The sequence below is a fragment of the Solanum pennellii genome, chromosome 2 (assembly GCF_001406875.1).
Source record: "Solanum pennellii chromosome 2, SPENNV200".
In the NCBI taxonomy this organism is placed as follows: domain Eukaryota; kingdom Viridiplantae; phylum Streptophyta; class Magnoliopsida; order Solanales; family Solanaceae; genus Solanum; species Solanum pennellii.
Window position 1 is genome coordinate 58,268,198 of NC_028638.1, and position 72,089 is coordinate 58,340,286.

Below are 72,089 nucleotides of genomic sequence, written 5' to 3' on the forward strand. Positions count from 1 at the left end.
AGAAAATAAATTAAAGAAATCCTGTAAAGCTTTTTACTCTATCCTTAAACATATTTGTTACACCATATCGACAAGATTAGTTGGTCGCACCCTAAAAAATGATTGCTTATGCAGACATGAGGTTGCTAAGTTGTTCTTTTCTCGGATCCACTATTCACTTAATTTAGATCAATGGAGTATTGGTGGTTATAAATTAATTAGAAGCTGGCTAATTCAAAGTACCATGAAACTTAAGTAACTTATCAATCAATCACGTGATTGTACCTTGGAACATCGCTTCCACATGCTTTAGAAACCAAAGCTAATCCTGAAACAGCAGCTCTAGCAGCACTTGCCTGTTTAGCAGGGGATTTTGTTCTCCAGGCGTGGAGATAAAATCTAGCAAGGCGCCTGGCTGGGGTGTGAACCTTGTTCATCGAACTTCCATGCTCAGCAACTACAGAATAAAGGCCAACTTCAATAGCTGCAGCTTCTTTCAGTTCTTCCTCAAGCATCTGAATTCTAGACTCCTGTTCAGGTTTACTCTTCGACAAAACATTTGCAGGAACTCTTTTTTCAGTAGCTGAAGTAGTACTGGTAGTATTCTTTGGTTCTTTTTTCTCCACGGTATTCTTTGGTTCTTTTTTCTCACCAGTACTCTTTGGTTCTTTTTTCTCCACGGTATTCGTTGGTTCTTTTTTCTCCACTGCAGTACTTTTAGCAATACTAGTTTCTATGGGTGTCTGTTCTTTCATTTCATTCTTAGTAATCTCAGTGTTGCCCAAAAACACATTTGGAGTCATAGAGTCTCTAATCTGAACAGACTTCACTGGCTTCAGTCGACCATTTGTGATCTGAACTCCAAGAGCTTTCCAACTCATCGTTACTTGTCTTTTTATAGATTTAGCTTTTTTGTTTTCTGACAAGTCTCTTGTCTCACCATGGAGATGATCATCATGTCCAAATTCATGATCTGTTGTTTCATCCGCACTATTTTGACTGTCCATACCTGCCTGACTATGCATATGAGAAGATGTAATTTTTGATATCAATCTATCAATGTATTTTTCTTTGGCGTGCTGAGTATTTTCTTCACTTTTGCTTGTTCCACTGGCTGCCTCTTCGTTAAAGTCACTCTGCAGTTAAGCTCATTCGAATAATAAACAGAAAATAACACTACAGTGGACAGGAAGCACAACTTTGTATTCAATTAACCAGACATTCTCATTAATTTTCAGTCGTACTTAGGAACAGGAAAGCTGAAGCTGGAGTTACATGTTAAAATTCTAGAAGCATGATATGAACTAGACTCGTACGATCCCCAAGCTGCAGATGGTATATTTCGACCAGAATTATCTTACTTAGTAATAAAACACCTAAGAACATGCTTATTTTTTCAGATGAGGTTGAGAAAACTGATGAATAACTTAAAGTACCTTTTCAAGCCGAGATGGTGATGCCCGTGCAACCTTAAAAAGAGAAGCATCAATCAGTAAAAAAAGCATAAGCAGAGTTATTCAGACTGATATGATTGGATTGAACTTTGAAATACCTTCACATTGTTAGATGGTGAACCCCAAGCAGCTTCAAAAACAGAAGAAGAAAAAGTTGAGGATGAATGCGAGGAAACATCATCATCAGTGTAAGAAGCAAAATCAGAATCATATTCAGCATCATCAATCATCATGTCTGATTCTTGCTTATCTTTTGCTGGCTGTACCTTAACATACAAAGATGGTTGCAGCAAGCTTTTCGAACTCTTCTTGCAGTTTAAAGGAACACTAATAGCTAAAGTTTCTCTGATAATTCCATATTCTCCAAAATTAATCGAAGCTGTCCCCAATAGCGGACCTTGAGCTGCATTATCTTTTGTGTACTCATACAAAGAGAAATCCAAGTTATTCTTTAGAAATTTATCTTTTGTTTTTTTCTCGCGACATAATGTTAAGAATAAGGTGAAAGTCTTGTTGATTTCAAGATAGTCATCCTCAACAGAGGCAGTAACAAATCCAGAATTACGATCACCATTCTCCCACTGAAGTAATACAGATTGAACCGATCTCAAAGACTCTGATGGAGGCCAAGGCCTGATCAGCTGAATATTAACAATGTAATCAATTTGGAAAGAAGCACCTTTTTTCTTCTTCTTCTGTCCAAGTACCATGGCTTGATAATAACTCGCGATTCAACTAACATCAAACAAACCAGAAAAAACAATGTGTTAGTAAACAACAAATCATAGAATCATAGATTAAAAACAGTAGAGAAGATTTTTACCCAACAAAATTATATGCCGTGTGTTATGCTCTTTTGTTACGTCTTCCAGGCAGAGTTTGTGAAGACTTTAATGGTACAGTGAACTTGGTATATTTTTTATTTTTTTGGAGATTGTTTGTTGGGAGAATAATGAATATAGAGAAATAGAAAACGAAGATGAACAAGCAATTCGTGCGTCCAACTACATGAAAAGAAGTCATTTATTTGGAGAGGCAGAAAAAACAAAAAATGACTAATTAAATATAGGTGACTTGAGACTAATATCCCTAACGGCTTCTCCACCGGCCAATATTGAAGAAAATGATATTATTAACGTCTTAGTTAATTTTGTGGTTTGCCACTAATATTGATTAATGCCTAACCATTAGCTAAATTTAATATTGGGTTTGTATAGGATAATCTATCATTTGTTTTTGTGCATTCATCTGATTAGTGATTATTAGTTGTTAACATTAACACTTACCTTTTGAATAAGCTCAGTAAAAATGTCATTTATAGTCAAGGTACAGGAGTTAATTTTATGACATTGGTAAAAGGTGGATGAATTCATAGATTGCTGATCTAGCGGTGTGGTGTTAATAAAAGTGAAAGACTGTTATCCTTCTGTAAATTTTAATTCCTCCTTTACTTCTTTTCCCAATTTTGTTCTAATGGTGCTGTCCCCGTTCGGATTAAATTACACGGAGTCCGAAGTCAAAAGGGCATAAAAAATTGTCAAATATTTCGAAAGGACATATCATTTTTTTTTAACCAAAAAGGTAAAATTGCTCCTGATGGAGCGATTTTGATCCGACAAATTTTTTTTTTAATATCACTGCGAGTGCAGTGTTTTTCGAAAAAAAAATTGAAATTGAAATCGCTGCTATAGCGATTTAAGAAAAAAGAATTTTTTTTTTGATGAAATGTGGGGCGATTTTTGTGTTTTTTTTTTAAAAAATTAACACGTCAATTTTATCAGAAGAAAAATCGCTCCTGCCCTTTTCGTTAAAAATATATATATATATATATATATATTTAAAATTTTTGACAAATATTTTTTTGCTTTTTGACTTCGAACTCAAATTACATGCATCTCAATTGATCAATCAATGCTAGAGTGCTAAAAGATCTAGCAGATGTGCAAATGGCATCGAACTGTGCAGATTGCAGAAAACGAGCTACTGCCACAAATTTAATGACCAACGTCGTTTACTCTATCATCTTTATGAAAACAAGAAGAGTAGAATTTGATGAATTGCGTGGCAAATGTGTGAGATATCGCAAATACCAAACAAGTCTGTCTGAATTTGCATCACCCAATGTCTATTTCCTGCCAAATTTGGCATCCCCACAAACAGTTTTCCTCTTTCTTTTATTTTTATTTGTCCACTTATTTATGAGATTTTAACTTAACTAAGCCATTATATAAAGTCATTCACCAAAATAATATGTTTTTCTAAAATTTTACAAAACTAGTATAAACGTATTCCACAGTAACGTTTTAGGATATATTTTATTTTTTAAAAGTTGATGGCGTCAGATTGATATACGTTACTCGCAGTAACGTTTTACTCCTAAAACGTTACTCATAGTAACGTTTTAGGAGTAAAACGTTACTGAAAATAACGTTTTAGGAGTAAAATGTTACTTACAGTAACGTATATCAACTTAATACTGTTAGTTTTTAAAAAATAAAATATACCCTAAAACGTTACCGTGAAATACGTTTATACTAGTTTTGTAAAATTTTAGAAAAATATATTACTTTGGTAAATTGTTTTATATAATGGCTTAGTTTGGTTAAAAATTCCTTATTTATTTACCAAATCATTTTGTGAATCATAATACGAAGGATCAATGGATATGGATATAAATGATAATACTCATAAGAATCAATATTTCTTAAAAGGCATGCAAAATCTAAACTAGACAAATAAAAATAAACATGCAGTGTGATATGGAGGAATAATCCAAGAATTAGAGCCCCTCGCATTCACATCAACCAACAAATTTTTTTTTAAAAAAATTGAGATGAAAGGAACTCCATTCTTGTCATTAAATCTTTCATACAGACGTCTATGAAAATTAACTTTCCTAAATTGAAATACAAAGGCTTATTTTCTTCCCTTGTATTGTACTAAAGCACTTTCTACAGTTGCAATGCATAGCTAGTTCTAGATTAAGCAAAGAAAGAGAAATTTTACACATTATTAAGCAATAATGATATAACATAAATACAAAAGCTTATAGTAACCTCAGAATAGTTGAGATATATAGGCAGTCAAGTTCAGTGGAACAGTTAAGTGCATGCAATCTAGTCGCAACATTTAAGTCATCTCAACTAATATGCGACTGAGACATGACTGATTGATGCAAGTAAATCAAAGAAAATAGGACAGAAACAGTAGCTCTGGTAAGAAAAGCAAATCTGGGCGTTTAATACACATTGGAGAAAAAGAAACTAGCCAATACCTAAATTATACAACTAAAAGTACGATAACACTCAACTACTTACTGCCTTGAAATCCTAGCATCCCTCATTTTTCTCTCTCAATCAGTCAAGATAAACAAACGAATTCAAGAGAACAGAACAAACCACCTTCACCATCTGATTGCTTTCTTCACTTTCGATCTAATCACTTTCGCTCCGGCTGGGTTTTGAGGAGGTGAATCCAACCTGATCAATACATATGAAAACTTAACACAAATTTATTTCGTATAATTAAACACATGGAGAGTCAATGAACTCGATGTATCAAAAACCTGATAATCATCATTACTCGGAATCCAGTCGTTTGTCGCTGGATTAGTTTTGAACTCTTTGGCTCTACCATTCTCATAACCACCATTCAATTGAAGATCGTAAATGTTTCCATTCGTTTGATTGACCACCTTTATGAACCCACTTCCAGTCTGCCAAAAATTGAGCAGTAACCCAACAAATAGTGAATAACATAAACAATCTTCGTATCCTGGATCCAGCCTATATTGAATATGATTCAATTGAACCCAGAAAATAAAGGTAATCATAAATTCAAAAGCAATAAACCGTTTCGTGCGAAAGAGACGAGTAGAGAACCGTGTGATGCTGTTTGTCAATGGAAACCAACTCATTGTAATACTGAGTTTCCACGAACTCGTCTTGCTCCGAGCAATTAGTTTCCGGAAAAAAGCTACCACCCTGATCAAAATCAGAAGGAGTGATCAGAAAGAGTAAAATAATATGTACCAGCAGGGAAAATTAGCAGAGTACCTGTGATTGAAGAGATCGGAGATTGTCAAGTTCTGGAATAGGGAAATCTTCTAAAGGGGAATTGGGGATGACTGAATCAGGTTCGCTGCGATTAGGTTTGGCGAGTCTTTTAGGTGCTTGAGCATCGAACAAGGCTTTGACCTGGTTGGCGATTCGCAGCTGCTCATCTTCGTCTAAAACTTCGTCGCTCCGGCTAGGTTTAACCACCGTTAGATGCCGTTCCATGATATTGTCAGAGGTGTAAAAGGTGTGGGTCGTCAACGCCTACTGAAATTAGTAAATTCACGCATTCAGTAACAACATTCCAGATTCCAGTTCACAACAAAACCATGGGCGCATTCCACACTGTTGCCATTTGCCACGTCCCTGTCTCACCATTTTTTTTAAAAAAAAAAAATTTCGTGTCCATAACTCACATTGCAGTTTGGATGGCGCACGACAAGATTATAAAACTTTCTAACATATTTTTTTTTAACATTTTGTTCTTAAAATGGATATCTTTCATTTTATTCTTAAAATGGATATCTTTAATTAACGGTGAAATAATTTACAATTCAAGTCCGTGTGAATCCTGACTATTAATGCTTTATGTTTGAAATAAAATGGTGTGAATCCTGACTACTAATGCTTTATGTTTGAAATAAAATGATAAATAAAGATAATTGATTTTGAAGAAGTGTATTCCAATCCAAATTAAAATAATATCAAATCTTGTTGAATGCCTTGAATTGGACCCGTTACAAACAGAAAGGACGGTATACAATGTTGTTGTATTGGGCCCTTAATTATCTGTCAATTCTGTATGTTGGGCCCAAGCCTGTTAGGGCATAGCTTAGCACTATATATAGACGCTATGGCAAACCCTATTCTGTAATTCTGTTCTTGCCTCTCCTTAATAAACCTGCTCTCCCTCTTCCCGTGGACGTAGCCAATGTCCGGGGGGGCGGAGACGCCCCCGGCCCGACGGTATACAATGTTGTTGTATTGGGCCCTTAATTATCTGTCAATTCTGTATGTTGGGCCCAAGCCTGTTAGGGCATAGCTTAGCACTATATATAGACGCTATGGCAAACCCTATTCTGTAATTCTGTTCTTGCCTCTCCTTAATAAACCTGCTCTCCCTCTTCCCGTGGACGTAGCCAATGTCCGGGGGGGCGGAGACGCCCCCGGCCCGACGGTATACAATGTTGTTGTATTGGGCCCTTAATTATCTGTCAATTCTGTATGTTGGGCCCAAGCCTGTTAGGGCATAGCTTAGCACTATATATAGACGCTATGGCAAACCCTATTCTGTAATTCTGTTCTTGCCTCTCCTTAATAAACCTGCTCTCCCTCTTCCCGTGGACGTAGCCAATGTCCGGGGGGGCGGAGACGCCCCCGGCCCGACGGTATACAATGTTGTTGTATTGGGCCCTTAATTATCTGTCAATTCTGTATGTTGGGCCCAAGCCTGTTAGGGCATAGCTTAGCACTATATATAGACGCTATGGCAAACCCTATTCTGTAATTCTGTTCTTGCCTCTCCTTAATAAACCTGCTCTCCCTCTTCCCGTGGACGTAGCCAATGTCCGGGGGGGCGGAGACGCCCCCGGCCCGACGGTATACAATGTTGTTGTATTGGGCCCTTAATTATCTGTCAATTCTGTATGTTGGGCCCAAGCCTGTTAGGGCATAGCTTAGCACTATATATAGACGCTATGGCAAACCCTATTCTGTAATTCTGTTCTTGCCTCTCCTTAATAAACCTGCTCTCCCTCTTCCCGTGGACGTAGCCAATGTCCGGGGGGGCGGAGACGCCCCCGGCCCGACGGTATACAATGTTGTTGTATTGGGCCCTTAATTATCTGTCAATTCTGTATGTTGGGCCCAAGCCTGTTAGGGCATAGCTTAGCACTATATATAGACGCTATGGCAAACCCTATTCTGTAATTCTGTTCTTGCCTCTCCTTAATAAACCTGCTCTCCCTCTTCCCGTGGACGTAGCCAATGTCCGGGGGGGCGGAGACGCCCCCGGCCCGACGGTATACAATGTTGTTGTATTGGGCCCTTAATTATCTGTCAATTCTGTATGTTGGGCCCAAGCCTGTTAGGGCATAGCTTAGCACTATATATAGACGCTATGGCAAACCCTATTCTGTAATTCTGTTCTTGCCTCTCCTTAATAAACCTGCTCTCCCTCTTCCCGTGGACGTAGCCAATGTCCGGGGGGGCGGAGACGCCCCCGGCCCGACGGTATACAATGTTGTTGTATTGGGCCCTTAATTATCTGTCAATTCTGTATGTTGGGCCCAAGCCTGTTAGGGCATAGCTTAGCACTATATATAGACGCTATGGCAAACCCTATTCTGTAATTCTGTTCTTGCCTCTCCTTAATAAACCTGCTCTCCCTCTTCCCGTGGACGTAGCCAATGTCCGGGGGGGCGGAGACGCCCCCGGCCCGACGGTATACAATGTTGTTGTATTGGGCCCTTAATTATCTGTCAATTCTGTATGTTGGGCCCAAGCCTGTTAGGGCATAGCTTAGCACTATATATAGACGCTATGGCAAACCCTATTCTGTAATTCTGTTCTTGCCTCTCCTTAATAAACCTGCTCTCCCTCTTCCCGTGGACGTAGCCAATGTCCGGGGGGGCGGAGACGCCCCCGGCCCGACGGTATACAATGTTGTTGTATTGGGCCCTTAATTATCTGTCAATTCTGTATGTTGGGCCCAAGCCTGTTAGGGCATAGCTTAGCACTATATATAGACGCTATGGCAAACCCTATTCTGTAATTCTGTTCTTGCCTCTCCTTAATAAACCTGCTCTCCCTCTTCCCGTGGACGTAGCCAATGTCCGGGGGGGCGGAGACGCCCCCGGCCCGACGGTATACAATGTTGTTGTATTGGGCCCTTAATTATCTGTCAATTCTGTATGTTGGGCCCAAGCCTGTTAGGGCATAGCTTAGCACTATATATAGACGCTATGGCAAACCCTATTCTGTAATTCTGTTCTTGCCTCTCCTTAATAAACCTGCTCTCCCTCTTCCCGTGGACGTAGCCAATGTCCGGGGGGGCGGAGACGCCCCCGGCCCGACGGTATACAATGTTGTTGTATTGGGCCCTTAATTATCTGTCAATTCTGTATGTTGGGCCCAAGCCTGTTAGGGCATAGCTTAGCACTATATATAGACGCTATGGCAAACCCTATTCTGTAATTCTGTTCTTGCCTCTCCTTAATAAACCTGCTCTCCCTCTTCCCGTGGACGTAGCCAATGTCCGGGGGGGCGGAGACGCCCCCGGCCCGACGGTATACAATGTTGTTGTATTGGGCCCTTAATTATCTGTCAATTCTGTATGTTGGGCCCAAGCCTGTTAGGGCATAGCTTAGCACTATATATAGACGCTATGGCAAACCCTATTCTGTAATTCTGTTCTTGCCTCTCCTTAATAAACCTGCTCTCCCTCTTCCCGTGGACGTAGCCAATGTCCGGGGGGGCGGAGACGCCCCCGGCCCGACGGTATACAATGTTGTTGTATTGGGCCCTTAATTATCTGTCAATTCTGTATGTTGGGCCCAAGCCTGTTAGGGCATAGCTTAGCACTATATATAGACGCTATGGCAAACCCTATTCTGTAATTCTGTTCTTGCCTCTCCTTAATAAACCTGCTCTCCCTCTTCCCGTGGACGTAGCCAATTTATTGGTGAACCACGTAAATCTGTTGTCTTGTTTTTAGCGTTTATATTTTCTCGTATTATCTCGAATTCCGCATAACAAATCTCTTATATATATATATATACTAACATAAATCACAAGTAAAAACTTAAAACATAATGCTTAGACTATATCAATAATAGAAATCCAAACATAATTTATTTTACAGAAAATGACCTAAAATATTTGGAAATAGTATAAAACTATCCTTCATCCACGTATTGGCTTAAAAATGTCTTCTCATCCACCTACTGGCTCCAAAAGTATCCTTCTCATCTACTTTTGGGTTCAAAATTGACCACTTATTTAACGATTTTAAATTTAAATTATATAAATATTTTTTTAAAATACTTGGCGCTCAACTATTGACTATAATTTAATTTATTAGTGTCATTTATAAATCACCCACTACCCACCCAATTAATAAACCAATTTTGATCTCAAAATCGCCCTAAACACTACTAAAACACGACGAAATTATAGATTCCTGAAAATGAAATCCAAAATTATTCGAGTCTGAATTGAAGCCCCAATTAAATATAAGTTGAACCGCTTATTTAGGAGGATACTTTCAATAGGATTCTCTGTGAATTCGAAATTTATTATTAAAGATAAAGAAGAAGTACATCCGAATCAATTCATGCATTTTTTAAATATTCATGATTTGTTTTAAACATTAAACTAAAAAAGTTATCTATTAAGTAACATTACATAATTGAGAAGAAGGATTAATTAAGATGAACATAGTCAAACTTTTAAGTTTATCGTAATTTTTATTTAGACACTTGAATTATAATATATTTTGATTGAGAACTTGAATGTATGATAATGTACTGCTATAGACATTTTTACATCAAATTTTTAGAATAGGGCGGGTTTATTAATTGGGTGAATTTAATAGTAATGAGTGGATAGTGGATTGATTTATAAATTATATTAATAACTTAGATTATAACAAATAGTTGAGCGACACGTATTTAAAAAATATTTAATTAGTTTAAATTTAAAATCAGTGATCAATTTTGAACTCATAGGTGGATGACAAGGATATTTTAAAGTCAATAAGTGAATAAGAAGGTTATTTTGGAGCCAATAGGTGGATGAAGGATAGTTTAGGCTCTTTTCCGTTTATTTTAACTAGCGTAGTTAAGTTTTTTTTAATAATTTTTGAAAAAATTGAAAAAGACAAAAGGTATTATTAAGCAACTATTTTTAGACTAAACAAGTACAAATACTTTTAAATAGTTAACCCAACCCCTCCCCTGGATCATGCTCATATGTACTGAGGCGAATCATTAGATCAATATTAGGATTTGTTGCCTTCGATCAAACTGTCACAAGAAAAATATCTGTGGAAGTCCCATGCAGATCCAATCCAGATTGTGGATAAAATATTTATACATATTTAATATTTCTAAAAAATATATAAAATTTTGACATAAACTATTAATTCTTTCGTCAACGATAGTTATTCAAGATAGAAAATCAAGAGATAATTTATCATGTTAGTCCTTTTACTCTTGTTATCATACAAGATCTATCATCTAATACATTTTTCAACATATTATATTTGTAGAATCAAAAGATAATATAGTAATATTATCTCTATTATTTATTATTTCTAAAGTAGTGTATCAAATTAAGCTAAAACTCGAACTTTATCAAAATTACATGGAGACTTTTTGAGACGTTGAGATGAAAATATATATAGACACACTAAAAGATATTGAAAATTACTAATTCCCATATAATTATTTATGCATGAACTCAATTATCTGCAAACAAGAATAATATTATAATAATTTTTTAAAAAGACATTCCTACTTTAATCACACATGCAGATTAGAATGTCGGACTATGCACACACATATAGCAAATACTTTTGTCACACTTTTTGAATTGGTACATCAATTAAAGAAACAATGATTAACATAGTACGTAAAAGTTTAAAATTTTTAAAATAATTATTTTCCTTTTTAAAATTAGGTAATTAAGGACGTAGAGGACAAAAAAAACTCTTCTTTTTTAATTTTCCAGAATTAACAAGTAAAAAAAACAACTAAAAAAAATTGATCACATAATTAGAAACCAAGGAGACAATTGTATGAAAAAATAGTCATCATTGTTAAGGTGTAGGGCTGCTAATCTGTTAATATATTTTAATTTGTTTCAACAATGAAAGGCACGAGTTTCTCCCTAGTAGTGATCATAATAGCCTAAAATGTTGAAAACTGCCAACATCGATGTGGTTGTGGCGTGGATTTGATTGTTACACATGGAACGAAGTTGACTAAAACCTGAAATTTTCCAAACTAAAATGTTCATCACGTTACCCCAGTCCCAAAATATCCATGGATTTTAATTATAATACCGACGTTTAAGTTTTTTTTTATATCAATAGTACTATAATCTACATGCAGCTTCGTTTGGTGCAAAGTATAAGGCATAATGATCCTAGGAATAAGTATATGTCAATTTTATCCTGTGTTTAGTTGAAGGTATTAGACTATCTTAAAATTATTATCCCACTATTATATCTTAGTAATGAGACAAACTATTTCATATACATGATGAAATAATTTATTACAAGATAATTTCTTTCCAACTAACAACTCCTTAAAAGTTTATTGTAGCAGGTTAATGACAATGTTATTAGATAAAATTATTTCTTGAAGTGATTTAATTTTATAAATATTTATATGATCGATACGTGGAGTTTACATGTGTGCGATATCCCTTGGAAGTCAAAGATTTATTTGGTCTTAGTCGCAATAGAGGAAACAGTGAGATTTTATACTAGCTGGCTGCTTTGACCATTAAAACTAAAAATTAAAAGGAAAAAAAAAAAACTAAATTTTGATCCTGCTCTACTTGGAGGACTAAATTCAATAACAACTAAATTTAGACCCTGCTCTACTTGGAGGACTAAATTCAATCTTTCTCAACAAGTTTTTATTTTTCAAAATTATGAAACTGCATGACAAGTTCCTACTTTTGATTATTCAATTTCATCTAACGTCATACTCCTCACGTTCATTTGAATAATGCTACTATTAGGTTCCTTTAGTCCATTGTCTGGTCAAAAGCTGGCCTCCCTTCATCTAGTATAAATTGGCAATAGATCACAAATTAATATACCTACCTACTAAACACAACACTCAAACCAAAATTGCCATTCTCTCTCTGTTTTCTCTTCTTGACCAAATATGGCTATTATTACAAGTAAATGCAAGAGCTTCATGTTGTTGCTTCTTTTGTGCATTTCAGTGAACTTTTTAGCCTCTGAAGCAAGGCCTCTTGATATCTTGAAGGTTCAAGGTTCCGACAGGGCTTTTGATTGGTTAAATATGGCTGCTATCAAGAACGGCCTTAATCTTGGAAGCAGCCATATGTTTAACAGTCAAATATATCTCGGAATTAAAAATTCAGGTCCAAGCCCCGGAGAGGGACACAAGGTTACCACGGGCAATCATCAATAGTTGCCAAAACTATCACAAGGGGTTAACTCCACTTTTTATTCGTAACGAGGGAGAGATACATATTTAATCATTCTTGTCATTATTTTTTTATTAGCAGGAATTTTACATTCTTTGCATATACACATTATTTTTCCTTTTTTTTTTGTTTGTAAACATATTAATTAGCACTACTACTAGCTAGCTAGGTAAATAGATGCATGTATAACGTGGTATGTTTATACAGTGATAAATGGAATTAATGTGTATTTTCACGTACTTCTTTTCAAGTTCAAAGCCAAATGTACGGACATCCGAATTTGGTGACATTTATCGTTTCTTTTACATCTTTACTTTTTGTTTGATGAACCTTCTTTATATTATACTACATAATATAAAGAAGTTTCAGTAGAGTCCTCGTTTTTGTAAATATATATATTTCAACTTTGATTGTGAATAATGGAATATTTAAATTAAAATTTGTATGGCTAAATAGATGAAAAATTGGACAAAGTGATTATGATACTGCTAAAACTACATCATATCGGTCATCTAGCTAGAACGAATCATTTAGTTAAAGGTTTGAGAAACACATTACATATAATTGGCCAGATTTTAAATCAGTTCCAACTAGCAAATAAACTAAACTACAAATTTAATGCTACTCCATAATAATTAATAATGATAAGAGGGAATAAGCTCACACATTTGGATCAACGTAGTAATTACATTTTAGGTTTATTATAATTACTCGTAAATTATGATTCTCAAATTATCACATGTGCCGTTAGATTAAATATTTAAAAAGTAAGTTTAAAATATTATAAAAATAATTAATAATAAAATTATATAATTAAAATAAATAAAATAATATATTGTTGGTCCGAACTTTTGTATTTATTAGTATATATGTATATGACAAAATTATATTAGTTAGTGTTTTTTTTAGTTAGGTATTAGCCTTTCAACTTGGTCTGGTCAAACATCACATGCATCAACTGAGAAGTGAGAAACAATGTCATAATTCCATATTAAATTCGAGAATAATACTCACAAATGTGAGCGCACATATATACACTATTGGCAAAGTGACGAACGGTGATATTTTCACATTATAAAATAAATACAAACTTTCCAAAGTTGAAAAAGTAAGAAAGTTTATGCCAGACAGTATTTTATTTAATAAATTAAATTTAAATTTTTACGCATTGAAAAATTATAAAATTTGTACGTTCTTATTGAAGTAATATAAAACTTGTATTACTCTTTTTTCCCTCAAAAATATCTTGTAAGAAGTTCATATTTATTTGCGTGAAAAAAATTATGAACCATATCTTTTACTTTTTAGTTTCATATGTTGTAAGAAAACATAAATACATAATATATACATATATCATCAATCATGATCCTCCTCCTTCAAAGTTCACTAAAATAGTTAATTTCATTGTGTAAATAATCTACACAATCGTGGTCTATATAAATGTAGTTGCAAACAAGAAGTTGAAATGGTTTGTTTGGCTAATTAAGTTATTTTAGGGAATTAAAAACACTTTTCTGTCTATTTAAGATCTGAGATACTTTTTTAAAAAAACTTTTAAATCATGTTCTAATAAATAATTAATTATACCGTATGTCCAATACTACTGCATTGGTTTAAAATTTATATTGGTTTAACTTAATCAAAACTTTTTTGTAATAAATATTTATAATTGTTTCTTTGTTTTTATTTGCTAATTGTAAAAGGAGCTTTGATGACTGTCTTTTCTCTTAATCCAATATCTAAATTTATGTTTTTGTGAAAAGATTGAACAGGCACAATCAATTTTTCTAAATACTAAAAGATGAATTAATATTTATTGATTAAAAGATACAAATGGCTAATCACTAAATATACTTCTATAAAAAATTATTTTGACAAAAAATATTCTCAACAATAATTTTTTAAAAATTAATCGACCAAACTCGAGACATCGTGGTAGAATTAACAAAATAAAGTAGATAAATTGAATAAAGAATGAAAAAAAATTAAATTTGTGTGACATCATTATATTACTTTCCCCGGAATAAAAGATATATAGTTTAAAAACATATGTTTGATAGCCGAGCGAATTGAGTAATAATACACAATATATAATCGAGTCCGGAGCCTAAAGGGTATAAAATGTTAATAAAATTTGGTTAAAATAAATATTCATATACCATTTTGGAAATTTTATTAACATTTTATACCCTTTAGGTTCCGGACTCATATATAATCGATATGTAATTTAGGTCCAACTCAATAACAACACTAGGTACATCATTATTAAAGCATTTCAAAAGATAATGTTTTAATAAACTGAAAATTCGGAACAAATAATACGAACTCATTTAATTCTGTAATGACGAAATCAATAACATGTCAACGATCGATCAAAATAAGCTTGATCTACAATAATACCCATAGAGTATTTCGGAATTTGTTCCTCTAGTTTTGTAACCACATATATAACAACTTTATCATGCAGATAATATATAGTAATAGTTATTACAGAGGGCATACAACACGAAACACGTTATTTGAGATTACATTGTATATAAAATTCATCACTCTTTCCCTGATCACTTACATGGTATTTGTTTTTCTATCACATTTACTATATTCCGTATGGTAACTTAAATATTAAAGTATCTTTCTACGATATTGTTTGACAATTTTATATAAGATAATTTAATTAAAAAATATTATACACTTCTATCTGTCTTTTTATAATTCTATTTAAGGCATAATATATAAGTATGACTTGTAGATATTTAAATTTGTATAAACTTGAACAAATAGACATGTAAGTCCTACGTGACACAATACACGTATGACAAAAATGATATGTAGGATGTCAATGTATGACATGTGTGTCTATTTGTTCAACTTTATATAAATTTAAGTGTCTACTTGTACACAATCAAACTTGAAGGACATTAATGTGATTTGAAACTAAATTAAATGACATATTTATGTACTATGCCTTTTAGTTAATATTTATTACAAGTTTTATAGCACTTTGGAGCAGGAGCGACTCAAGCGTATTAGTGACCTAAAACAAATATCAAATTGGCCTTAAACTTAAATTGTTAATAACTTTTATATAGTTTATTTCTTCTAGTTTTCATGTGATAGTATAACCTTTCTTATTTTAAATTATTTTCATTAGTTATATTACTTCAAATATGTCAAATTTCTTCTATTAATCCCTTTTTTTTCATAAAATATTTACCTTTTTAACAAATAATATTCAATATTTATTTAAAAATAATAACTTATAACCTATTATTATAAAAAAAAAAAAAATAAGGCCCCTTAAATTTGGGGCCTAAAACACATGTTTTTTAAGGCATAATACATAAATGTGCCCTTTAACTTGGTTTCAAATCACATTTATGACCTTCAACTTTGGATGTGCACAAAGAGACACTTAAACTTGTATAAAGTTGAATAAATAGACACATATGTCATACATGTTATCCTACATGTCATTTTTTGTCTTACGTGGTGTCCTATGTGTATTGTGTGGATTCATGTGTTTATTTATTTAAAAGTTGGATAGTTAAATTGTTTATTTGTGCATTATGAAAGTTGGAGGTTAAAATTAAAATTTGAAGTCAAGTTTAAGATCCAATATTTGTGTTATGCCTTTTTTTAACACGATCGAGCGACCCCTGCTTTGGAGCATAATATTTGTTCATTGTAACATTATCTCCGAATACAAATCAGTTTTTGATTTGATTCGCTAACGTATGAAAAATTACTAGTAAATTATTATTATTATTATGAATTACTAATTTAGGTTAAGCAATAGACTGAATAATCGTTACTTGCAAGTTGCAATATCGGAAGGGGTATAAAGGTTCACGACTCACGCGTGTAGAGATCCAGTGGTCCCTTTATTTTTGAAACCGATAAAGAAGTGGGAAACAAATTCCTCCGTCACATACGGCCAAAGGCGGAGGAGATACTACTGGTCGGAAGTCTCTGATAAACGGAAATGGTTAACTCAAAAAACAACTCTTCTACCGACAGCGAAAACTCCTCCGGTGACGTTCCCGACTCTAAACCTAGTCTCTACTTTGAAGGCGAGAAGGTTCTCGCTTATCATGGCCCTCGCATCTACGAAGCAAAGGCACGTTTCTTGTTTTTTTCTTTTCATCTTATACAGAAATCGCTAATTTTGTTTGGGTATACCGTAATTAATTGCCGAAATTGAATGATTAGGACTTTTATCACACGTATCTTCTTTTGGATTGTTCGTGTGTCTAATTTGGCTGTAACGGTTGTTTCATATCTTCTCTGATTTATTTGATAATTGGTTGAGATTTTTTTGTCATTTTGCTTTTCTGTTTTCTGTTAGATATGCACCACTTTGCATCCGATTGTGTGATGATTTCAGGGGAGATATTATGACTTTTGGACTGTTTCATCCATATTTAATGCTAAATTTGCGTAGTATTAGAGTTGCAAATTATACTAATCCTGTCCTGTAATCCATAATTCTGTTCGTTTTTTTAGCTTTATGAATAAATTATGGGTTGTCTCTACTGTTTGATGCTTTTAGGTTTGCCTTATCAACTTAGCTCATTGCTCTACTGACTCTAATCTAGATTTAGGGGTCAATCTATTGATTTTTTCTGTGGACTCCACTCTCTCTGCTCTAATGTCTCTTAAGCCTTCTCGAAAATTAGGTAAACTAAACAATTGGCAGTGTCGAAGGATGTTACATATATGAACATCCTCATATAGATTGTGGAAGGGTTCCTAAATTGATTTAGCGATCTTGAGCTAGTCTCCATCATGATTTTATTTAGATAATCTGATTTGCGCCCCATAGCAAACTTTTTGGCATGATTGTTTTCACATATCATAGAAACAACTTTTAATGTCTTATATATTCATTACATTTACACTGATTTTGTATTTTTATGCAATCCATGTAAATATGGGTGATCTGAGTTTAAGAACTGGGATGAATTTTGGAAAATATACTTCAACTTTTGACCTATTCCAGTTACCCGATCTTCCCTGCAAATCATGTTTTTGTATGGCAAGAGAATGCAACTCTAGACAATATATGGTTCTTATACGGAGGATTGCTAGTTTCACCTCTTATAGTTATGCACTAGTGTATTTCTGACAGGATATAGTGTGTGATATGTTGGTCAGATGCACATCACGGGTTCGAATCCTACCATAGACAAAGGCCTGATATTTAAGTGGAAAAGGGTAGAGGGGCAGGTTCATTATCCACTGAGTTTTGAACCATACACCACTAGCCGTTGGAAATTTCTCAGTTATTAAAAAAAAGTACTACTCAGCTCATTGAAATTACATATTAGTGAATAATTTGAGTTGTTGGGATTAGTTTTGGCTTCGTTGATATAGGACAATTGAAGTACTAAGAGCCTGTTTGGTTCAGCTTAAAAGCTGGTCAAACTGACTTAAAAGCTGATTTTTGACTTATTTAGCTGTTTGGCAATACTCAAAATAACTTATTTTAAGCCAAAAGTTAAAAGCTGGGGTAGGGGTGCTTTTTTTTTTTTAGCTTATAAGCTGTTTTAAGTTGACCACATTTTTATCTTTTTGCCCTTAAATATTTTTATACAATCTCCAAATTACCCACATAACCCTAACATCTCTTTCTTCCATTTTTCCCTTTTCACGTTCGGCATAGCAACTTCAGCACTTTTATCCAAACGCATAACTGCTTATTTTAAAAATAAGTTTCAGCACTTTCAAAAGTACTTTTTTAAAGCTGCTTTTATTAAGCCCATCCACACGGGCCCTAAGTTTGCAAATGTTGTTGTTATTTTTGTATTTTCTCTAAAGCTCGAACTTTACTTTGAGAATTCTTGCACTTTGCTCTTGCTTATAACTCTCAAAATCGTGTTGTTTGTTTACACTTGTGACAATTGAAAATACCAATTGTGTATAAGTTTTTTCTTACAAGAGAAAGCTTCATTTCCTCTATATGGAAAACAATTAGGGGCTGTTTGGTTGCTGGTTAAAGTTATGCAGGTATTAGCTATGCAGGGTTTAGTTATGCAGGTATTAGTTATGCAGAGTTTAATTATGCAGGTATTAGTTATGCAGGGTTTAGTTATACAAGTATTAGTTATGCAGGTATTAGTTATGCAGGGTTTAGTTATGCAGGTATTAATTATGTCGGGTTTAGAGATTACAATACATGAATTATTAAGTATTGAATATTAAACTTGTTGTAAATTTTTAATATATATTATTTACAAAATAATAATACATACTAATAAAATGTAAAAAATATATTGAAAATTTATAATGCTAATATTTGATTAACATATGTACCGTTAAAAAATATATAATCAATTCTAATATAAAAAAAATTTATACTTGCATAAATCAATTAAAATGGTAAGTATATAAAAAGAAATGAAAATAATCTATGTATAATAAAAAATAAAAATAACACATGTTGATAGGAAACAATAAAAGTTTCAATTTAAAAAAATTAAAAGAAACAAAAATGGTCTAAATATAAAAAAGAAATAAAAACAACAAACTTATACATAGGAAAACAATAAAGTTTCCAATTAAAAACAATAAAATAAATTAATAGTGTAAATATGTAATTTATCACTTTAATACATGTATAACTAATACCCACATAACTTATTCCACTTTCTACCTTGCATAACTTTATACATAGATTCTCTCATAAGTTATGTTGGTATTAATTATGTAAAACTACAAAAATGCAACCAAACATGGTATAAGTTATGTTGACTTTTCTACCTTAACAAAAATTTCTACCAAACATTGTATTAACTTAATACATTATTTTATACATGAATAAGAGACAAGTTATACCGTAACCAAACGGCCTCTTAGTGTACGGTGATATAGTGCTTGCCTTCTACAAATTGTAGCGCCCTGATGAAATCATGTTATTTAATGCTTGCTACAAGATTTTTGCGACCCTCCAATTTGATCCTTGCGTTTCTTCTTTGAAGGTCCAAAAAGCAGAGCTGCGGAAGAACGAATGGAGATACTTCGTTCATTACCTTGTAAGTTTAAATTTATATCTTCTTTCACCATATGCTTTACATATGACAATTAAATTTGGTACTTCTTTAGTTAAAAGATGTGAAAAAGCTTGTAGCATAGCCTTACATTATTACCTTGTTTAAAATTCTTTCAATATTCTTAATGATATCGAGAAATAATACTTTTTTTATTTATTTTAATTTACAGGGCTGGAACAAAAAGTGAGTTTATGAAGTTACTTGTAGAAAGTTCTTAATTCAAGAGTATCTTAAATTGCTATTCACATCAGGATTGAAAGGTTGACCAACTCATTTGAATGTTGAATGTGCTGCCTTAACGTTTTTTCTTTGAATGTTCTGCTCCGAAGGAGCTCGGCCTTGAGCAAGAGGCATAGAGTAATTTGATGCTACCTTGTTGATTATGGTGATTATTTTACAAATTATATGTGGAATGTTGTACTGCTCTGGATTTAAAGTGCAATTGTGAATACATAATTTTGATTTGCATAGCATCAGGTAGCACAATGAATTTGGTCTTTGGATATTAATAGTGAAGTTTTATCATTTTAACTACACGCTCCTTTTGTTTCAAATTTAGTGTTCATCTCTCCATTTTGATCTTTTGGGAGAATATTTTAATTTTCTGTAAATGGGAATGATTCGAAGATTTAATACTTTACATGGGGATCTACCTTTACTCTGATCCTTAAGCACTTTCTTTATGTTATTCTAACAAACATTTGCCAATATTTCAAATAATCCTAATTCCTATCTTCCCATATAAATTCAAACAATGATGTTGAAATAGAAAAGGACTGATAACAAGTTCTCTCAGCTTTTTTGCCTGTGTAATAAGGACTAATTCAATAGACATTCATGATTTCACTGTTCTCCCCCTGTCTTATTGTGCATGGTACTTTTACTATTTAGATACTCAAGCTCTTTCTTTGGACTACAGTTTTTTTACAATATTTTTAATTTAAAAAATCATTTACAAATGTAATTTATTCAAAAAAATTAAGCAATTGATGGTTAAATTTTTGCTCTGAAATTAGATTCTATGACTTGGTACTCCAAACCCCATAAACTCTTTTCAGCGACAGGAAATAATAGCTATTTTACATTGCTGTGTACGTCTGGTTCTGCAGCAAATGTGAAGCTAGTTTTTTGTGTACTTCAATCTGAATTTTGGATGTTGTAGTTGTTAACTCTCTGATTCAAAAATGATGATTTACTTTCTTTTTTAGTCTGTTTCAGAAAGATTGACCCATTTCCTTTTTTGGCAACACTTTAGTTTTAGCTTTCCATGTAGCATGTTTAGGAACACAAGATTAGAGGACATTTTGGTACATTTGACATAAATTAAACTAGGTCCTTTTTGAAACAGAGGGAGTATTTGTTGATTGTAAGTATATTCTGCAAACCTAATTACTGAAACTATGTCTTGTAACAGTTGGGATGAATGGGTAGGAGCTGACCGCTTGATGAAGCACACGGAAGACAACGTCTTGAAGCAGCAAGCCCTGGACAAGAAGCAGGGCATGGAGAAAAGTACTAAATCTGGACGTTCAGCACCGGCAAAACCCAAAAGCTCAGCTGGTAAGTTTTCTCTAGGTTTATATTAGAATGAGGGCTATAGATGACCATTTTAGGTAGTTCTCTGGTCATGGAAATACTTTCTTGCATAACCATTTTTAAGTAGTTCTCAGCTGGTATGTTTTCTCTAGGTTTATATTGGAATGAAGGCTATAGATGACCATTGTAGGTAGTTCTCTGGTCATGGAAATACTTCCTTGCGTAACATATCGAAATTTGTAACACTTTTCAGGTATCAGTATTACTCCTGATGCCTTTTATAGAAGTCGAAAGTCTATTTGGAGAATTAGCTGATTGAAATATAATAGTCGTTTGAACCAAATTCCAGAAGATTAGTTTCTTAATGATGTTTGGTTATGTGCCTTGGAAATATGGAAACGTCACCAAAGTTAAGGTTGTAAATCCTCTTTAGCATAACTTGACATACCAACATGTACTCTTTTTGTTGTTCTAACTCATGTTTTCAATTTCGAAGTTCTCTTTGCATATCTAACAGTGAACGTTAAAATGCCTTCTGGTCATGTGTCTCCTCTGAAGGAAAGATCATGTAACGGAGTCAAGGGTTAGGTCTAGGGATTGAATTCTTGTTAGTAACTTACTTTTCATTTGCAGATGTTAAACTGGACAAGGAAGAAACTAAGAGCAATGGTATGCCATCTTATGATTTTGAATTTTGTGCTTCTCCTTGAGCTCTTCTGCATTATTTGTTGGGGTGGATGGTAATTATGTGCCTTGGACATTATTCCTCCTTGAATTGTGTTTGCTTTGAGTTTTTTTTTGTTGACACTAGTAACATTTTGTGTTTGCTTTGAGTTAATTTAGGCCTGATAGTAATAATAAGGCCAGAAGGTAGGGATTCCCACCGTCCTCCACATAAGTAGAGTAGGTTGGTCTGTTAGATATAAATTCCCTTTTTTGTTGGATAAGGAATTTTTTTCCTTATTTTCGACACTCCATTTAACTTTTGTTTTTAAAGAAGCTGCATAACCCTTCCCAAAGACCTCATTCTGAAAGCCTCCCAGTTCCCTTTCCAAATTAAAGAAATGGGGCACTGATTAATAAAGCATCCTGGACCTCAACCGTAACTGCGGGTACTGATGAATCAGGTATCCTGAACCTCAACCTAACTTCTTTAGAACAATTATTGCTGTGTGTTGCTTTATTAGTTTCATTTTTAGTTGTAAAACTAATGTTTAGGCAGTACTCTTCTTGTATATACTGGAAATCTATCCCAAACCTAATTATTATGTATTTTTTGACATAATATACTTTATTGATTGTCTTTGTAAAAAAATATATACTTTATTGATTACATTTAGGCAATGTACATTTTTCTCAGAAAAGTTAAATCTCATTTTACAGCCGCCTTAATCAAATGTTCCACTCAGAAACACCATATAATCTAGTTGTATTTCAATTTGTCTAGCAAATCAATTAGAAAGCTGTGGTAATTGCATTTATGAGGGTATAAATGAAGCATGCTGGATGAATACCTTGATAAGACACAGTTTTAGACTTAAGTATGGATTATGTGACTTGGAAGACGCAATGCATATACTAGGATGTTAAGCACAGGTGGAAGAAAAATAAGAAAAGGAGGAAAATCAGAAGGATTGCCAAGAAGCAAGATATGATTGCATTGGAGAAGTAATGATTGTCTTTCCTATAACAAAAGAAGGTATAAGGGGAACAAAGGCCATTACCTTAAATTTTCAATAGTTGACATGCCTTTGACTGAGTATACACATAGAATGTGGAGGCTCGTCTTTCTGTTTGTAAAATTAATCAGGGATCACAAGAAACACAAAGAATATGGAAGAAAATTGGTTATTACTAGAATTTTGTGCCTCGCTTTCTTCTTTGGCGAGGCTTGCTCATGCATATTTTTCTGTTCTACCATAGCAAAGAGACAACTTCTTTCTTCTTGCCTTTGCATATGCTCTAAGAATGCATGTTCTGATCACTATTTACTACTATGATTGCTAGCTCATACTCGTTATCTAGTTTAAATTTTGGTATTAGAGATCTAATTGAGGTAAAAGATTTGACTCTTCGACTGGCTTTTGGACATTTAACTGATGGAAGCTGTACCCGATGATAACTTATACAAAAGGTTTTGGGTTATTAGATCAAATTAAATGTTAAAGACCTTGATAACTGTGGAGAATCTCACTCAAAATTCTCACTGTTGTGGGTAACATCCATGTGCAGTGGATACGATTATTAGGATACATGCAAGATGGGAAGGTAAAAGTCAAAACCTACAGTGTTCTCCTTAACTTTCCTATTGGCGTTTGTCTACTATGGACACTGTAATATTGTAGATGAAATAGCCTTGAGTTGGTCAAGGTGTTAACTTTGTTCTAGTCATATCATGCTATGCTGGAGTATACCTGTTTTATCTTAGGATTACGTATTACCAAATTAGACAGAAAGATTCTGTTAAGTAAGGTCTATTTGATCTGCTTATAAGAAAATCTAGTCTGTTAGTTTCTATTGGGGATTTGCTTATAAGAAATTTATCTTTAAAATTGAACTTTTCTTGCAGTTCCAAAAGGGAAAAAGCGCAAAACTGACTCAGGCGCTGAGGTTTGCTTAATTCTAGACTCTATAACTCACTGTTTCTTTTTCCTTTTCGAGGTTATCGTTGACACTCTTCTTGTGTAGAGGCCCAACATTTACTTCCATATAACATTGTTGGACTAAATCGTTATGTAAAGTTATTTACATTCTGCAGAATACTCCATTAATAACACCTCCATTTTAGTCATATTAAGCTGTGTGATTTAGGCACCACTATCCCCTCCCTCTCTAATCACACTTCTTTTTCCTTTGAAGACATTTTTTGTTGAAAAGTTCCTTAGCTATTATTTAAGTGCTTCAATTACATCGAAGGAAGTGATTTAAAAAGACCTGCAATTGCTTGATCAATACAAACTTAGGTAAAAATAGGGACAATGGAAGAAAAAGATCCATGTAGGTGATAGCTACTAGTTGAGGATAGGTATTAGACTCGTATGGAACTTCCTTTTTTTTCCTGGTAATACGTAGTAGTAGTAGTTGTTTTTGTTGTATAGTATTAGTGCTTGAAAGATATTGATTTATAACTCGGTCATTGATGGCAGAAGGGCAATGTATCTGTAGAGAAACTTGTGAAGATTCAGATTCCATCTACTTTGAAGAAGCAACTAGTTGATGATTGGGAGTTCATCATGCACCAGAATAAGGTATATATGTGTAGGATAATGACTAAGTCTATATGTCGTATTTTCTGTTGACAAGCTCATTAGCAGTTGAAGACACAAGTGACTCAAAAAGATCTTGGATTCCTCTGTTTCAATTTCTAGTGTTTCATGGAGATTGACTCCTATAAATTTTTTTTTATCAAGTAATATAGCTCCAGTCATATTATTAAGGTTGCTTAGCGGGAGCCGTGCTCCAACAAGAACCGAGTCCTAGTATTGGACACATTGTGGATGTAAGTAAAGCGTTGTCTTGTGTTAGCTGCTGGATTGGAGCATAGATGAGTGACCAGCCATGGAAAATGGGAAACCCATAATAGAGCAATCAACCAGCAGTAGAATTGCTGACTCATCTTATCTCAACTTGAAACACCCCCCCCCCCCACACACACACACAAAAGGCGCAGACAAATAGATAAGGGCGATGCCTAATTTGCTTTTGAGATCTTTGCTGATTTACTAGACTAAGTCCCTCCCAGGCCCCAGCTAATCTGAGCAGGATTTTTATGGGATTAAATCGTACTGGATAATATGACACTTATCTGTCCTGCTACATGTCTGTATTCTTCCCTACAAGTGGCATGCTGGAGTTGATCAAATTTCTTTTCTTCATTTTGTTCAGACTATGTTGGTTCTTAGTGTTGGTTGCTAAATACAATATTGCCAGTGATGATATCTGATGTGTTATTCTTAACAGCTTGTGAAGCTCCCACGATCGCCCACTGTGGATGATATATTGACCAAGTACCTTGAATACCGATCCAAAAAGGACGGGATGTAAGTTCACTGCCCTTTTCTTTTCATGTAAGGGTGGATTTATTGCTGAGCTGTGGTTATGCATCTATGTTTCATTCTGGTGTCCTGTAATTTGCATGGTCAATGTTGGAATATATTGATTCTACCCGATATTTGTACCGGTAAGAGGTAAGAGGTAACAGGTATCCGGTAGAATTCGTTAAGGTGTGCACAAGCTGGCCCAAAAACCACCATCATAAAAAAGAAACATTTGAAAGAAGTAATTGCGAAATTGGTTCTTTCGAATATTTCTTTTTTATGATGGTGGTGTTTGGGCCAGCTTGTGGGCTCCTTGACGAATTCTACTGGACACCTGTTACCTCCTACCGGTACAAATATCGGGTAGCTTTGCCCACCAAGGCTTAGGCAAATGGGAAGAAATGACCTAGTGCTTTTTGTCTCGATTGGAGTTGAAGTTGAGACCTCATGGTTCTCCCCTACTTCGTGGAGCACTAGTTCATTATCTTTGGGGGAAAACAAGTCTAACACCTTTGGGGGCGATATTGGTTCTTTCAAAACTTAGCTTTTAACTCTGTCAGTAAAACTCATGCATGCTTAAGGACCTATAGTCTAGTGTAGGATATTGTCGATTCACTAAATTATGCTTTCTTGATATCAAGTTGGTAGTTGATTTATTGCTAAATGGTGAGGATATTCCACCAAAAAAAAAGCAAGTTACTTTTGATCTTGTTGAACTGCTTCTTGTCGGATTCATATACACAACCAGTTAGCTTCAACTCCTATGTGTCTGCATTAAGTCATTGGAAATTACTACAGTTTCAGAATAGACCGAGTTTCTCGTCTTGTTGACTCCTATTTGCAGAAGTAGGTAATATCAAAGGCCAACATTATTTGCAGAAGTATATCATCTCTGCTGGCCACAAGTACCTTTGCATGAGTAGTCAATGCATACTGAATGTATTTAGTATGGCATAAAATGACTTTGGAGGTATAGTTCATTTAATAAAAATGCCTTCCAAATGTTTGATCCTCGCAGGATGACTGATTCAGTTGGGGAGATACTGAATGGAATTCGATGCTATTTTGACAAAGCACTGCCTGCACTTTTATTGTACAAGAAGGAGCGCCAACAGTATCATGAAGCAGTTTCAGATAATGTCTCTCCATCTAGTGTATATGGTGCTGAACATCTATTGCGCCTTTTTGGTATGAAAAAGTACTAAGTGTTCATGTTATTTAATTGACCCCAAGAGAAAGATATGTACCTTAGAAAATATCATGCTGCAGAGGATAAAACATTATAAACTTCATATGTTTTTCCGTATGCTTGTATATCTTTACTTAATCAAAAGATATTTTCTCACAAGATTGTAAAGTCTTAATTTGTTTGCTGATGTTGCAGTTGAATCAAAAAAAATTGTTTAAAGTTCGATTTTTTCAGAGGGCAAGCCTATATGAATGTTCTATCATGTTCCGTCAAATTATCAAAAGATATTTTCTTACTAGATTGTATTTAATTTGTTTGCTGATGTTGCAGTAAAATTACCCGAGTTGATTGCATATGCAAAAATTGACGAGGAGTCATTAACGAAGTTGCAACAGAAATTTCTAGACTTTCTCAAGTATATGCTCTTTTCCTTTACTTCCTTCTGGACAAGATTATTATTATTATTATTATTATTATTATTATTATTATTATTATTATGTTATGGAATTATGTTGTGATTGAATTGCTACCTTGAAACAGCCCACAAGCTGATGTGTTCACTGTGGGAGCTGTGTAAGGATGGTGCAATTTGATAACTGCTGCATTGGCTGGCCTTACCTAGTCTTTTTTGAGTATTGGTCTAATCACATGATTCTCTTCTGGAAAGCACCTGCAAGTTCACTAGCTTACTTTGGATTCCTTTTTTAACTTCCATGACAATTTTCAAGAAAACATCTTAAGCATTGAGAATATTTAACAATATTCATCTTCTTCTTTAATTCTGAATATTAAGCTAGCGCAGCAATTTCACAGTGAATTTAACCACTATGGTGAAGTGCCTGAAAAAGCAGTTGCATCAGATTTTGATGAAAAGAAGGGTTTTTAGGTTATCTTAAAAGGGAGAAGCCCGTTACATGTAGCATCCCACGTTCACGCAGGGCCCAGGGTAGAGCCGCACCCCAATGGGGTGTTTTAGTTTACCTTACCAGAAAAAGGGGGGTGGGGTGGGGGATGTTCAGTTAAATCATACCTTATCAAAAGATGAAAAAGAAAAGGGAAGAGCGTCTTAGTATTGTAACTGATGAAAAGTGAAAATGAATAAAAGATATCCATATGCTTTCTGCCTTCTGTAAGAACCAGCTCAACGGCAACATTAAGTTAAAGAATTCTATTGTCCAATTTTTCTGGCTGAGATTTGGTGCTTCGAGGGTGACTTGGATTGAGGAAACACCTATTATGTTGATGTATCATCTTGCGAATGAGCTTTTACCTTGTGCATGTGTGATTGCAGGTTTTTGCAGAAAAACCAGGGTACTTTCTTCCTATCTGCTTATGATGGTCCTAAAGCCTCTGAAGGAAATGGCAAGGATAAAGAAAGCTGAGCAGTCTACCAATTTAGCTAGAATTAGAATGAGTCGCATCAGAAGCATTGGCGGTATTTCTTGAACATGGTATTTCTTGAACATGCCAATATGCCTACTGGTGATGCCCACAATTATAGGGCAAACTCTTTGTTGTTGTGTGCTGTGATCTGTATCAGTAGATCATTTTTTATTCCTGGAGAACTATTCATTTGCAACTTATATAGTCAGGTGATCAACTTTCGATAGGAGAGTTCTGCCTGTTACAATAGTTTATTGATTGTTGTTAAATTGCATGCACCTATAGAGTTTAGTGCCACAAAAAATCTAGATGATCGTGAACTCCTGTACCTCAGTTACAAAGTTTAGCAGCCTCTGTACCACTTAGCTTCACCATAGCGTAGGTGCTGGAAGGGTTTTATTGCTGTTTTACACTCAGATTGGACTCATCAACTTGGCTCTGATGACTACATCTGATACTCTTGAAGGACTATTATTTTGCTGTTATATAGAGCTGATTTTAAATTATTATGTGATGTTCCGTTTCTTGTGGGGGGATCCGTCTTATTAGTCTATTTTCACTCCCTTAACGGTAGAACTCGTAAAGCAAAGACTTGGGAGCCGGCTGGCTGTGAATAAATTCACTTTTCGTCCAGAATCATGTTTGGGTTGCATTGTTGCAATTTTCTAGAATTCGAAAATTTCTTATTCCGTTTTCACATTTTTCACTGCAAATCACTCACAAAACTTCAATATTTTTTCAAATTGTATTCATTTTCTAATAGCAACGTAAGTTTTCGAATACCGTCTTTTAACTTTTTTTTCAATTTTCATTTTTTTTATGTCCAAAGCTCATTTAGTAACCCCGAGAATTTGGTTGGTTATAACTTGCAATTAATTCGTTGCATTTGGACTCACCTAACTTTTCGTTACATTATGTCTCCAATTTTTGGTATACTTGTCCTTGTAACTTCATTTCTTTCCCCTTCTCGTCACATCATATAAGATTGAAATAATTTGGATTTTAATTTTAATATGCTTGTTGTGGATTTATGTAGAGAGAGTAATATTAGCTTTTAAATGAAGCTCGCAGAGAACCAATATTTTCAAATCCGAATACGACACTCTTGAATAGTTTCTTAACTATTACTACTGTACTATTATTATTACTATATTTTCCCATCAAATTTTTCTGTTTTATATCCTTTATAAGCAAAATATACATGCGATCAATGTGTTAAAGATCTCCTTTGGTGGACGTAAAATGAGAATTATAGCAATTATTACAAAAGTATATCCACGAACTATTGGCGGATAGCAAAAAATAACATATTTTGTGAAAGTTCATAAGTGAAGCTTGAATAAAAGAATGTACGTAGATTTTATCAGTATTTCAAAAAAATAAGAAAACTATTTTTGACGGAGACTTAACTACTATGGGAATAGACAAAAACGTGCTTAGCTAACCTAAAATTGTCAAACGAGTCCTTGAAGACACAAAATGTTGACAAGTAATCCATGAATAGACCATAGCCCAAGTGAGCACATAGTGTTGTGTAGATGATACAACAATAGCCACACTCCTCAATAGCAATTTGCCCCATTATTATTGAGAGAGAGAAAGAAGGGAACAAAAAATGCATTTTCAGTGAAAATATTGGGCAAAAAATGGAAGCTCTGCGTCTTTCAACTTCCTTCGCAGGGATCAATTGTTCAATCTACAAATCTACAAGGAGACTCAAAGTCAACCGGAATCTCTTGTTCTCTTCATTGAAACCCAAATCTTCAGTTCCAATTCGGAGCTCCGCTCAGTTCCGTGGACGCATCCACTGTTCTGCTTGCAGCTGTTCCTCTCACAGTCACCACCATCATCATCATCACCATGACCATAGTCATGATCATCACAATCACCATCACCACCACCACCACCATGGTCATGACGAAGGCGACGGGAAGCTCACGAAATTTCAGGAGGTATTTCTCAAGTTCGCAAATGCTATCAGATGGACCCAGTTGGCGAATTACCTGAGAGAGAATTTAGAGCTTTGCTGTTGCTCAGCGGTTTTGTTTATTGCTGCTGCTGTTTGTCCTTACTTTCTTCCCGAGTCCGCTGTACTGCCTCTCCAGCGTATTTTCGCTCTCATTGCCTTTCCTCTCGTTGGGGTATTAGATCTTCTCTCTTTTCGCTGTTCATTATTTTGCAATCACAAATGCTTTCAGTAATACTGTACAATTGACTTGTTTGATTGAACAATTTGACTATGGAGATACTCAAATTTCAAATGCCTATAATGAGATTAATAAGTAGGAGAGTTATGATATAAATTCATAAGTCTAATCTGTTAGTCTCAAATTTTACCGGATAGATTGAGTTACAGAATTAGTACTGATTACAAGGTGTCAAGTACGCTACATTTGAGAACTATGAATTTTGGATCTTTTAAGTCCTCAGAATCTCTCGTCAATGGTGTTGTGAATATCAATATGTGTAAATCCATGCATAATATAGTCACAATTACTATGTCTTCTCTTGAGATGAAACATTATAATTCCTTAGGCTAGTTCTATAATTAAAATTTCACTTTATTGTCAGGTCTCAGCATCACTTGATGCATTAGTGGACATTACTGGTGGTAAAATCAATATTCATGTACTGATGGCTCTCGCAGCTTTTGCATCAGTTTTTATGGGGAACGTATTGGAAGGTGGCTTGCTTCTTGCAATGTTCAATTTAGCTCACATAGGTAAGTAAAAAGTTTGGGAATGTCCTCTGGGGCACTTGGAACTTTTTTATCTTATATATATTTGTTTGTGCAGCTGAAGAGTATTTCACTAGTCGCTCCAAGGGTGACGTAAAGGAATTAAAAGAAAACCATCCTGAATTTGCTCTTGTGCTGCACGTAGACAATCAAACTTTGCCTAGTTTCACTGACTTGTCATATATTGAAGTTCCTGTGAGTGACCTGGAAGTTGGCTCATTTATATTGGTTAAAGCTGGTGAGGTCTGTATCCTCTCTTCTTTTCGGTTTAGTTGTGTTAAAAACTCTTCTATTTTTATCTGTCTCTTTCTTTTGGGTTAAATGTGATATTTTACATTAGGGATGTGTTTGGTATGGAGGGAAAATGAGGAAAACAAGTTCCTTAAAAATGAGTAAAATGACTTCCCTAATAAAAGTAGGGAAAACAAGTCCATAAGTGACATTCGAAGTTCATTGTCTCTTCCCCACCCAACAAACGTTGTCACCTCCCACCCGCTGACCGTCCCACCCACCCATCACCCTGAACAAAACATTTTCCTTCACACCCAACACTCCCTAGCTGCTATGTTCACATATGTGCAATTTATTCCTACGAAAACTTAGATCGTAGATTGTTTGTATAGCTTGCAGCTTCTATTTGTGCTGATGAAGTGACAGAATAAATAGCACTGAGTTAAGTATCGTATGTAGGATTCCAAATTCTCAATATATCTGTAATCTGACGACTGCTATGATTTGCAAGACAAGGCATACCAATAATTTTTTGTGATACTGTAAATAGTTTTATTGATGTTAGGGTTCCCATATATGAGCGGCATGCCAAAACATAGAGAGCGTACAGTAAAACATGTTTCTCAACAATAGTCACCCAATCATCTATTATCTATACTAGACATACCAATAGTTAAACCTTGGAAGGTAATAAAAAGTTGATTTTATTCTCAAAGTTAGCATCAATATATAAGAATGATTTGGCAGCTGGAATTATATGAATATAAGGACTAACTCCTGTTGAACTCATCGATTGCAACATCTAGGTTATCGTAATTTTAAACTTTGGAGGGTATCATTAATTACTTTGACTAATACTGACTCTAAGCTGGGAAAGACCACTCCCTAATACATATATTTTATTTTATTTTTCTACTGTTGAAGCATTCTTTCTATTTTGATCATGGAAAAAGTTAATTATATGTTTTTTTCCATGATCAAACTTTGTTTATTCGATTTGTATCTGGTTCCCAACTTCCCATAATTTTGGATTTTTAATTGTACATTACTACATTTTGTGCTCCAATCCTTTTATCATGGTTAGCTTCTACACTTGTCTTACTCTTCCTGTTGCTTTGATCAGTCCGTACCAGTGGACTGTGAAGTTTCCCGAGGTAGATCAACAATTACTATTGAACATCTGACGGGAGAAGTCAAACCTTTAGATAAGAAAGAGGGGGACAATATTCCAGGAGGTGCACGAAACCTGGATGGTATGTTGATAGTGAAGGTACGCCCTTCAATATTCCATTATTTGGATTACTTTGAATTGATTCAAGTTTAAACAAGTTAAGAAAATTGTCAGGTTGTAGCCAAGATTAACTAAACGAAGACAAATATCTCGTATTTTCCCCTTCTCTTTGGGGGAAGAGAGGAATTTGTCTATCTTAGAATTTCCGAGAAAAATTGTCAGACGATTCTGTTGTTTTAATTAAAAAAATATTGTGTTTATTCTTTGATTCTATTGCGGACTAGCCTATTACATTTACATTCTGCTCCATATTTTTTGCATAATCCTGAGTCCACTATCAGTCCATCAGAATGATTTATAAAAAAGAGATAGAGAGAAGAAAAAGAAGAAGAAGAATTCCTTTATCTTGTGCCTGTGATCTAGAAGTAGTTTGCCTTGTTAGTTAATTTCTGAAAAGTAGTTTGACGTCTGTAATAGCTTATGCATTACTAAACAACAGGCTTTGGACACTTTTTGATTATGTGGGTGGTTAGTTTTCGAACAATCATTGCAAGATAATGTAAGAGAGGTAGGGTACCGGATTCTACTGCTAATAACTTATTTTACAGCATCTAGGGATAATATTAGTTGTGGAGTATTCAGATAAAAAATGGTGTTTGCTATCTTCCCTCGGAGAAACTTCAAAGTCGCACCATAAGTTGGTACCTCAAAGTTAAGGTCCTATTTTAATAAACAAAGTTAAACAGTTGAGGGTTTTGAACTAGAGCACTGTTATTTAAAGACCACCCAGTCAATTAGTCTGTTTAAGTCTTTTGTGACCTTTATTTTTTTTATAGGCAAAGAAGACATGGAAAGAGTCCATGCTTAGCAGAATTGTGCAGCTGACAGAAGAGGCTCAGCTAAGTAAACCAAGACTCCAAAGATGGCTTGATAAGTTTGGCGAGCAGTACAGTAAAGCAGTTGTGTTATTATCTCTAGCAGTTGCTTTTCTTGGTCCATTCCTTTTCAAATGGCCTTTCTTTAGTACTACAGGTAATTTTAGAAGTCTTATTTTGCATATACTTCTTTATTTGTCTTTAGTTGTTGCTATCTGCATCAGTCTTTCTTGCATTAATAAACCGGCATTCCAATGAAGAAGAAGGGATTTTAGTACATATGTTTTTAGGTGTTAAATGGGTTAAAAGAACTGTTATTTACTATCAAGTAGAACTTATTTTTATGATTTGTAAACAGGATGTTTCTATATGGATGTATCCATTTCATCATATTATCTCTGTACTGATTGGTTACCTGGTGTCTTCTTTTCTTTCTTTTTTCCAGCTTGCAGAGGATCAATTTACCGAGCATTGGGCCTCATGGTAGCTGCATCACCTTGTGCATTAGCTGTGGCACCATTGGCTTACGCAACTGCCATCAGTGCTTGTGCAAAAAGGGTATCTTTCCAAATTGGAAGACAGTCTATTAATTAACCTTCTGCTGTCAAATCTTTTCACCAGTCTTTCTTTCAATATTTTCCTAATTACAAGTTACTAAGTTAAAAAAAATAAAAATCCTACTTATGGGAAACTTGTATAATACCTCATCATAGTCATGCAGTATGTTTGAATTTTACTCATCATATACTATTATAAATGCTACTGGCAATTCTGGCAGCATCGTTTCTAAATGTTGTTCTTATTATGGTAACCTGTATAATTTTCATAACATTTTCATTATTATAAATGTTATTGCCAGGATATGAGCAGAGTGATATTATCAAATGTTGTTTCAGGCTCAGCCATTTCTGTTCACAGGTTGTGATGTGGTGAATTTTCTTTTTAGGGCATATTGCTTAAAGGTGGACAGGTACTTGATGCCTTGGCTTCATGCCATAGTATTGCATTTGACAAAACTGGTACATTGACAACAGGGGAGTTCATGTGCAAAGCAATTGAACCGATACATGGACATGCTAAGAGTGTTGGAAAAGGATTTGCTTCTTGTTGTAACCCCAGTTGTGAGAAAGAAGCACTTGCTGTTGCAGCTGCAATGGAGAGGGGTACAACTCACCCAATTGGAAGGTGTTATGAATGATAGGCCTCTATATATTTATTTTTTCGTGATCTCATTTATCTGTTTATTTGTTTGATATGTCTCTGTATACATAAATCTTCAATGCTCGCCTACACCTTTCTAAAGTTACGATTATGTAATGTTACCTTTTAGTGAGTCTAATCCTCTTTGCTTCTTCATTCATGCAGGGCTGTTGTAGATCATAGCACAGGCAAAGACCTTCCTTCAATTTCAGTTGAAAGTTTTGAGAATTTACCTGGTAGAGGCATAATTGCAACATTATCGAGCTTTGAGGTATTCTTTTTCGTATCTGCTCACTATTAATTCTAATTTTCTCCATTCATTACTTTTTTCGGTTCAACAATTGTTAGAAACTTTAATCAAACAATATAGATGAACACCACATGGCCTATTGATATTTCATATTTCTGTTATCTGCATTCTGCAACACACTCCTTTCTTTTTATCTGTGCCCAGCTTTCTTTCTTAACTTATAATTTGCTGTTACTTTATTCAATTTGAAAAAAACTTAATTGTTTAATGTATCTGTCCTGTAGCCAAGACTAGGAGGTGGTAAGCCATGGAAAGCTTTTCTTGGTTCTGTGGAATACATCACCTCACTTTGCGACTCTGAAGATGAATCAAGAAGTGTTGAGGAGGCAGTAAGTACGTCATCTCATGGAGTTGATTTTGTCCGTGCTGCTCTCTCGGTTAATAATCAAAAGGTCAGTTGTTGCTAATGAGTATTAAGAATTCAGAAATCTACATTAGCTTTTGATGGTTTTCATTTTTTCAGTTTCTTTTAATTGGATGCAATAAGCTTACTTGTACTTCATACCGTTACAGGGTAATTTGATATTACCATTCATTTGTCAGAATCAAAATGATCCTTAGCATGTTAACTTTAAAAGGATAGTTTGGGTGACACATGTATCATCTGGTGGGTTGTGATTCTGTAGCTTATAGTGATGAATTCTAGACTGGTTCATCCATTTATATAGATGGACAAACTTTGGACTAAAATTTTATGGAAAGGCGTCTTTGGGTTTTATATATCTAGTTGACCACAAATTTCTCTTCAAATACACCCTTAAATTTACAGCAACTAGTTATAAATTAACCTTGGAATGAAAAACTCTCAGAAGATAAAAACTGAACTGCTGCAACTCAATAATGCACATAAAATTGAATTGTAAAAACTATTAAATACACTTCTTGTAACAGTGAAGGATTTGCTTGCTTGTATTAATCATGCTTGCTATGTTGAGTATACTCGATCCTGCTTTTCATTTTTGTGCACTTTCTGGAGTAATGTGGTTGTGCATTTGAATGAGATCACATGACAAAGTATGAAGCAGTAAAACAATTCCAGCAATATCCCCTATAGTATAGTGGAAGACTGACTCTATGAAGCACAGGCTAAGCACCCAAAGACTGGCCTTAGTTGAATGGATAACCCACAGGGATGGAACTAATATGTTGGTTATGGGTTCGGTCGAACCTGTGAATTTGGTCCAAAATTTGTTTTTGTCTTGGATATGTACAATTTATCAATTTAGAACCCAGTAACTTAAAAGAACCAGAATCCCGAATCCATAGACATCAAATCCTGGCTCTACCTGTGGTACACATCTCCTATGTCAACTTGTCTCCCATCAGCACTTTTCTCATACTCGTCTCCTACTCAATACTTCTTATTTAACTTGGTGTATTTCCTAGATTTCTTATACAAAATTGGAAATCAGTATGAGAAACATCATAAAATGGAAGAAACCAGCAGAATCAAAAAGTGGAAAATATGTAAAAAGCTGTGTGTTGGAGCCAAAAGCTAACCTGTTTAACTTATAAGCATTAAGATATCAAGGCTTCTAAATAATGATGAAACAACATTTCCGTAATAATTGGGTATTGAGATGTCTTTGCAATCAAATCAAATGTCGGCTTACTGGATTTTAAGAGTTCTTATGTAGAAATATCTAATACTTCTCTTGTTAGAAATTTCCCTCAAGCTTCTCTGTCAATGCCTAGTGCGCTTATTTTGCTGACTTCATGTTGGTAACCAGGTAACTCTTTTTCACTTTGAGGATAAACCTCGACCTGGAGTTTTAGATGTCATACAGACATTGCAGAATCAAGCTAAACTTCGTGTCATAATGTTAACTGGTGACCATGAAGCAAGTGCAAAGAGAGTTGCTAAAACTGTGGGCATCAAAGAAGTTAACTGCAGCCTAAAGCCAGAGGATAAACTTTATCATGTTACAAGCATCTCAAGGGATACAGGTTAGTCACAAAAGCTGGCAAGGAGAGGTCCTCGTTTCATGTTTCTCTGACCCATTTAAATTTCCAAATTCTAAACAAAAAAAGTTATTTGGGAACAACACTTTTTTCACTTAACTAGTTCATGTTCATATTTAAGTCACATCTTAGTACTCGTGCTAAGTAACGACTTATCAAAAACTTATCGGATTAAATTAATACATAGATTGGGCAGCTGTGGCTGGCTGCTTCTTTCAAGTTGATATCTGTTCTATGAACCAGGAACTATCTGTATGTGTGGTGTTTCCATGCAATGAGGTATCGCTTGCCTATTTTTAAGCTGTACAGCTTACTGGATGAAATGATACATACTTTCCGAGTTATTCTGTTCATGGCAACCAGTAGAAGTCACAAGTAGGATAATCCTAGTCATAATTCTCATGTTTCTCAACTTTGGGGTTCCAGAAATGTGAATGTATTGGGTGAAAACTTGAGTAGATGCTGATCAACTAAAACTTTTCACAGTAATACATGTGTCCCCTCCATCCTAGCTAACCAATTACTTTACTTTTGAGTAGGAGGCCTTATAATGGTAGGTGACGGCATCAATGATGCCCCAGCACTTGCTGCAGCTACTGTTGGTATTGTACTGGCTGAGCGAGCTAGTGCCGCTGCAATAGCTGTTGCTGATGTACTATTGTTGCAAGACAATATTTCTGGTGTCCCATTTTGTGTTGCAAAATCTCGCCAAACAACATCCTTGGTATTTCCTTTTCTTTCTCGGTAATCAACATGTATCTTTTCTTTTTGCAACTGATACTCGGCCCCTATTCTTACAGATCAAGCAAAATGTAGTACTTGCTTTGTGTAGCATTATTTTGGCATCTCTTACATCAGTTATGGGGTTCCTCCCACTCTGGTTGACGGTATGACTCTATTCCAGATATTTCTCACCTTAAATTTATCCATCAGTATATCTGTCCAGTTTGCTACTGTTCGTGTATGAGCAGCTATTAGGTGCAACACAATCTTACCTATCTGAAAATTTTCTTATATCTAATGGTCAAATTCCTGTTGTTCTTGGAGAAAGAAATGAAGAATAATTAGGATAATCTTCCGCAGACTTGCTGCTTTGGAAAATGAGAGTATTTTCCTCCCTAGCTTGGGGTGCTACCTTAGTAAATTCATCTAAGTCCACATTGCAGGTGCTCTTGCATGAAGGTGGCACACTTCTTGTTTGTCTTAATTCCGTTCGTGCGCTAAACCCTCCGACATGGTCATGGAGAGAGGATATTTCACAAATCATTGACAGATTGCGGTCTCTTATTATGTTTTTGAGGCATGGCACACTACCTAGCACCATTCAGGCAGCCCATTTGTAATTTTTGACTTGCCCTTTAGCTGCCAACTCCCAGTTGCGATGGAATGAAGAATAATATTTTCTTGCCGAACAAAGCGAGGATTCAAGATGTGAAGAACACTGCACCTAGCATGTTGAATGGCCTCATCAAGTAGATCGTCAGTTATGTATATATTCTTATCCCATGTTTCTGGTCTTAACTTTCCATGGTATAAGAACTATATTGAATTTTTTACTGTAAAAAGTGATATGTTGATGTAACCAGCAAACTATTTTAATGCAGGACGTTAGGGAACAACCATAAATCGTACGATATTTCTCGTTTTGTGTACAAAAATTCTACATGATTTCCTTAAACGGGTTTCTGGTCTTATCTTTCTATCCGAATAACATGGTCAAATGTTCAATTTCAGTTGCAGTTGAACTCAACGACTTTTTCAGTATAACACATTACACGGAACTAAAAGTGAGTAAAGCATGATCAACTTAATCGTGAACTAAATAATGGGTTCACAAGTATTTCTTTTTATTGGTTAAAAAATAGAGTTGAACTTAATTTTTGGTGCATACATTCCGTACCTCCCCAATACAGGTTTTGAAACTTTCAGGTCAATCATAACATCCAAAATTTGAAGAGGTAAAGAGATACTAAATAACTTCGGAAAATAATAAAGTTAATAACTTTGCTTCATTGAAATCCTTCCCAGCCTTTGCGGTAGATGTCTTCTCAAAACATAATATTTACTTTAAGCTAAGTTTTTCTTGGTTTCTAAATCTGCCTGAATATAACTTAACAAAACGTCTTCTTTTTTTTAATCTTTTTAGTATTTTTTTTTTCTTATTAGTCCCAGCCTTTGCATTTCTGCCATCAATGGAACATGGTTTTATAATCTCCCTGGCCCTGTACAATACTCCACCAAAACTATTTTCTTCTTTTGACGATTCCACAGTTGAAGCTTAAAGAGCTAACAACATGTGCCCTAAAAACAAAGAGAGAATGAAACAAAGGCGGTTTCTTTCTCCGTTTCACTAATCGAATTTGCTTAGTCCCATGCGATTAGCAGCCCTATCCCTGAAACCATCAGAAGCTTGTTGCATACACAATCCAAGCCCTAAACCACTTGGCAATTGATGATTTTGTTGCTGAAACTGCTGCGGTTGTTGATAATGCTGCTGCTGATACTGTTGCTTTTGTTCGACTCCCATCATATAGTTCCTCACCTCCGTCTTTATCATCTCCTGCATCACCCCTAACAACTCCTGGCTAAACGGCACAAATACCTTGTCTGGCTGTTCTCCTCCTCCTGCGTTCTGCCCAAAATCAGGGTTCTGAAGAGACTGTTGAATTGCAGAAACTCGTTCGAACGGCACCGTTGTTGCCAGCGAAGGCGGCGGTGGTGGTGGCGGTGGAGGAATCTGCATCGATGGAAGCAGCAACTGAAAAGGATTTTTCGACGGAGTCGAATCGGCCGAACGATTAGAGGATTCAGCCAAGTCAACACCAGGAAGCGAAAGGCTTAGAGAGGTGGGAGGATCAACAGGCGGAGATGAAATATCAATCGACGGCGGAAATACGCCGCCGGTTCTAGCAACAGGCTTGAACACTTGAGATTGAGACGACGACGTAACATGAAGGCTTGAATCACTATCAGAACCCGACGGGCTACCCGGACTGAAATGAAAACCAGAAACCGGCATAGCGGATCCGGCACTAACAGATCTCTTCAACGGCGGCTGCTGATTCTCAAAAAGTTGATCGGCGAGTTCGTTCCCTTCATCGGCACTAAGCGATGAACACTTCCTCTTCAAGGTAGAGTTCCAGTGATTCTTAATAGCGTTATCAGTCCGCCCATTAAGAAGTCGGGCTATAGTAGCCCATTTGTTACCGAATCGGGCATGAGCCCGAATTATAGTCTCATCTTCTTCAGGCGTAAAAGCCCGATGCTCCACCTGTGGCGATAACTGATTACACCACCGCAAGCGGCAAGATTTTCCGGATCTCCCCGGAATCGATTTGCTTATTAGAGACCAATTTCTCGGGCCATGTTTCTGAACAAGTTGCTGTAAAAGCTCATCTTCTTCAGGGCTCCATGGACCTTTAACCCGATCCATATCTCTCTTAGAACTGTTTGTAGTATTCGCCATTTTATTTTATTTTTTGGTTTCTCTCTATGTTTTATTTTAACACAAGAGGAGACGTGAAGATTTATATATGGAAGAGAGGAGAAGAAGGTAATATAAGGGGGAAAAAGGGATGACCGGTTAAGCCGGTGAGTGAAAAGGAGTTGTAAGCGTTATGGGCACCGATTCATATTTAAAATAAAAAAGGAGAAGATAGGGAAAGCGGTTGATTATAAGAGATGGACTACAGCTGTAAACGGACACGCGTCATAAAGAAAAGATACACTGATTTACACAATAACAGATGGAGTGGTGTAGGCTCCTGTTTTCAGTTTTAGCATTACTTTTTCTTTTTTTTCTATAAATAAGCTGCGTCTCACTTACGTACCATAAGAAAAGAAAATCTGTTTCTTTACAATAGAAAAAAAAACAAAATTATAAGTGTAACGCATTCTTAATTTTGTGTACTAAGAAAAAAATATTAAGTAATGTATTAGTTACATTAATCTAAGATAATAATAATTGTAAAGAAATAAAGGAAGTAACTGAAATGATGAGTTAATAAATTAATTTAAGTGGAAGAGAGAGATTAGGGTAACGGTTGAGGAGATGATTGAAAGGGGAAAGAAAAGAGAAGAGGCCATCAGCTTTGACTGAAAGGAAAGCAGAAATTGCAGTTGACAGGCTGGAGAGCATATAACTTTATTATTTATTATTTTTATTTTTATTTTTATTTTATGGGGATGGGATATTTATCTACCCACTCCTTTTTTATTTTATTTGTAACCTCCTGAAAATGAAACGGCCGCACGGACGTGATGACCTGGCACAAAACGACAAGTTCGGTCGCCGAATCGGAAGGAGAATCATTACTACAATCCTGTCAGTCCAGCCTGTCTTCTTTATTTATATTATTATTTAAGTCCTTCAACTTCTTTGAATATACACCATACATCCCCATCATTTCTAATTACACCTTCAACGGCTTTTGTCTCAACTCTCATCACCTGCTTCATCACTCACCGCCTCTACTTCATTTTAGTAATTCATTTCCTCTATCCAGAAAATAGTTAATATATTCTGTAAAATGTTTTATTCATCATTCATAAAAATAACATTTCTTACATATTACAGTAATCTGGTTTGACAATAATTATTTCAACCGATATAACTAAACATGATAAATTTAAAGTCACAAAATTGATAAAAAGGATTATAAATCTCATGTTCAATCAACCTCCAATATAATGAATTTGAAGGAGGAAATAGTTCGTTCTCATTATAACTAATTTGATTTGCGTGTACAATAAATTCTATTCAACTACGGTAATTTAAATTTACTAGGGGGTAGGGGTTACGATGATATGGTACCGTATTTAAAATTTTTGATATTTTAATTTTTAAAATTATTAAATCATTGTCACGTCAATTAAATTTGATATGATTTAGTTATTTGAAGATCGATTTTGTATCTTGAGGTATGGTAAATGGTAAATATAGTTTGCTTAATTTTAACTAATAAAAACATACTTAAAAAATAAAAAAAATGAACTTTTAAAACAGAGTAGACTTTAAGAATTAACTTCGACTAATATATACTCAAACATTTAAGAAATTAGAGTAGAGTTTTAATATCTAAGTATTTAGTTTATACTAATACCAGGTTGCACATTTGTTACTATTAATTAAATTGAAGAATATATATGCTATAATTTTTTGACGGCAAAGGCATTATTATTTCAAATGTATGACGGATGCTATTTTCATACCATTAAGACAGTTAGAAGATATATTTGTTGTGGTATTATATATTATTTCATATTTCATACCAAATATTATAATCCAAAAAATTAGGGTGTGAGAACTTGATGTGATATGCTAATCGTTATATATCATATCATGCTCACCCGTAATAGGGGTGTTAAAACGAGTCAAAATATAAATAACCTGCTTATAAATTTTATGTTTTAGGCTCAATATAATTTAAATTGAGTTAAATCTCAACTCATTCAAGTCTTAACTCAATTAAAAAAAAAATATTATATCTAATTTAGTCCGATTCATCTTTAATTTCAGCTAGTTTTGAAACTATTTATTCTTTTAGATTCAATGTTTGTTCACATATTAAAGTATATAAATTACCATCTATTTATATCTTCTAAGATTTATTTATATATAATATATGTAATATTTTTTATTTACTTGAGTTGAGCAGATCATGATTCATCTGTTCTCAATTAATTGTCCACTTTTGAAATGTTATAACTGTTTAAAAAATAATTATTAATGCAGTGAGTCATTTCACCTCCACTAATTATAAAGTTGATAAATTAAAATTTTAATATTTTAAAGAAATTTTATCTTTTTACGAAGTAATTAAAAATATATAGATAAAAACAATTATTTTTTTCTTGATTTATAAAAAAAAACAAGTAATTAGTTATAATTTTTTTTTAAAATAAATTAGAAACGAAAGGCATGTAAATTGCATTGTTTAAATTACATTTGAAAACGAAAATTAAAAGAATAATTTAGAGAGGGAAGGGTGGTTTCCGCATAAAGCTTAGCTGTACGGATCAGGTAACCCACGCCCTCCTACACGCATCCCAAAAAACGCTACTCACTTTCCTATGGACCTTCCTTCCTTCTCCATTATAGAGCCCCCCCTAGATTTTAGTGTCAATACTCAAAACCGAATATATTACTTCAAAATTTAATTTTAAAATATAGGAATATTATTACTCCCTCCCTCTCAACGCCATTAAAATAAGTTATCTACTAACTAAATTAAAACACAACAATTTCTCTCTATATTATTCTCTTAACAAACTTTTTGTGAAATCATTCGTATTTGTTTCTATTTAGCTTATAATTTTTTTATACATTATAAAATAATAATCAATTAATACGAGATAAAAAAATGATCGATAAATAAATAAAAGGCAGAGAGGGGGACAGAGAGCAAATCAATAAATGGAAAAGATCTGCGTATCCGTTTCTGTTACTCGTACGTCGTACCTACTACCTAATGCCCAGCTGTTTGGCATGCCTGTTGGGTTGTACTCTCCTTTTCCCATTATCTTCTTCTATATAACTAAATTTTTATTTTTAGAATATATATATATATATTTTTTGTATATGACTCTAGGATTTTATTTGCAACATTGAGTTCTAGGATGGAAAATTTTTCCTCATAATGTAATTATGAATTTGGTTAAATTAAAAGTAATAACGTCTATTTTTATTCTCTATTGAGTTTTTATCTAATTATATCATCAATATTGAGTTAAACACATATTTATCTCAGATATATCTTTTAGGTTAGTTGATTTTTATTATCCTTGCATAATCTATGTTGTTGAATTTGACTCGATATTCCGTTTTAAAGTTAATGTATTATAATAAAACACAATATATTTCTTTAATTATTTGATGTTAGCTTTAGGTGTACAGAATGGTTGAGTCTCTCAACATCAGTTAATGATGATGAGATTAATTGTTTTAGTAATATGATTCTCATCAAATCTCACCTCTATTAAGCTAGCCTTAAAGAGTAATAACAGATTCAAGGCCAATTGTATATTGATTCAAAGTCTTATAATTATCCCTAAACATTAACTCGCATTTTGCCTTTTAAATTTAAAATATAAACAGAATGATAAAATAATATATTATACACTATGTTATTTTACTTTTTTATACATTTTTTTTAACTATAAAATCTTTTATATAAAAAATAATCAATTTATTTTAAAATAAAAAAAAATATTACATACTTTTTAAAATTCTAACCAAATTCTGACCATTAGCATTACCCTATACGAAATTTATGGAGTTAAATACTCAAAATAAAATTATATGTTTTTGGGTATATTCTTGCACCTCTTTAGGATTCATAAAAAAATCCATTGTAAAACAAATTTGTAGGGTTGTTTCAAATTTGAAATTTTATAATTATCTAACTAGAAAATAAGAAATAAAAAATAATTTTCTAATACTAGAATTTCCACACGGTCCAAAATGTTTCCAAAAAGCTAAAATGAAACCTTGGACTTAGGTACCATTTCAAATACGGTACTAGTTCGATAGGCATAAAGCCGCGTATCGGGTAGGCAATCAATTCATTCGTTAACTAAACTTTTTATTTTATATATATATATATATATATAAAAGCATCCACAATGTTATGTCTCTTGCAAATGCCAAAAGGTTTAAATATATTCAAATAGATTTGGACTCCATTTCTTACGTAAATTTATATTTTTAGTACTTTAATTTAATTACAATAAACAATAAACTTTTTAATAAAATATATTTATATTCACAATTTTATTCTCACTAAAAAATGATATTCCTTTCATTTCAAAATAAGTTAAATTTCTTAAATTATAAAAAAAAAAACACAAACTTTTTAATCATTCAATTTAGTGTTATTTAATTGAATAGACTATTACATAACCAATAAACTATTAAAATTTATTTTTTCTTAAAAAATCTTTAATAAAATACTTATAGCACGTTTTTAAATTAAAATTTATCATTTACTACGAAATGGTTACATTTACTCATTTCAATTCTTGTTTTTATTCACTTTTTATTTTGTACAATTTTTTTAAAAACAATAATATATTATTATATCTTTAATATAATTTAAAGAGTATTTAATTCATGCTAGTCCTAAATAAGAAGAATTAATTTTTTTTTATATGATTAATCGATAAATAAAAAAGTAAAAATTAATTTAAAATGATGAACGAACAAAACAAAAGTAACGGAGAGTGAATGAAATTATCCTTTTTAAATGAGGGGCCTATTGGCGACAAACAACTTTTATGGGGAGTTTAAATGAAAAAACGGAAAAGTAGTGTCGGAAAGCAACAAAAAGAAAAAGTAGTCAGTCTAGTATGGGAAATCATACTTTTCTAACCGTTACCATTTGCCACGTGGCAGCAAACCGTAACTTCCTATCCGATCTTTACACCAGTTTATTTACTCGCTAATATGAATTATAATAAAATTGTTTCATTTTTAATTCAAATTTTTATAATTATGATGAAAATTAAACTTCAATCTCAAACAAGATCCTGTGATTTGAAAAAAAAAATAGATAAGAAAAACCGTTGGCATTATATGGAAACTTAATCACGTGTGAGAGACATGGTAAAAGGAGACACACGTGCGTGTTGCGTCCTGTGTGGAAGCAGAAAAATGGAATCTTGATTGTTTACGAGTATAAAATTAACATATCTAACCTCACATTCTTATCTAAATATAGCGTAAAAGTCGAGGTTAACAGAGTAATTTAGAAAAAAAAAAACTGTATTTGTTTATTCCAACCGTTTTGTCGTTTAGTAAATTGGGTTCACGCAGCTCACGTGAAAGAGAAGGATCAAGGACCTTTCTTGGCCAAAATGGTTTCTTAAATAAGGCCACGTACGGATAGTATATAATTAGTTCTAAACTTTGCATCAGAGTGCAAAACAGTTGGCGTTTCGTATGAGTTATGCGCTATTAGATAAAATGTTAGGAATAATCGTATATAATAGCAAATTAATAATTTAAAATAAATTGGTAGTTATTGTTTGATTTAATTGTGCTTTACGGCAGATGTTTGTCATAATTTGTCAGTCGCCTCTCTCATAAAACTCTCGCTCGTCACTCTCCATCTGCTCGCTTCTCTCGTTTTATACAACAGAAGTGTATAAATTGGGTTTCTGTTTTGTATAAAGCGAGATAAAATTGTATATACAAATGCAAAACATATATCTTCGTGCTATACACTTAATTGTAAAATTTGCAAACATTTTGCTTCAATTCAATTATATATAAATACACATTTTATACAAATATTGCAGCAAAAAAAGCCAGTGTATCATACAATTGCAGTAAAATACAATATTCTCTCGCTTTATACAACAGAAGTGTATAAATTGTGTATCTGTTTTTGTATAAAGCGAAAGAAAAACATATATTATCTTCCTATACACTTATAATTATATACAAACATTTTACTTCGATTCAATTGTATGCAAAGCAAATTTTATACACATATTGCAGCGAAATAGGCCAACAAATTATACAATTGCAGCGAAATAGACCAGCGAATTATACAATTTAGGGCAGCAAATCATACAATTGTATATGTATAGCTACGCCAGAGAATTATACAGTTATATATGTATAGCGAATTATATAGTTATATGTTTGCTATGGATCGCAATTATGCAAACTTTGCTATAACATATAAATATGAATTTTTCCTTTGCTATATGTGAAAGTTGCCCTAATTGTTATCGCTAATTTTAGTTGCAGAAACTACAGACGCAGATTTAGGTGGTTGCACGAATTTCACTTGATAAAAAATATATTTTCTTTTTCCAATTTATGTGATATATTTTAAATTTTAAAATTCAAACAAGTATACCTTTAATTATAAATTTTTTATATACTTTTTAAATATTTCAAATTATCAACTGTTGTGACTTACGATACTTTTTTTTAAAATGTAGTATATAAATATAGAAATTTTATTTTAAGATAATTAAAAATTATACAAGCGAATTTTTGATTAAACTTAAACTCTTTTACCATTGAAAAGCGGAATGTTTCATGTATGACTATTGTAGAGGTATATAATATTGAATTTTCTTAAACTTTTCACGTATTTACTTTTTCATTTCGAGTTCTATATGGAAATTTTAATTCTACAACCATCAAAAAGAGAATAATAATGGTATTTTACTGGAATACTGTAATTTTTTTATTTCAGCGAGCGTTTATATCTTTAGTTAAAACTGAGCTCCACTATTTTCGTTGACAGATGATCTTTGCATGTGGAATTTGAAGAGTCGAAAAATGTCCAAAAATGCAGAAGTTTGGAGACGGACGAAAAATACACTAATACTAAAAAATAGAGAGGTTGAATTTACTAAAAAATAAGAAACTATTATAAGTTTTTTTTCTCAATAGCCCCTTGACAGATGTTATTAAGCACAAGTAAAATTCTTTAAAAAATTATTTAATGCTTAGCCATTTCGAATTAGATTCCAAATTAAACTTCAAATTTTAAAAAAGAAATATGTCGAATTTCCGATGCCGAAGTTTGTCTCCCTTCTGTTTGATAGTTTTTGCAAAGATTTGATCTTAGAAATATTTCAAAAAGTTTGAGGAGGAAGAAGAAAACAAACTCTATTTTTGTCAAAAGATTCCCCTTTTAGGCTAAAAGTTAAATACCAAAAATTTTGTCTAAAACTTAAATAGTGGCCTCCGGCGCAATTACTATATTTTCGAAGTTTGACGGCGGCTGTACTTAATTTGCATCTGTAATACTATGAGTGAAAATCTTTTAAATAAATTCATATAGGTTTGATCTTGTCTAAGATAATATCTCGTCGTTACAATTTTAAGTTAAAATTGTCCATAATCATGTAAGTACCTGCTAAAATTTAAATACATGAAAATGATGATCTCATATGCTCTATAAAGTATTTATTATGCTCAAAATATCATCAAAACGACAAATAAAAATGCAATATAACTCAAAACCATTGAAATATCTTGTTCTTATATCTTATGTGGATGAGCTCCCTACACTACCACAAATGTATGAATTACATAAAATTTTCTTGGGGATTAGTATGAAAATTTGTTGGAAAAGAAGTTTCATGCCGATCGAAATTTTATACTAATTCGTAGAAAAATTTCCATATAATTCACGATTTTCTTGCAATGCTACACTACATGATTATCTTTATATGCATGGCTCAAAGTCAAGACATCTATTAAGGGTAAAACAATCTCATCACTGCATCTCAATCCATATTGACATTTAATTATGTTTGATTCAACACAAGTCATGAAAATTTTTATAAGGAGTGTATTTTATGTATAAAGGAACAAGTAAAAGAAGTATAACTCCCTTTATTTGAGATTTGCATCAATACTTATTTATTACTCCCCTTTATAAAATTATAATCTTACATTAAATTTTAACTTAACTTTTACTGTCGATTAACGTCATTTTTCTATTGTTTAACACATTACATATATTATACTTAAAGAGTGATATTATAAATCTATTTTTTTATTTATAAATTCTTACTAATAAATAAAATTAATATTTGACAAATATTATTAGAGAGGGAGTACTATCACATAAATCACCATAATTGGACTTGGTGGTAATTAATTTAACAATAGTATAAGGGAAGAAAAATATTAGGAGCACGTGCATAAATAAACTGGAACTAGTGCGTGTCGTTTTGGCCGGCAGTTAGATGGACACGTTGCACATGTTGTATATGATTGAGAGCCACACTTCAAAATTTATCATAAATTGTAATTATAAACAATATTTATTTATTTACAACTAAGAGAAATAATAAGAATTATATATTTTAATTATAAAAATTACAGGTATTAAAATTATTAATTATTTATTAATAATGGAAGAGTAAATATATTCTTTTTTCATCTCTGTATATTTAATTAATTATATAGCTTTTCTTCTCCTTTTTTTAAAAAAATAAATAAATAAAATGCTGGTGATGCCAATTTGTTAAAAAGGAAGTCCTCCATTTGAACACCACTTTTTCTGCAAAACTTTTTTTCTCTCATGCAGTCTAATAGGCAACTTGATGAATAGTCTAATAGCTTTTCCTTCCCTTTTCTTCTTTATTTTATATTATTTCATCGGAACTACCCGCTCTCTCTCACACACACATTTTTATAATTTCTTTAAATTAATCTATTTTACTTAAATAAACTTGTTATTACTAAAATTTTATAAGACCTAATTTACATGATATCAGAATAGGATCCGTCTGAATATCATAACAAAGCTGTCTCATCTGAAATAAATTTCTAAATATTTTTGGTTGTCCATTCCTTTCTAACATTTATATCTTTAAATCACATGATTTAATATTAATGATGATATATATTTTTCTTTATCACATGAACCAAACGAGTCGATGTGGTCTCTATCAATAGCTTCTGGAATTAGAGGTAAATACTGATACCAAAAGCGCGTCGTATTTATGAATAAATTTAATTTGTATAATTCTTTTTTTAAAATTTGTTTGTCCTTTAGGGGAAAATAGATATATTAATTAGAGAATTAACTAGCGGTGGTGAATGATTAAAAATGGTATTAGAGAAAGGGACATCTAGGTGCACTGTCAAATTAATCAAGTTATAAATAATGATCAGTCATTCTCAATGTGGATTGCAATAGCTGGATTATTATAAAAAGGAATATTATGCAATAATTATGTTACTAAATCGAATTAATTAATCTGCTAGCCTATACTACTCATATACATGCAAGCCTGCATGATTATTCACACAATTTTAAAACTGTTCATATAAATGTATAATATAAGGTAGTACGAGAATTTTTCATGAAAGTACGTAATACAAAACTAATTAGTCTCATCTCATCTAATTAAGTTGAGTAATTGAGTTATAATTTTGAAAATGATCAGAATTTAACTTTTTGAAGTTTTTAAGATAATATGTAATTATATCATATCGCAAATTGTATATTTACTCTAACCCTCTTATATATGAGACTTGACTGTAACTCAATTCAAAAAATTAGCTCTTAATCACTCATAGTTAAATAGTTGATGTGTGTCTTTCCGCACGCCCTAATACATTCTTCTAAATCAAGTGTAATTAATATATATGAGTCTAGAGCCTAAAGGGTATAAAATGTTAACAAAAATTTTAAAATGGTATATAAAATGTTATATACCATTTTAAAATTTTTGTTAACATTTTATACCCTTTAAGCTCCGAACTCTAATATATATAATGTTTTCTTGATTTTTTGTTTTTCCAAAAAAGTGCATATATATATATATATATATATATATATATATAATGAACTTTGTTGTTTGTTTATTTTAAAAGAAAACATTGGTCCCAATAAATAATTGTCAGTATTATTGGCATCTGATAATTTTGGTACAATAAAAATGACATAATACCAAATATACGGTTTCCAAGTAGGGAAAGAAGTACTATATTTATATTGCAATGGTCTAAAAAAATCACAATCAATAATAACAGGTGTCTTCCAATATATATATATATATGACATGATTAGTCTATATGAGACAAATTAATGGTTTCACTATTTTCTTAATTTCCATAATAACTTCACAATTAGGCAAAGCAAAAAAGATAAAAGCAATATAAAGAGTTGAATTAATTTAGTAAGTGTAGTGAAGCAGAAGCATCAACATTATAATGACAGTTACATAAAGTAGCTAATAGTTAGTTAAAAGTGAGAAAATTAAGTTTGCACATATTAAATAATTTTACACTATTACGTTACCTAAATTATTTAAAGCATAATTTGTAACATAGAAAGTGAAGGTGCTGCAAGTTAAAAGGGAGAAAATTACATAATTTGAACATATGAAATTATTTTACACTAATACGTTATCTAAAATATTAAAAGTGTAATTTCAAATATGGAAAGTGAAGAATGAACTACATTTAACTTGTTGAGTAATATATTTTATTTGTACGTTTAAATTAATGTTCGTTTAGTTGAGGATCTAAATGCATTATTATGCATGTGTTTCTATCGGATACTTTTGATTTGAATTTTGAAAAAATTTATGTGGAAGACTCTAAACATGTATTACATATTACATAAATAAATCAACATTTTAAACTATTGTCACCTTTTTTTACCATTAATTTAACACATAAAAAATCTAATAAGATATTAAACTTCATGATTATTATAAAGCTAAATTATATGAACTCTTAAGTGATAAATTTATTTATGATAATGCTAAATAGTCAGAAAATTTGATTAAAAATTTAAAAAATTAATAAAATATTTTTTTTATTTTAAAATAAACTGACTTTTTTCCCCTTTATTTAATTAAAGGATATAAAAGTTAAAATAGTGAAAGAATTAAAAGGTAAAAAATATTTGAAAAATATCATTCTGACCAAAATAATTTTTCCTTTATTTGTGTAGTAACTGATACTTCAAAACACGTACAAAAGATTTTATTTTGTATGTTTAGGTGATTAATCAAAGTATATGTGTTGAAATTCGAAATGTCTAAAATATATTTACAAGTTACAAGGTGTTAATTTTTTTTTTTAATTTTTTTTAATACAGTATGAATATGATATTGAGTATTGTTTGCAACAAATTTTAAATATATGGAAAATAAATAAACTATACAAATAAAATATGAAGAAACGTTATTTTATTCATCAAGATTGTGAGTATAAATCTGTTCCTTCCTTGATTACAAATCTGTTCCTCCTTGATTCTACTCTCTAAGATGATTTATCCATGATTCAAGGGCCGTTAGTGGCATACTTCTCGAACTATGATGATTTAGATTTGACCTCGATATATGAATAATTCATCAATTTGTGGAATATTCGAGATTTTGATCTCTTTGTGGATTTTTCGAGATGCCTTTTAAGAAAATTTAGTACCCTTTATATAGGCATAAACTAGGGTTTAGGATTGAATAGCCTCCAAAAATTATTATCTGAGTTGAACACAATTTGTAAAATCCCAACTCAAATTAAACGCATCTTGTAGAGTCCCATAAAATTTCAATATCTACTACTATACTTTTGGTTGATCATTAATTAGACACTAAAAACAGTAGCATTGATAGTTTAGGTTGATTGATTAGACAGTAGAAACAGTAACTTTGATGATGGTATTAAGCAATCAAAACTAGCACTATCTATTTTCCCATGATCAAATAAAGTTAGAAGCATTTAATTCGTCGATATATATAATTAATCTTCAACTTCGAAAACCCTTTTATTTTATATGGCCATTATGACTTTGTAATTATTGAACTTTCTTAATTATTCGACCTAATCCATATTAACAGTATTAAAAGTCGTGGGACATTTTCCTTAATGTCCTGACATGAAGGATTAAAATAATACTAAAACAAATTAAACATATAAACATTTTGTCCTTATTATAACTTCGAATTTGCATCTGATAATTGTTACCTTTGTTTTTGGTACACGCTACAATTTAGAGCTGTAGAGCATTAACCATGGAAAGTTGCTTAATTTATATTATTTTTATTTGATAATTGGCCATAAAAATTCTGATTATATCCATCTTTTATGGAAAATACTTAATTTATTTGCAAGATGGGCAAGTGGAATAGTCCTCTTTATTTGCTTTTTTCTGTGTGTTCAATGGAGTATTACACATACGATATGTTTTATTAAGAAGATTCTAAATATAAAAAAAAAATTATACATGAAGAAAATTAAAGAGCAAAAAGAAAAATCAACGTCTATTATTTATTGATATATACAAAATAAATTTGATAATAATGATAGGGTCAAAATCTGTTTTTTTATACTGTATTTTTCTAAATGAAAAAGTTATAACTTATAATTTTAAATTGATTCACGATAATAAAAAAATATTTTAATTATATATAAATTTTAAGTTATTCGCGATAAGAAAATTTTTTATTTTTCTGGCCATAAATGTTTTTAAAAATGGATGAACCCCTTATAGTCCATTTATAAGCTGAGTATATTTAGAACATGGAGACAACTTTGAATGGACTAAGCTCTATTAACTTTTACTATTAAAATAATAACCTATGATTGATTTAGTTTATCATCATATCAGGAACTAACTTTTACTGTTAATATTATAAAAACAACTAATGTTTTTTGTCTTTTTCTCCTTCCAATTTTATTAAGATTTTTTAAAGTGCTTTTAATTTGGCCTTCTTGGTATATCAAGTAATGGAGGACTCGCTGATGGCATCAACAAACTTAAAGTTGATATATAATATTATTAATTAATAAACCATTTTAAATAACTTTTATTTTGTATTTTTAAAGTTTATAAAAAAAATTAACAAATAAAATGCTGCTAGCAATGGCCGATCCACCAACCTCTCCTTTGTTGAAAAAGTATAGTATTTAGCTAGATTAAAATTTTAACTAATTTTTTATATAAGTACTATATGCTAACTTCCTTTATTTTGTTTTTATATGTATCTCTTTTATATATATATAAATATATATATATATATATGTTGTAACATCACACAACAAAATTTTTGATTTCACTATTATAAATTAATATTTATTTGTCATAGAATTTTCTTTTTTGACATGATGGGTTAGAACTAATAAAGAAGAGTTCATATCTTACTCCACTTTTTATGTCAAAGTGTTGAATTAGAATCCTAATTAAATTAGTTATTTTTATCATGAAAATAGAAGCAAACACAAGCCAAATGAAATACAAATAAGTAGAGTCAAAAAGTATACAAATATATAAATGGGCCTCACAGTCAAAAGAAGGTGGAGCCCAATATTATGAAGTGTTAGGTTAAGGGTCATCAATCTGGTTTTACCCTATTTTGACAAAACAAGTCCAATCTCAACTGTAAATGTTACTTGCATCCATTTGTGTTCTCAAAAATTCAATTCATTTCACAAGGGCATCAAAGTGTCACATTTATTGAAAAAAAATATATATAGTACTATATAGTTTTGCTGTATTTAAATTCAATATTCCTATGGACCCCAACATAGATCTTGTTCCTAATCTTCAATAATTCCACCTTCCTTCTTAGTAGTTTTTTTTTTCATTTCTAATTTTAAAGAATAATTATGTACCCTTTTCTTCACATATTTAATAGTGGTAGGAAGAACTAACTAGTCCTTAAGTACTAATTTTTATTTTTGTTTCCATATTATGTTTTTATCGTCTCTCTTATATGATGACTTTATCATTTTAACCCCAAGAGTGTATTTGGTAAAATAGAAATTATTTTCTCTAAAAAATAAAATTCTTATAATTGAAAAATTATTCTTTTCTGAAAATTAAAATAAATAAAAATTAAACGATACTTTATACTTATTGTCTCCAACTTACATTCTCAAATCCCAACACTCCACAATCTCTGATCCCCTACCCACTCACCTATTGTTATACATAAAAGCTTTTTATTTTGTTTATTTATTTCCTTATTTAATATCATAATTTTTTTTTATTGAAAAGAATTGAAAAAATATTATTTTTCGTACGGAATACACCCTAGATATTATTGGGAGAGGGAGTAGGAAATAGGAATGAGAGAGAAACTAATAATTGATGGAATTCACTTTCATAAATTATTGACGATATAAATTCGATTGTTAGGTAGTTGAAAACGAAGTTTAAAACGAATACTATCCTTTTAACTGTATGTTTTTTCCAATTAGTTGGAAAAATTGATGTGTACAAAGTATCCAGTCTCTTTGCTTCTTATACATTTAACTTACTTTAATTCACAAGTAAAATCACTTGTAGCCTTCCTTTTTACTTGTATTATTCCTCTAAACTTTTTTAAAGTGATCTGAACGAAACACTAATTCATTTGATATATCGATTATTTAGGTCATTTTATACCGTAATAAGTGTATCAAGTTTTGGGTATTAATTTTGGAACATATGTAGGTTATTAAATTTGAAAAACTTAACTAACAATCTTCACTTACTAAAAATGAAATTTATCTACAGTCAAATTAACTTTATAACTTTTTACAAGTACTGTTTATTCGTAGATCAATAATCTTAAAACTGGATTTTGATTTTGGGCCATTGGTTTCGACTTTCAACCAACTGTGATAATAAATGGACGGCAACCTTACTTTTGACTATTTGAAAGATAGGTTTGGTTTTGTGGGCCTTTGGGCTGCCAAACATCTTATGTTATTTTTTTTCATGTGAATTTTTTCCGTGTGAAATTAATGTTTAAGCTCATATAATTATACGTTTTTATTTTATTAATTGATCGAATTTAATTCAGTAAGCATTTAAGATATTATCGATAATGAAGTCTTTTTTACTTTTCTAAAATGATCATTAAAACGGAGCCACAAAACTATAGCTTATGAATGACAAGTAACAAGTAATTAATTATATGAGGCACTACCATATCCTCATCCAAACAATGAATTCAAAGTATGTAGGTTTCTTGAATAATTAAATATTTTTTCATATGTTATGATTAAATGTTTATTATCGTGATAAAAATTATAATTAATTGCAGAATTACAATTTTATTTTTTAATCAACTCCGTCAAGTAAGCGTCTGAACCGCCCAATTACTCGTAGGGAGTGAATGTTGGAATTACCTTAACATCATGAAATTAATTAGCCTGAATCCTAATTTTATTAATCGTGTAAAAGAAAAAAGTAATCTTTACGTATACAAAAATCTAACTTCTTGTTGTATATAGTTATTGGAGCAATGTTTCTAAGGATGAGTTATTTGGTTCTTAAAATTTGTCCATGAAAAAAATAACTAGTTAAATACGTTTATTTATTAGCTAAACCAATTATAACTCCATCTATTTCAATCCATTTTGTCAAAATTTTCAAAAACATATCTTTTGATGTGTTATATAATCATAATAATAATTAAAAAAAAAGAGGTAATGTTATTAGATACTAAAAAGCATAAACTAAAAGAACAAACTAATGTTCAATTAGTAAAATTTGAATAAATTGAATTATCAATCACATTTATATTTGAACTAAGTGATTTTTTTTTAACAGATCAATAACATGTTCACTTACTATCTTCTCTTATTTCAATCAGTTATTTGACACTTCTAATTTCTCCATCTTTCTCAAATTAATTACAAAACTCAATTTGATATCCAACCTGATCCAAGTTAATTTTTTTAAAGTAAATGCTTAAATAGTCTTTGATAAGAAACAGTTTATATAAACATCATGTTACTTTATAAATTAATAAAATGCAAAATTGAATATATTTTAATATGAATATAGAGTCTAGAGCATCACTACTAATAGTAGTTAGAATAAATAAAAATAAAACAAGGATCAATTACACTAAGAGGAGTTAGTTAAGAAACAAAACACCCTAGAATAATTATAATCAAACTGTTAGCTTGAATTGATATGCACTAATCAACAAACCTTTGTTCTCTTTTTGTTAAGAAATGAAAGAATAAAGCAAAAAGTGACAAAAATGGTAATTCACCTAATTCATGTTGGGCTACTGAATTCTAACTGTGGGCCTTGTGGGCCCGTGCCTGTCGCCTAGCATGCATGGCTACAAATTACAATCCTGAGTTAAAAATTAAAATTAGGTTTTGGTTTATCTCCCAAAAATTTATTAAAGAAAATTCAAAAATATATATATATATATATATATAACTCAAAAATAAATAAATCAATATATTCTATCTATATGAAAAAAAAAATATCTTATTATGTAATATCAATTTTTGAGAAAATACTTTTTTCAATTTTTTTTTTTTGGATAAACTTGACAAGTCTCTAACTCCGCCCTTGATTTAAAGTTCATAAAAGTTGGTTTTCTTTCTTCTTTCACGTTTCATAAACTAATTAAAGAGAAAGGGACAACTAAATGAAGATAAGGACGAACCACGATTGCCCTAATTGGTGTTAGTTATAACTTATAATTGTGATCATTAAAGAATTGGATGTTAATCCAGAGATGAGATAACAGGTCATAGCCCACTAGTATACATGTTGCTTCTTATTTTTAGGATGATTATTGAAATATTGTTTGGTGAAATATAATTAATTAGTTATTAGAATGACTTGTGATAAGAGCATGTCATGCTAATTATTGGTTTTTCACTGTTTTCCTATGTTCTCCCTATCCAAAGTTAGTGGATTCTTGTCTGAATTTTTTTTTTATTTTTTTTATATATCATACATAAATTCTAACATATGATACATCAGAGTTAGCGCCGTCAATATGGGCTAGGCCCATTGAGCTAGCCTAGTCTAACTCGAGATTTAATAGGAATGATCTAAAATTTTTGGAGTTCATTTAAGAAAATGGCTTTTTAACCCGGCCTGACTAAGTCTGTTCATTTGAAGGGCTTGAGAAATATAGATAGGGACCAATAAGAATTAATTAAAAAAATATAATATAATATTAAAATTTAAAATTAAAGAGAGTCTAAACTCAAAATAATTAGGTTAATATTTTTGTGGAAAAATTGTATATAATAGCAACCTATTAATTCAAATTAAATGCTATAAATATACTTTAATTTAATTGTACCCTATATAGCAAACTATAGCTATTTTCGCCACTCTCCTTGGTGGAATCTCGCTCGCCACTCTCGTTTGGTTGCAGTCTCGCTCACCTCTCTCGCTTTTTATACAAACACAAATGTATAGAAGTGTTTGTGTTTGTATAAAGCAAAAGAAAATTGTATAAATACATATATTTTCGTTCCCCTCTCCCATATCTCGCCCGCCACTCTCCCTAATCTCGCTCGCCACCGTTGCCTCTCACGCTTATACAAACAGAATGGAAATGTTAAAGCGAGAGAAAATTTATATACACATGCAAATATATATATTTTCATCCTATACACTTATAATTATACAATAAAAATACTCCCATGCCCAGTTTCTTTTGCCTTTCTCTCTTTCTCGTTTTATACAAATTTAAATTTTATATAATTTCTCTCTTTCTCGTTATATACAATTCGATTCAATTGTATATTCCCTGGCCAGGTCTCTTTTGCCTTTCTTTCTTTCTCATTTTATACAAATTCAAATTGTATATAATCGTCTTATACACTTATAATTACACAATACAAATATTCCCCTGCCCAAGTCTCTTTTGCCTTTCTCTCTTTCTCGTTTTATATAAATTCAAATTGTATATAATTTCTCTCTTTCTCATTTTACACAATTTGCTTCAATTTTATATGTATAACAAATTATACGTATATATGTTTGTTGTGGAGCACAATTATGTAAATTTTGCTATAACATAAAAATATGAATTTTGTGTTTGTTATATGTGAAAGTTGTCTTTATTTCTATTTATATATTTACTCTTTTACTTGAAAAAAAAACTTAATAAATATTATAAAGATAATTTTATTTGTGGATTTGATTAACAAGTAGTAACATTAACAAGATGTAATATTATTTTGTCGAAATTTATGATAATATTTTTAAATTAAGATTTATAATTTAATTTAATAATTATAAAAATATATACTTTTTTTTAAAAGTGGGCTGGCCCGGCAAGCCCGTAGCCCACGTACTCGTGGGTTGGACCGACCATTTTCTGACCCTCGTTAAAATTGGGCTAGCCCGACCTGACCTGTAAAATGTCAAAGTCTGTATGGGTTAGCTCGGATGGGATGGGCTAGCCCATATTGACAGTTCTAATCAAAGTGTTCGTAAATATACATGCATCAGCGATACAAGATTATAAATCAAATTAAATTGTGTATTAATTGTACATAATTCTATAAAAAAAAAAACATTATAATAGGTCCTGTGTAATATTAATGTTCACCATACAACAATTATTTATTTTATTGTTGACTTGTAATAACGTTACAATTTTGAGTTTGAAAAATTGTATATAATAGCAAATTATTAATTCAAATTAAGTGTTATAAATATAATTTGATTTAATTGTACCCCGTAGCAAATTGTTGTTATTTCGCCTCTCTCCAAGTGAATCTCGCTCGTCACTCTCGTTCTCTTCCTCACCTCTCTCGCTTTTTATACAAATGTAAATGTGTAAAATGTGTTTCTATTTGTATAAAGCGAGAGAAAATTGTATATATACATACAATTTTGTTCCCCTCTCTCACCTCTTCCAGATCTCGCTCGCTCACTAGCCTCTCTCATTTTATACAAAAACGCAAATGTATAAAATGTGTTCGTGTTTGTATAAAGCGAGAGAAAATTGTATATATACATATATTTTCGTTCCCCTCTCTCCCCTCTTCCAGATCTCGCAACTATATATATATACCTAAAAAGTTTATACAACTGTTTTTTTTTGTATATGTATAGCGAAATATATATATTTATGTTTGTTATGGAGCACAATTATGCAAACTATAGTTATAACATACATATATGATTTTTATGTGTGCTATATGCGAAAGTTTAGTTTTTTGAGTTCCACGTGAAAATTATCTGGTGAGCCCAATGGGTATTCTTCGGTCCAAAGTACTAAACTAACCTTTTGGATTGGGCCAAAGATGCCCAAATCGTTATTTTGTATGTTCATTCAAGATTATTATTGATTGGGCTTGTCTTTATTTATTTGGGCTTTGTACATTTTTGCTACTTCTTACCGATTGGGCCTCGGTCGGTCCAAAGACGTCTATACTCCTGATGTCACAAATAACAATTAACAACATACAAGAGAAGATCTTAAACAAGTTTAAATTATATATGTGGAGAGACAAAATCAACTCGGAAATATAGTTGAGTTTAGTATATGCTTGAAAACTCAAACGAGTTTCATCGAGTTATGTGGTTTTAACTCGAATTATCTCAAATTAATAGGTAACTGAGTCTATGATATCATAATCGAAAGATTTCTAGTGAACCACGTATAATAAGTTATATCACAATCATCGAGAGCATTTTTTGCCCTACTTGATTCTCTTCCCGGATAACATGATGGGGTAATTGATAGAATTTATGTGCTAAAGGATTATTTATATATATAATATAGGTACACAAAACGAAGTGAACTGAATTCTACGTCAAAGATTAGCCAATCACTTGATTACAATAGTAACCTCTTTTAGTGTTTTTAATTGCTATACTGAGGACTTATATATTACTCCAAACTTTGCTATTTTTAATTATTATAAATTCATTTTTTAAAGTAAAACTATAACAATTTTGATCAGTATTTTATAATATATTTATTTATCATGTAAAAAGTTATAATTTATAATATTTTTTGTATAATATTTAAATAAAATAATATAATATAATATAATTTTAAAACATTAACATAGAAAAATTAAAAGTATACGAAGAAGAAGTTATAAACTAATGGTATTCAGATTCAATGGCGTACGGAAAACGTCATGCACGATCCCCGGTAAATGGACTGGTCAAATTCGTGCTTGTGTGTCACTCTGCTTATCTTAATTTATAATTATACTGTAATATTTTTTTCCGTATCCTAATCTCAAATCAATTTGACTAACAGTATTAGTTTTTTAAGAGAAAATTGTATTTAATGGTAAATTAATAAATTAAATTAATTGCTATAATTATTTTTTGATTTAATTGTGTCCCGTAGTAAATTGTTTGTCAGTTACCTCTCTCCCTCAAACTCTCGCTCGCCACTCTCCTCTCTCGCTCCATCTCTCGCTCGCTTTCTCTCACTTTTATACAAACACAAGTGTATAAAATCTGTTTTTATTTATATAAAACAGAGGAAATTGTATAAATACATATATTTTTGTTTCTCTCTCCTCTCCCAGATCTCGCTCGCCACCCTCGCCTCTCTCGCTTATATAAACATAATAGAAGTGTATAAATTGCGTTTCTATTTGTATAAAGCGAGAGAAAATTGTATATACACAAGTAAATACATATCTTTTCGTCCTATACACTTATAATTATACAATAAAAATACCCCCCTCCCAGTTTCTTTTGTCTTTCTCTCTTTCTCGTTTTATACAAATTCAAATTGTATATAATTTATCTCTTTCTCGTTTTATACATCCGATTCAATTGTATATTTCCTACCCAAGTCTCTTTTGCCTTTCTCTCTTTCTCATTTTATACAAATTCAAATTGTATATAATCGTTTTATACACTTATTATTATACAATTCGTTTTATACACTTTATTTTTATACAATTCTCTGTCCAAGTCTCTTTCTCTTTCTCGTTTTATGTACTTCGTTTTATATCGCTTCAAATTGTACATGTATAGCGAATTATATATTTATATATTTATTATGGAGTGCAATTATATAAACTTTGCTATAGCATATAAATATAAATTTTATGTTTGTTATATGCGAAATTACCATTTTTTAATCCTCTTAAATTTGAAATAATTGATTATTTTTTCATATTTGAAGAAGCCGTCTTTTTTACTTTAACTAGAGGACTTTTCTTGACAGATATTTGCATTTTAGGACGGAGAGTGATACACTTTGAACATACTTAAAAAGCATCAAGATCTTTTTTTATTATATATATCAGATCAAAAAAAAAAAAAAACAAGAAAAGAATAGATATTTTTCTCCATCAAAATGAAAAGCAATTTTTACTATTAAATTATTACTTATTTGATATTTTTACTTGAATTTTCATGCTTAATAAACAAGTCAAACTAAAATATTAAATTAAATTCAACTTATATCTTATAAAAAATAATTAAAAGAGCGGCAATGCATATGTTATTATTTTCATCACCTCGTCCAAACTCCATACTAACGAACCTTTTTAATTTTTCTTTCGCTTTCGTTGTCTATTTGTGTTTTCTAAGTAACATATATATGCACTTTATAATGCATATATCTGAGAGTACTATTTATTTCTAAAAATAATTTGCAAATTTTGGCACATACCGCTAGGGTGTGCACTATTACTATAGCAAAAATATTTTTTTAGCGGCATTAAATATTTGACATTAATAACGAATGTTAAAGTATTTAAATTAAAAAATCAAATCAAATCAATTTTTAATTTGGATTAGTTTTTTCGATTTATAATTTACTCTGTTTGTTTTTTTTGGTTTGGTGTTGGTGGTGGTGGTGGTGGGGGGGGAGCTACCTTGTAGGATGGATTTCATCCGAACCCTCTACGCAAGAAAATTATATTATTTATAGATAGTTAAAATAATTTTATATGTATATATAGTAGATGTCAAACCCTATGACTACTTCATGTGTCTGTTTCTACAAATATTGAACCCCTTTATATATTAAAAATTCTGGCTTCTCCCTTGTCTATAATTGATATACTTTTAAGTATTGTGTTTTGCATTTTACTTGGATTTATATTTAAAAGTATTTTAAAGAAATTTAACATTTTATATATATATATATTGCAAATATAACTTTGTTATTTTCTAATTATTGACATAACCGATTAACTAAACTGAATATCCAAATCAAAAGAGAAAAATCAAACCAAATCAAATTTATTTTGATTCAAATTGAGTTACACCTTCAAAATAAAAAATAGAAAACTAAAACCAAAAAATCGAACGCACGTCCCTGCGCCAGTAACATGGTTTGAGAGTTGAGAGTTGAGAGTCATCAAAGGCATTCCAAATTTTTGCGCCAATAATATCATGATTATTCCATATAGACACAGTATTAAAATTATTCCCAGAAATATACATATACATGAAAATGAATAAACATTATCGTGTCAGGTATGTATTATTTTGGATTTGATTTAGACCCTACAGTAGTAACTACAAACAGTTGGACAGTAGTAATTGCAATTGATACCTTTACAAGTAGTACTAATTAATTAAAAATTTCAGATTCCATTTTACTTGCAGCTCCAGAGAAGATGTGCAGATTATTACTCCACTAAAGTTGTACTAATAATAACATGCAATAGTACTATGAGAACAATACTTGAGACAAATTAATCTCTGTCAATTATGTATTGGACGACCACCATTATTCAACAAACTTAGATTCCAAAACTTATTGGACAAATAATTAACCAGACAAGTAAAGACTTCATTCTTTCATGTACCCAAATTTGTCAAAGAAAATGAACATTGAGCCTCACTAATGTTATTAATATTACATGATTAGATACCTAAAAATTGTCTTAAACGTGAAATTATTGATCAAAAACTCTTTAGAAATGGACCTTTGTGTCCAATTCAACTTGAGAACGGAACCATATGACATTTCAGTTTTCACTAAGCTAAGGAGATTTAAAATCTGAATAGTAACGAACAAATAAAATATAAACCAAAATATTTCAATATCGATCTAAATTTTAATGTATATCTAGTGTAATTTCTTTGTGCTCATTAGTTTCATTCTATTTTAAATTAGATGCCATACATTGAGACAACATCATCAAGGAATGTGGGGCAATCTATCAGCATCAATATGCATAGTAGAGTTAACTTCATCCTACGAAAATTACACATGTGAACGTTCAACTTTAATAATTATTAAAGACCTTAACCCCTTTATATCTTTCCACATCCAAAAAGTTTACAAAAGAAACTAGAATAATAATAAGAAAATTCTTCTTTTAGGTTTAACAATTTATAACATGAAAGACAAAAAAAGATGAAAAGATAAATAGTAATTAATGGTAAATACATATGTCTTGTACTTAACGGGGTCGACTCCAATTATCGAAGCATAACTTTTCAATCCCATAAGTCTCTCTTTTCTTCCCACCTTTTTAATCACATAAAGTTTTTCAATTAATTTAATCATCATCTTTAGGCATAACCACGTGCATTTACAGCTGATTTTGACTAAAACATTTCTTTGGACTATACAAATATACAACTAGTCTTTAATTAACAATACGTACAAATGCGTCCCATAAAAAGTGGAGTCTCTTTGGTAAGTTAGTGATGTGTATGGAGACTAATAATAAGGTAAAGGCTCTCAAAAGTAAAGAAAATTGCAACTTTAAGGTGATGTTATCATGAAGCATCTAGCAATAATATTAGAGAGCGGTGCTTGTCTCTTTTCTACACCCACTAAACTAAAGCAAAAGCTCCATGTCAACAAAATATGTCATGTGGAAATTATTTTTAAAATAAATTGAGGATAGGAAAAAGGGAAATGGTGAAGATGATATCAAATCGAACCCTCATCAACAAAGTGATAATTCAGATAACCAAACAACAGAACTACTAAAATTTCTTAATATATGGAAGTTATTTGTCCTTAGTCTTGGGGTGTCTTTATTCTTTCTTCTAATATTTAGGCTTCATGCAATGTGCTTTTGATGTAAATCTTTTGTGGAATCTAAATCCCAAATTTCTGCTCAATATTCCTGTGCTAACATACAAGAATTAGATTCCAAATGTTTCTTAAGTTATGCTTCAAACTCTTATCTTCTTCAATGATGCTTCCACTTTGTGATACCTTCTTATTTTCTTCATGTTTTTGTTTTTTCTTTTGTCTACTGAGTATCTAAAAGTTTTATGGGATGTTTTATTAATTAATGAAAAGGGAGACACAAACATTTTTCCATTCAGGAGTAATAAAAGAGGCCGTTTATTCATATATATATATATATAGTATTTTGTTGTTTCAAATATTTTAAAAAACTATATTTGGAGATTATTTCATAAACAAGTGCGTGCTACCTAACTTGACGATTATTTCAATTTCAAATTACTTGGAATATATATGATATTTAAAGATTGAAAAAAGATATGACTTTTAGGAGTTTTCCAACTTCACTCTCTAAGACTCCACTGTGTTTAATTTAAGTCAAAACACAACTTTAACTTTTCATTTTTACTCATACAATATATTATGAGTAGATTTTTATTTTTACTTATTATTAACTATACTTACTTTCCAATGTAATTCCCAAAACATAAAATTATTATTACTATGTTCAAAACATGATACACTAAAATTATCATTCTATTTATTGTTTGTTAAAAAATTTGTCAAATTAATATTAAGCAAGTAAAAATGAACGTAAGGAACACCTTTTTTCAACTCAACTTCATAATATTTTTTTTGCAACGTAATACTATTAATTAATTCATGCGTAGACTCTCTAGAAAAAAATTTGGTCAACCCTAGCTACCTAACGTAAAGGCACGCTTGTAGCCAATGTGATGAAAAATTGGCTGGTCAATATAGGTACCTAACCAAATAGATATATAGCAATTCTAGAATTTTCAAGCTAACTTGTTACCTATAGAACAAAAGATGAAAAAGTCAATATCTCAATTCTCATTTATGTTTATAGACCTGTTTTGTAATTTTTCTTCTTTTTAGTTTGTCAAAAAAAAAGTGTACTTTGTAAAATTAGAAAAAAAATGATTTTAAATTCCTCTTTTATTTTTAATAATTTTATCTAATTAAATAATATCGCATAATTAGGATATCATTAATAATCAACATATAGATAGTGCACGTACAATTAAATATCTGCATGCTAATTTGTACCTGGACCAATAACGGTCTTCTTCTTCTTCCTATTTTACTTTACATTTAGGAAGTCATTATCGTAATATCTCGTTTTCAATATTGAAACATAGTATACACAGTTGAGCTACATAATAGCAAAATGAATCTTAACACAGCTGGCTAGGCCGTCCCAATACATTAATCTAGAGTTTATAACTCTTTAAACGAGTTAATAAATCAACTTATGTTATAATAAATAATTTTCCGATCCAAATCACCTAGCTCTATAATGACAATCAAACCTTATTTTCATCATTTGAATTTGATTGGGTCGTAGCTCTATAATTCAGGTTCACATGAGCCCGGCCTCCGTTGGATAGTCAAAGTGTGAACAGAATGATGATCATTTCGTAAGTAAATTTAGCACTAAGTGAAGCAATGGACCTACGCGTCTCACTTTGTTTCAAATCGAGCCAAGACAATATCCCTTCATTCAGGTATATATATGAAGCCACATCACATGCACAAACACCAAAAACATATATACAAAATTAATCAAATTATTTTAAGTTATATATCTCTATACAATGAACATGAGGTGTGGAACGACTTGTATGTACGTGTTACAAAGTTTTTTTACACTAATGAAGAAAAAAATTATGGGACAGTGACTATGTACCTATACTGCCCATGTTTGGCCAGCCAATTATTTAACTTCTCGTGATCTATAGGGACCAATGTCTTAGCTATCTTGTAAGTTTTCACTGGACAATATCTGGTGAAATGTCTTGTGATGTCTTTTAATATGTTAAATAAGAAAATATATATGAAAATCATAGTATAGATTGGTAATACGATTTACATACTCGAAATATTATCACGATTCACGGACAATCATATATTATTAGATAGTCTAATCTTCATGCTTACAAATTATGCACTCACTTTTAACAGGAAAAATAAATATTTTTTTGTTTGATCCATTTTTATGGAAATTAAAGAGAATACCATATCTAACGTGAGTTGATGTCACTAGTAATGGTTATTTCATTTCTTAAAGTCTTCGTGCGAAAAGTAGTTGGATTTGGATATTAATTCTGTAAATCTGAAAAAGTCTGTTTGAATTGAGTTATTTTAATATTTAGAAACACAATTATTATATTTAATGTTTAGAAAATGCGCTTCCCGCCATTTGTTACATAATGTGACATACAGCACGAACAATATAATGTCTTGTTGATGGAATAGAGTAATCATTTTTTATTATATATGCAAATCCAGAAAAAAGAACCTTTTATTTTTCCTTTTTTACCTTTCCTTTTATCTTTTCCTTGTTGCGGACGCTGAATAATGCTACCAATTATGTAGGCAAACTGCAAAAGGAATGGTCCACAAATATTATTAATTATAAGTTTGTTTAACAGGTTAGATTAGCTAAATTAATTATGGTGGGGGGAGGGGTTACCCTACCCCTTTTTTGTTGATTTATAATTAAAAGTAGATAAAGCTGCCTCAACCATTTTAGAAAGTGCAAAGGAACACCACAAAAGAATTGCCAAATTAATTAAAAATAATTTGTTGGAATCCAATCCCATTAGTGATTAACATTAGATTAGATCTCGTAAAAATAATAATTAAGGTTAGAAACTAATCACATGTACATGTCTGGGGTGATTTTTGGTTCTAGGAAGTTGACTAGAGACCAAAGAAATCTTTGCTGGTAAGCAACTCAAGAGTCTTTGAGTGTGGGTTGCTCCAATGCAGCCTAACATACTCATTTCGTTTCATTTTAAGAGTTAAACGATATAAATTTTTAAAGACGAATCTTTTTCATCATATCTATATGAGAAAAATGTCAATTTATAGTACTTTTTGTATAATTTTTTTAAATCTATAAATTTATTTTAAAATATCAAATTAAAATTATTTTATTTTATTTTAAAAATTAATCAAATTAATTTTTAAAAAAAGTATAATATAACAATTAAAAAAGAACGAATGGTCAAAAGATTTCAAAGTGTCAATATTATTTTTCAACCATGACAAAATTCAGAGTAATAGAATGACTATAATCATTTTTCGAACTCAGCTAGTCAGCTTTATGAAAGAGACTCTCATTAATTTCTTTTTTTTTGGGAGTTGGGATTTTAATATTATTTGGATTTTGTTTTTACTTCATATGAATAGTTATTGTTGTGCGTTATTTAGTTCTAACCATCAAAAAAACAATTCGTTATTTGTAGTGGTTTGGTTGGAAGTTTGGGATTATTGTCACCAAATTTGCGATACACATGAACTTTTGGTAACAGTGTCTAACTTAGAGTCCAAGGGGTTCATAAAAATTTAACCAAAAGTTCTTTCTTCGTTTTAATCAATTACTATCATTTAGCTCAGCCCAACTAATGATAATAATAATATAATATATCAAATTTAATTTCATTGCTGATGTCTAAGGAGGATAATGTATAGGCATAATACATATATTTAATTTTAAATTTGGTTTTAAATTTTAACTTTATTTTTCAACGTTCATAATGCACAAACAGACACTTCAACTATCCAATTTTTAAATAAATAAACACATAAGTCTTATATGGCAAAATACACGTAGGACAAAAAATGACATGTAGGATATGTGTGTCTATTTGTTCAATTTTATACAAGTTTAAATGTATATTGTGCACACCCAAAGTTGAAAAGCATAAATGTGATTTGAAACCAACTTAAAGGGCATATTTATGTATTATGCCTAATGCATATATAGACTTTATTCTTACAAGATAGAGAGTTGTTTTTAATAGACTAACAATTAAAATCAAAGCATTACAAAGCAATTTGAAAAAAAAAATGAATTGAAGAAGCAAATTTCAGCCCATCTACACTTGGTTGTAGCAAACTAGTCACAATTTTTAATTTAATTAGTAAAAATATATGCACTTTAAAATAATTATTTAAAATGTCAAAATGTCAATATTTTTTAGAAAATAATTTGTATCCAAATACTACTCATTTACACTTTTTCCTAAGCTTTAATATTTTCAAATTTTTTTCTCTTTCATCAACTTTTCAATTTTCACCATTATTCCCATTATTCAAGTTTTCTTATTTTTTTCTCTTTCATCAAATTTTCACTATTATTCTCTCCTCATTATTGAAAAAGAACTACTTATTCAAGTTCATATCAATTTGTGCAGATCTATCAATTAATTCAAGAAATCTCTCAATTGATAAAGGTTTTTTCGAAGTCATCATTTATTTTGCGAAATCTCATTAGATTTTGTTTTCAAAACCACAACTTATGTTGAACTTTGGATTGTATGTATTACAAATTTTTCGTCATTTTTTTATTTTTATATGAATTTGTTAATATACTCATTAAACATTTATGCATTTCGGATAGTATTTTAAACACTATTGTTCGATTTTTGTGTGATTTTTTTTCTCATATTTGAGATTTAATAGATTGTAATTTGTAGTAATCCACATTAACATTCATACATAATATATTGTTTGATTTTTTTTTATTTTCATATTTAATAATATTTGATTTTGTATATAGGATTACTAATGTATAAGTGAATACAAATTCAGATTTGGTTATGGTGAAAAAATCGGGGAAAAAAACATAGCATACAAAAAAGAAAGATAGAGTCAAAGAATTAGCTTGCAAAATTGTATTCATACCAGAATAGTATTCATATTAATTTTTGTTTGTCAATTGTTTTTTCTTTTACTCATCAACTGTATTTTTAAGAACATTGTATTTCTTTTTTAGTTTGTAGTCATTCAAATAGGTATGTCAAATGAATTTGTATTTCTTAAGCGTATTCTATTTTTAACCGTTATTTTTTTTTAAAGAATATTGTATCCTTCCTCAAGAAATTGTATTATTTTCACTATCTATGCTATTTGGTTTCCAGAATCTTGTATCCCTAATTCTTTTATAGTCAATTTGTATTTACTTTTTAAAAAATATTATATCATTCCTCTACAGATTGTATTATTTCCACCATGTATATTATTTTCTTTCCGAAATCTTGTATCCTTTCATAAATCATATTCACATGTAATGATTAGATTATATTGAGATATAATCAGTAATATTTTTGTAACACAATATAAGAAAATACATTTGACATTCATGTAATACAATTTTGATCACTGAAACACAAATTTTAGTTTTCACTATGAAAGTTAAAAAAAATAATTTTAATTTGAATGGTAAAGTGAGCACATAAAATGTAAAATTATTAGTATACAATTATAATGAAAACATAATAAAAAAGAAAGTTGATCTAATTGAATGAAAAATAATTTTTTTATAAAATTGAAATCGATGAGAATTTTAAGTGATATATTTTTTTTAAAAAAAATATTATCTCCCTTGATTTTCTACTTTATAAATAATTAAAATCTTGAAAACCAAACAAATAAAAAAATACATAAATCAAATACATGACAAACTAAAATATTAACAATTTAGATAAATATTAAAGGTGTGACTAAAAAAACCTATTAAATATTAAAATATTAACATTTTAAAAAATCTCATAAATCAGTTTGTTCAAGTTTTTAGTAGGCCAAAAGTGTTTATTCCTTTTTTAATGTTTTTAGTAGGCCAAAAGTGTTTATTCTTTTTTTAATAAGTGTTTGATTTAGAGAAAACTATTTTCCAAAAAGAAAACTCTTTTCAAAATAAACTACTTTCCTAATATCTATATCATGTGACTTGGGACTTGCTAACCACTTGTACCCAATAGTTCATCAATTGATTAATATAATAATTTAACTAGTTAACATTGCTATCTATATGATAGAGTTGTTAGAAGTACTTTCTTAGTTTAATCTATTACGTATATCTTTTATAGATTATGTACTTTATTTATTTCATGATAAAAATACAAATCAATTTATTAGTACTTGTTAGAAGTACTTTTTTAGTTTAATCTATTAGTATATGTTTTATAGATCATGTACTTTATTCATTTCATGATAAAAATACAAACTAATATTCTCAAACAAATAGTGCAATGATCTAAAGGTTATTATTTGAATTTCAATATGCTGAACCATTCCTTTCTCATAATTATATTTAAAAAAAAAACAGGTTAGTGTAATTTATTCAAAATTATGTTACAAAGAGTCTACTACACTCCCTTTCAATTATTTATTTATTTATTTATTTTTTATTTTTTTACATTTCATGAAGACACAGTTACTACCCACCCCCACCAGATGACTTCATACTTTATTTTATTTTTTCCTTTTTAATTATACCTATTATTAGTAGGTGTATAGTCTGATCTTTTTTATTTTAATAAATCCCAGCGTAAGCAAGAATATACAACTTGTATCCAGCATTAAATTTACTGAAAAATAATCTGCAGGAAAAAATCTCTGTTGGTCACATGGAAAATGTTAAATAAGACAGCAATAATGTTTATAATAATTATATTTATATAAGAAGTTAACATTTTATAAAGTTCATGTGTATATGAGTAGTTCTGCAAAATCTAACTCTACCTTGGTGTCACCTAGCTATGAAAGATGCTATTCCCTATTTAGGTTAATTAATTAAGTATTTGTTTCCAATTATAAGTACTTTATATTAAACATTGTGTTTTGGGACAGGAATATACAATGTAATAAAAAAGTGTTAGCAAACGTTAGCATATAGGTAAGCTTTGGAAAAAGGAAATTACATAGAGCTAGCTAGATGGTGAAAACAATTAAGAATGGTGAAGTAAATAATTTTTTTTTCAAGTCTGAATACAAGAAAAAATTGTACCATTTGAGTACTGTTCCTTAATCCTTGTGATAATAATCCAATATTTAATTAAATGCATTAGTTAGCTTTTAAAGATATCTGAATATAATATTATATTAATATTTTAAAATATATATACATAAAAGATCTAGTTTACTGTATAAATTTGTTAATATCCAAAATATTGAATTTATTATTTAAAGATTGATACAAAAATGAACGAAATGGAATAGTATTTTATTCTTATCTATTGCATTAAATTGAATTTTTTATTTAGAACAAGTTAGAGTTAATAGAATGGATTTATTTTAAAGTGTTTTTAAGTTAAAATAATTTTAAATACTTTTAAAATATTTAGATATTTTTAATTTTTTTTTATAAATATCTAATTTTAAGCTAAAAAAAACTAGAAATCGTAAGTTAAAATTTCAAACATATAGTTAGACTTATAAATTAAAAATTAAAGGGAAAAGGGTCTGATATACCCCTCAATTTTGTCATTTGGAGCTGATATACCTCTCGTTATAAAAATGGCTCATATATGCCCTTACCGTTATACAAACGGCTCACATATACCTCTGCCGTTACAAAATGGCTCATATATACCTTTCATTTAATGGAATTTAAAAAATTAGTTTTAAATTTATATTTATTACTTCTAATTTTAAAAAAGTTTATTTAGGAGTATATATGATTCTTCTATCAAAATTCAAGGTATATTTGAATTTTTTTCATACATAAATTATTTTTTGACTTCTTTTATTATAATTATTTGAGTTTTTTATTCTTATTTTGTTTTTTTCTTACATTCCTTAGTTTAAAGAAAAAATAATTAAACTATTTTTTTGTGTGTATTGTAATTTAATTTCGTATTCAAAGAAAAAATTTGTTAATCTACAATAAGTTTTACAAGAATATTAGTGAAACATAAATAAATTTGATTCAAAATAATAATTATAAATTAGTCATTGAAACAAAAAAATATAATTGATGATGATTAAATTTACTCATATAGGATTATATTTTTTAGAAAAAAATAATAAAAATTTAGATTATTTTTTTTTTCATTTCCGTTAGAGAAAAAGGGTATATGTGAGCCATTTGTTTACAAGTAGGGGTACATATGAGCCGCTTTCATAACCAGGAGTATATCAGTTCTAAATGACAAAGTTGAGGGGTATATCAGACCCTTTTCCCAAAATTAAAAGTCAATCCAATTGCCTCTAAGTTAATTTTATTTCAAAAATTTTAGTACAATACTTAAAAGGAAAATAGAATAAAAATAATCATTTTTCGTGTTGATTTTATAAAACAACAATAATAAATAAGGATAAGTATATTAATGCTATCTACAAGGGTCTGAACAGAGTATTTTGGTGAGGAAGGTTGGTTTTCGATGAGCTGTGTCTTCTTCTTCTCGCAATATTTTATTTTTATAAACTTCCCTTCACATGGTTTCCTTTTTATCATAAATCAACACTTATTCTTCTAACTTTTTTTTTTCTATTCACAATTCCTCAATTTATTAGATA

General features: G+C 31.2%; 6 protein-coding genes across 9 annotated transcripts in view; 3 read left to right on the forward strand and 3 right to left on the reverse strand.

The window, feature by feature from the left end:
- The window catches only part of LOC107011463, a 4,885-nt gene extending 2,466 nt beyond the window's left edge, over positions 1-2,419 (reverse strand). Inside the window, exons 1-4 of the mRNA XM_015210976.2 lie at positions 2,257-2,419; positions 1,532-2,168; positions 1,416-1,448; positions 265-1,115 (exon numbers count right to left, since the gene is read on the reverse strand). Of these exons, the coding sequence (XP_015066462.1) occupies positions 265-1,115; positions 1,416-1,448; positions 1,532-2,143 (1,496 nt within the window). The 5' untranslated portion in view covers positions 2,144-2,168; positions 2,257-2,419. The remainder of the gene's footprint in view (positions 1-264; positions 1,116-1,415; positions 1,449-1,531; positions 2,169-2,256) is intronic.
- Positions 2,420-4,602: 2,183 nt separating this feature from the next.
- Positions 4,603-5,937, reverse strand: LOC107010383. 3 transcript variants are annotated; one of them, XM_015209662.2, is made up of 4 exons: positions 5,489-5,937; positions 5,285-5,416; positions 4,999-5,148; positions 4,603-4,912 (listed from the first exon to the last, which is right to left on the reverse strand). In XM_015209662.2, the coding sequence occupies exons 1-4, from the start codon at positions 5,711-5,713 to the stop codon at positions 4,868-4,870; spliced, it is 552 nt and encodes a 183-aa protein (XP_015065148.1). In that variant the 5' UTR covers positions 5,714-5,937; the 3' UTR covers positions 4,603-4,867. The 3 variants fall into 3 exon arrangements, with proteins under 3 accessions (XP_015065148.1, XP_015065151.1, XP_015065150.1); XM_015209665.2 differs by having other exon boundaries at positions 5,315-5,416; positions 5,489-5,932; XM_015209664.2 differs by having other exon boundaries at positions 4,603-5,148; positions 5,315-5,416.
- Positions 5,938-16,520: 10,583 nt separating this feature from the next.
- Positions 16,521-28,376, forward strand: LOC107011914 (protein MRG1). 2 transcript variants are annotated; one of them, XM_015211597.1, is made up of 11 exons: positions 16,521-16,793; positions 19,654-19,707; positions 19,895-19,908; positions 21,140-21,285; positions 21,895-21,930; positions 23,831-23,871; positions 24,408-24,509; positions 25,222-25,301; positions 26,317-26,486; positions 26,818-26,902; positions 27,779-28,376. In XM_015211597.1, the coding sequence occupies exons 1-11, from the start codon at positions 16,659-16,661 to the stop codon at positions 27,867-27,869; spliced, it is 954 nt and encodes a 317-aa protein (XP_015067083.1). In that variant the 5' UTR covers positions 16,521-16,658; the 3' UTR covers positions 27,870-28,376. The 2 variants fall into 2 exon arrangements, with proteins under 2 accessions (XP_015067083.1, XP_027769918.1); XM_027914117.1 differs by having other exon boundaries at positions 24,411-24,509.
- Positions 28,377-29,383: 1,007 nt separating this feature from the next.
- LOC107011006 (probable cadmium/zinc-transporting ATPase HMA1, chloroplastic) lies at positions 29,384-38,094 on the forward strand. The gene is made up of 13 exons (XM_015210307.2): positions 29,384-30,011; positions 30,442-30,592; positions 30,666-30,850; positions 31,962-32,108; positions 32,906-33,101; positions 33,390-33,502; positions 33,891-34,129; positions 34,310-34,415; positions 34,679-34,846; positions 36,185-36,401; positions 36,956-37,140; positions 37,217-37,303; positions 37,583-38,094. Exons 1-13 carry the CDS (start codon positions 29,517-29,519, stop codon positions 37,757-37,759), a joined length of 2,466 nt encoding a protein of 821 aa, XP_015065793.1. The 5' UTR covers positions 29,384-29,516; the 3' UTR covers positions 37,760-38,094.
- A 148-nt stretch (positions 38,095-38,242) lies between these two features.
- LOC107011007 (transcription factor MYB44-like) lies at positions 38,243-40,015 on the reverse strand. The gene has a single exon (XM_015210308.2). It carries the CDS (start codon positions 39,880-39,882, stop codon positions 38,767-38,769), a length of 1,116 nt encoding a protein of 371 aa, XP_015065794.1. The 5' UTR covers positions 39,883-40,015; the 3' UTR covers positions 38,243-38,766.
- Positions 40,016-71,897: 31,882 nt separating this feature from the next.
- Positions 71,898-72,089, forward strand: part of LOC107011791 (probable LRR receptor-like serine/threonine-protein kinase At4g37250) — a 3,500-nt gene continuing 3,308 nt past the window's right edge. The window contains exon 1 of the mRNA XM_015211438.2: positions 71,898-72,089. This exon is cut by the window's right edge and continues 1,643 nt beyond it. The gene's annotated coding sequence lies outside the window, so the exon portion shown is untranslated.

What these genes read in the sequence shown, in the direction of transcription:
- LOC107010383 (XM_015209662.2), bottom strand. Translation starts at nt 5,713, where the DNA reads ATGGAACGGCATCTAACGGTGGTTAAACCTAGCCGGAGCGACGAAGTT. An exon ending in TCCGATCTCTTCAATCACAG is followed by an intron (nt 5,417 to 5,488) that starts GTACTCTGCTAA and finishes GATTTTGATCAG; the next exon opens with GGTGGTAGCTTTTTTCCGGA. An exon ending in CGTCTCTTTCGCACGAAACG is followed by an intron (nt 5,149 to 5,284) that starts GTTTATTGCTTT and finishes AATTTTTGGCAG; the next exon opens with ACTGGAAGTGGGTTCATAAA.
- LOC107011914 (XM_015211597.1), top strand. Translation starts at nt 16,659, where the DNA reads ATGGTTAACTCAAAAAACAACTCTTCTACCGACAGCGAAAACTCCTCC. An exon ending in AAAACCCAAAAGCTCAGCTG is followed by an intron (nt 21,286 to 21,894) that starts GTAAGTTTTCTC and finishes TTTCATTTGCAG; the next exon opens with ATGTTAAACTGGACAAGGAA. An exon ending in AAACTGACTCAGGCGCTGAG is followed by an intron (nt 23,872 to 24,407) that starts GTTTGCTTAATT and finishes CATTGATGGCAG; the next exon opens with AAGGGCAATGTATCTGTAGA.
- LOC107011006 (XM_015210307.2), top strand. Translation starts at nt 29,517, where the DNA reads ATGGAAGCTCTGCGTCTTTCAACTTCCTTCGCAGGGATCAATTGTTCA. An exon ending in GCCTTTCTTTAGTACTACAG is followed by an intron (nt 33,102 to 33,389) that starts GTAATTTTAGAA and finishes TCTTTTTTCCAG; the next exon opens with CTTGCAGAGGATCAATTTAC. An exon ending in CAACATTATCGAGCTTTGAG is followed by an intron (nt 34,416 to 34,678) that starts GTATTCTTTTTC and finishes TCTGTCCTGTAG; the next exon opens with CCAAGACTAGGAGGTGGTAA.
- LOC107011007 (XM_015210308.2), bottom strand. Translation starts at nt 39,882, where the DNA reads ATGGCGAATACTACAAACAGTTCTAAGAGAGATATGGATCGGGTTAAA.